The sequence below is a fragment of the Perissodus microlepis genome, chromosome 18 (assembly GCF_051167445.1).
Source record: "Perissodus microlepis isolate ML-2025 ecotype Zambia chromosome 18, ASM5116744v1, whole genome shotgun sequence".
Lineage (NCBI taxonomy): Eukaryota > Metazoa > Chordata > Actinopteri > Cichliformes > Cichlidae > Perissodus > Perissodus microlepis.
Window position 1 is genome coordinate 31,895,157 of NC_140478.1, and position 61,972 is coordinate 31,957,128.

At 38.9% G+C, this 61,972-nt stretch overlaps 3 protein-coding genes and 1 pseudogene across 5 annotated transcripts; 3 read left to right on the forward strand and 1 right to left on the reverse strand.

The window, feature by feature from the left end:
- Nucleotides 1-3,797: 3,797 nt before the first annotated feature.
- On the reverse strand, nt 3,798-57,223 carry LOC146368590 (receptor-type tyrosine-protein phosphatase F-like). 3 transcript variants are annotated; one of them, XM_084912281.1, is made up of 10 exons: nt 57,129-57,223; nt 56,632-56,980; nt 53,400-53,544; nt 50,802-50,947; nt 50,408-50,549; nt 13,092-13,280; nt 10,755-10,865; nt 9,921-10,190; nt 5,915-6,008; nt 3,798-5,667 (listed from the first exon to the last, which is right to left on the reverse strand). In XM_084912281.1, exons 3-9 carry the CDS (start codon nt 53,497-53,499, stop codon nt 5,977-5,979), a joined length of 990 nt encoding a protein of 329 aa, XP_084768407.1. In that variant the 5' UTR covers nt 53,500-53,544; nt 56,632-56,980; nt 57,129-57,223; the 3' UTR covers nt 3,798-5,667; nt 5,915-5,976. The 3 variants fall into 3 exon arrangements, with proteins under 3 accessions (XP_084768407.1, XP_084768405.1, XP_084768406.1); XM_084912279.1 differs by lacking the exon at nt 5,915-6,008 and having other exon boundaries at nt 3,799-5,667; XM_084912280.1 differs by lacking the exons at nt 5,915-6,008; nt 56,632-56,980 and having other exon boundaries at nt 3,799-5,667; nt 57,129-57,197.
- Nucleotides 17,733-24,530, forward strand: LOC146368591 (G2/M phase-specific E3 ubiquitin-protein ligase-like). The gene is made up of 13 exons (XM_084912351.1): nt 17,733-17,937; nt 18,598-18,734; nt 18,998-19,304; nt 19,951-20,033; nt 20,209-20,261; nt 20,484-20,526; nt 21,698-21,768; nt 21,970-22,059; nt 22,178-22,488; nt 22,604-22,782; nt 23,062-23,231; nt 23,774-23,988; nt 24,088-24,530. The coding sequence occupies exons 1-13, from the start codon at nt 17,748-17,750 to the stop codon at nt 24,321-24,323; spliced, it is 2,085 nt and encodes a 694-aa protein (XP_084768477.1). The 5' UTR covers nt 17,733-17,747; the 3' UTR covers nt 24,324-24,530.
- On the forward strand, nt 30,096-31,450 carry LOC146368592 (uncharacterized). The gene has a single exon (XM_084912305.1). It carries the CDS (start codon nt 30,665-30,667, stop codon nt 31,448-31,450), a length of 786 nt encoding a protein of 261 aa, XP_084768431.1. The 5' UTR covers nt 30,096-30,664.
- Nucleotides 44,842-47,420, forward strand: LOC146368593 (uncharacterized; annotated as a pseudogene).
- Nucleotides 57,224-61,972: the final 4,749 nt, after the last annotated feature.

The following is a 61,972-nucleotide window of genomic DNA, read 5'->3' on the forward strand; positions in this document are numbered from 1 at the left end:
AACTTTGGTTGTAAGATTCAGATAATTATTAAAAGAAAGCGAGACATTTTAAATGAGAATAAGAAAGAAAAGTATTTCTTTGTGCCCCCCTCTCCCTGTTAATGCCCTACATGGCCCCCTGGCAAAACTTTGCTAGACCCGCCCCTGCACAGTTACCAGCTGTCAGCTACTTAGAAAAGGATCCTGGTGTTATTTGTCTCTCAGAAACAGTTCATAACCTAACTGCTGTTGTTTAGCTCAACATCCGCTGGTTTCGTCTTTCTGATCAAAGTAGGAGATAAACAAACAAGAGAGAAAAGCTGATCAGCTGATCATTGATCAGTTTCATGATTGAAGTGACAAAAGTAGACAGAGGGGGAGAGAAGGAGAGAAAAAGAGGCCCTGCAGCGTAAAGACCAGAATAACTCCAGCTTTGTGTCTTTTTCCATTCTAGCTGAAGTACGGGACAAACTGTGTTTAATTCATGAAATGTGTAATATTTTCTCTGAATACGAGACGATTCCATTTTTTTACGGGACGGTTGGCAGCTCTACTAACTAACCTTATGAATAAAATAAAGTTCACTATCAGTAACATCACAGCACCCACCCAGCTGTATAGAAACTCCATCATACTAGTTTTCATTGTTTATATCGTTACAAACAAAACAACAACAACAATAAAAACCCATCGGCTCATAAAAACTAAAAATCAGTCCAGCTATGATCGTGCCGGCACGCGTGCCCAGGGTTGCCAACCCCTGATTTAGTGTCTTCATGTGTTCCTTATCGTTGTCACGTTGTCTCTCATTCATGGTTGTGTGTTTAGTTAAATTTTCTCAATCTAGTTTTGTAATCAGCAAATAAAGCTGGGTTTTGAGTTTATATTTTGTTCCTGAAAGTCTGCATTTGGGTCCTTTCCTGCCTGCACACAGCCGCTCCATGACACATAAGACAATAGTTGAACCAGACAAGGTAGTGTGCTGGGGGAAGCAGATGGCTGCTGAATGCCACAGAATTCTTAAGTATAAGAGAAAACTCAGGTCAAATAGTAAAACATGGGACGTGAGCAGGAGGCAGAGGGTTCAATGCCTTTTATCATTATTTCATCATTCTTGAAGCAGAGTTCATGCTCGTAACTGTCGTTGTGTTATTAAAGTGAAAAGCCACAGCTAACGGTGTGGAGGCTGCAGAGCAGAAACCCACACAGCCCGTCTGCTGCAGGAGAGCAAGTTTGGATTGGCTGTCAACATCTTTTTTTCTCTCGTCTAATAACCACTGAGAACAGATTCATATCTGAAGCTGCACACTCATCAACTCGCCTCTCTCTTTGTACTTTAGATTTTCTGTTGTTGTCAGTAAACCTTTTTCCCCACTGAGCCCTCCACCCACACACAGCTGAACTGAGTACAATCACCCACCTGAGTCTAGGTCTTAAAATGACACAGAGGAGTTTCTTTAAAAATCAGGTGTTAGTGTTGTTAATATCTGTCAGGACAGTTAGAGGAGCATCATCATTAAACATGTTGTCACCGTCAACTCAAACTTATTTTGTATCAGTGTAGCAGTCTATTTAGAAAAAACAACGTTTATTGTTGTTTTTCAGAAAGTCAAGAGCACGCGTATACAATATTAACACATGAAGAGAGAAATTTATTTTTAGTCATATTCCTGTTTCCTGTTTCCTGCTCATCACGGCCTGTTGTGAGCGAAAACTTAACATTGTTCTCAGACGCACGAACATCAGAATCGATGTCAAACATTAGAAGCAAAGTCTAAACAGTTCTGGCAAACAATGATCAGCAGAGAGAGTCCACAGCAGTACACCAGACTCTTCACCTGTTGAAGGTCATTTTGTAGCCCTGGTAGTGTTTATTCTCTTCCTCCTGGTGTCAAGGGGCAAATACCAGTCTTGCTGTTGGGTTAAATACATAGAGTAACTGAGATTGTGCTGGGAGACCCTGGAAACCTTCTGGACATTGAACATATTGATGCGCCATCCTGGAGTTGGATTACCTGAGAAGAAATGTTAGAGGACTCCATCTGTTCAACCATTCCTGTTTTGATGGTTCTCTCATTGTTGCTCATTTAGTGCACCTGTGCACCAAAGCAGTTACACCTGATAAACAACCTCCTACTTAACGGACCAGATCAGTACCCGGAGGTTTTAAATAAGTTGATGCTCTACTTTGACTAAAACGTGTTTATTTCCCTGCATCATTTTAAACACATTTCTCCCAAATTCACTCGAACATGTTTGTATCTTTGAAACTTTGTGATCTGCTCTCACATTTTAAATAAAGTTCTGCTTTGAATGATGACTTTGCAAAAACCAAGCCAGCAGAGATTCTGCTGGAAACACAGTCGACTGCAGCTTTTTGTCACTTCCACATGCAGCCTCCTGCTCTCCTCCACTTCCAGGTGAAGTGAAATTCATCTTCAACCAGCTGTCTGGATCTCTTTGGACTTCCTGTGACTCACCACAGGATGGCGCTCCTTCTCCTTGAGTCTTCATTTGAAACTTTATGCTGTGAAGAAAATGCCTTTAGTCAGACGGCAGTCTCATCTGTGGGCTGCAGTGAATAATAGGGGTTCATGGTCTCTCCTTTGATTCCATTAAAGTTCATTTGTCAGCTCTGAGTTGAGGATTTGAGCTGTTTCTCTCACAGGTGAAGAACACAGATCCTTCCTGGAATCATTCTTGAAGCAGAGTTCATGCTTGTAACTGTCATTGTGTTATTAAAGTGAAAAGCCACAGCTAACGGTGTGGAGGCTGCAGAGCAGAAACCCACACAGCCCGTCTGCTGCAGGAGAGCAAGTTTGGATACAGTCAGTTTGTGCTTCACTCACACGGGTTGTTGTTGATCACACAATGAAAGTAGAATCAAACTCTTCATCTTCAAATCTTTATTATTCACACTTACAAACACAACTACACTGTTATTGCTGTTTGTTGGACTTTGAATGCATTTCAATCACGTTTCTGCACAGCTGAATGATTCTGCTGTAAAAACTGAGTCAACATGTTGCCTTTGTGTTACTTTTGTTTCATCTGCACATTTTCAACACTTATTTTCAGATTTCACTTTTTAAAGTGAGACATGTTAAATGTTTAAAATATTTTTGGAACATCCATAAAAAGACAGTAATATTCAGTATTTGTATCAGTGATCATTTACTAACAGAGATTAGAAGACAGAGACCGAATGTTTAATAATCCACATTTAACTCTTTCCTCTCTGGTGCAGTTGAGGATGCTGTTGTTCTTTCTTTGTGAATGTTTATGTTTAAATGTAGTTTTTACTGATTTTTGTGTTGTTGATGATCTGGGAGCAGACACACAGTCACACAAACAGGCTCAGATGAGGATTTGTGGGATGACAGGAGGAGAGAAGTTTCAGTGAGGTGTGTAAGACTGCAGCTCTGCTTCCTGATCTCAGCTCTTTATAGTCACGTTTTGGGGGGTTCACCAAATTTGGACAGTTTTCTAGAAATGAGAGCTGCTCCATCCAAAGTGGGATGGATGTGGTCTCTGCTAACATGAACTGGTTTCTCCCAGAAAGTTTCCCAGTTATCTCTGAAGCCCACATGACTTTTTGGACACTTTGGTTCCTGCTGGTCTGATTGTGGAGGCCCAGAGAAAACTATGAAGTCTGACATTGTTTTGGTAAAGTTACACATGACTAGGAGTAGAATCAAGTAGAATCAAATTCTTCATCTTTAAATCTTTATTATTCACACTTACAAACACAACTACACTGTTTGACATTTAAAAATCAACCAAAAATTAAAAAAAAAAACAAATAAAAGAGAAAAATATACCTGAAGAAAAAGCCAAAATAAGCACAACACATCATAACTAACATTTGTGAACACTGATCAAAGTGATGAATGAGATGAAACGTCGCGAGCATTCGCTGGGCACAGAGTGCGGATCCAGTTTGCTCCGCCTCCATTACGGACAATTATGCGTGGAAGTAGTGACGTTTTCGTTTTGTGAAAAGAATGAAAAGTGAGTGTCGTTACATTATCATTCAGTTTGAGAGTTACAACAGAAAGTTATATATTTATTCTTTTCACGCGGTATCAGACGGGATTATTTTAAAAAATGAAGGGCATTTTGCCTGATAATTATTTTTATATTCCTGTAACTTCATACAACCGTATAAAGACTTCATAAACCTCCAAAGTTTCAGGAGTAGTTGGTCATTATAAGAAGTGTTTGTGAACTAAAAATCAAGAATGTGGGATACTGTTTGTCCGTGACTTGGAGAGGCCACGCAGAGGAAACCAATTCTGTCGGGGACACGTACCCCAGCACGACACATGGCCAAACAGCTCCGTGGTTCAAAACAAAAAACATACTTGTGTTAAGTTTTGTATAGAAATTACACAAAATTCAGTCTCAGGTTAAATGTGATAGAATCAGCTTACACACTGATGGATGTCATGAAGCCGTGTTTGCATTTATTTGCACTGCTTTCCACTCTGGATGTCTATTTATGTTAAGCTTTAAGTATCAAAGGGTCCATTCTACAACATTTGAGCTGCACTTGTGTTTTCAGAACCAAAGAGTTTTTGAAATCTGCACAAAATTGCATTTTAAATAACTTTTTGAATGTTACTTTAAATACTTAGATTTAAAGATCAGCATGGCTGAACTGTGGAATATTTTGGCCGCAGTATGTTTTTTGTATACAAGTATAAAAGAATAGCTTAAGTGTTTTGTCTTTATTTCAGTATGAACTTGAACAAAATGCAGCAAGACATTAAAATCTGTGTTATTGAATATAAAATAGACTGTATCAGATTCACATGGATGCTGGCAGATATCCAAATTTATGGCATCGGTATCGGACATAAAAAAAGTGTTATCACGCCATCTCTAATATGGATATGCTTCACTCCCTGTTTCTTTCAGTTTATACCATTTGGTCTTCAATTAGACTCCATCAGAACGTTTTCACAAGAACTTTCATTCAGCATAATCCCTTTGATTCAGGTTGTATAGAAATACTTTTTCTTTAAAACTCAGTTTCATGGTCACAATATACTCAATACAATTTCTTTTTATTAAATCATATATTTGTAAAGTCAGACATCGTTTGGCTTCTCCACGTCTTTCATTCTCTCCCATCTTTCCACACATGCCAAGCTCAGACTCTCAGCTTCAGGCCTGTTTTTAGAATCATCATTAGAAATTATATTTTCTTCTTATTATTAGTTTTTTAAATATCAGTTAAACTTATACCTGGTTATATTTTTATCAGTATCAAGCAATTAAGCACAATTAACCATCAGTAAAACCACATAAATTGTGATTCTGTGTTTAATCATTAATACACTTGATACCTCTTAGTCAAAAACATGTATAATCATGGGTTGGTGACACATTTCTTATCTTCCACATTCCTGCAGACACAGAACTGCCGAGGTCGAAGCTGGATCATGTGCACACACACATAATATTCAGACATTAGAACAGCCATTTTCACTATTAACATATTAAGCAAAATTATACTTTATCTTTGATCAAGAATTAAGATCCTTTGCCATTAGCAAATGTGGAAAAGCTCTATTTTAACACTCTGATCATTTTCAACACATAATGCTGGATGTTCTGACCGGGGACAGCTGCAGGGACTTCAGCTTATCTCTGCCCCACGTCTCTCGACATGCTTTGGTTGGTCTGAGCAGGAAGAAGGAAATTATTCACTTTGATTATTAGGAATGAACTGTGGCCAATGCTGACCACACATAAAAACTGCAGACAAAAAGTGATTACACTGATTATGTCATGGATATTGGGGAGGACACAGGCGCAGACAGCACAGGTTTTATTTACAATATATATACATGTGGAGGGGAATCCGGGGTTCCACAGGTCCAGGAAAAGTGAAGGTTCTCTCACACTCACACTCCACGATTCTACACACCCAATCATTCATGTCCCAAGCAGCAGGTCGGTCACAGGTCCAGAGAAAAGTGTCTCGCACAATCATCCCGTGATGAGAGGATCTGCGTCCTGGCCTTAAATGGCAAACACAACAGCAGCGTAATGGGAGACAGGTGCGTGAAGCCCACAGTGAGCTCCGCCCAGGCAGAATGACGAGGAAAAGAGAGAGCAAAACAATAAACACATGTGGCCTTGTGGGGCCAGCCAGGCAGACACAGGGACCACGACAGATTACACTGATTACACTACTCTGCTACAGATAGACGATACAGTGCCAACGTCACAAACACAGAGTTGGTTGGAGTCACACTCATACAGACACTTGGACACCAAAAAGAACAACACACAGGAAGAAATACTACAAGCTTTTGTATCAGTCCCTTAAAACATTTTACTAAAAACCAGAACGACTTCAGTATCTGTAACGAATTTGGGCTGTTTCATCAACGACTACCTTTGTAGGCAAATCAACATCCGAATTCACACTTTTGTGAAATCTCAGATCAACAGAACTAGGGCTGGGCGATATGACCCAAAATTCATATCTCGATATTTTTTTAACCCTTAGATCAAAAATGACCCCACGGGTTGTTTTTCTTCAAAATCTTTAAAATGAAAAGTTGTAATATATTCATATTCCAGGTATTCCTCATAAAATATGTTTGTAACATGAGGCCATTTGCATTTTTTTTCATTAATTAAAAAAAAAAAAAATACAGTTTTTGTATCACTACCCCACTCTTCCACAAGTGGGGTCAAAAATGACCCCAAGCAGTTCCTGTGGAATCTTCTATGAAACTTTCATTCTTAGCAACTCTGACTGACCCATTTACACTTCTGATGGATCAGGAATTAATTTTTTACACAGTAACATTTATTATTTATAGTCAGGGCTGCACATAAATGGTCCGCAGGTGTGCATTCGCTGTCAAAATAAAAGTATTCCCGGAAATTCAGAGAATACACGCTTCTTTTGCGGTGGAGGAACACCAAAGTAATTGCTTACAGAGCTTGCTTCTTCGACATCTTTAAGAGCTCTGAAGAAAAGTCTGTCCTCCTCCAGAACATCTAATGTACGCAAACGCGTGTTCCAACTTCTTATCTGGTGCGCGTCTTTTATTTTGACAGCGAATGCGCACCTGTGGACCACTTATGTGCAGCCCTGTTTATAGTTTTCGGTGCATTTCAAACATTGTCCTTTCTGATGTTTTTTTTTAATATCTAAAGTAACATGGCTGCTATGAGGCCAGCTAGGATCCCTGTGGCCCTACAAATGATCCAGGACGGATGGGATGAAGAGCCCATTGGAGGCACTGACTCAGAATCTGACATCTCAGATATAGAGGACGCAGACTATTGTCCCCCCCACTGAACAAGGCCAGTCAGATACAGAGGAGTCCTCTAATGAGTCCTCTGAAGAGGAAATTGATATTGAGTCTAACAGAATGAGCCCCTCTTACTGCTCTAGCCACAATATTCTGAATTAGTCGGCCAGGGCTTGCACCTGGGTTTAGCACTGTCTCCCTAGTAAATGCATGGAAGATGTTCATGTCTGATAATATAATAGAAGAGGTGCTGACATGCACAAACATGGAGGCACGAAGAGTAGCCACAGACAGGGCAAAAGAGTGGAAAAATGTAATCAAACTTAAGCTCCTGGCCTTCATTTGATTGACCTCTCTTGCAGGAAGTGAGAAGAACTGGGATGTACCAGTCAGTGTGTTTTTTGGGAGCCCTTTGCATAACCCATTGTACAAGGCCACTATGGCAATTCAAAGATTTGAAGATATTCGCCGTTTCTTGCACTTTGATGACAAGAGGACCAGAGCCTACCGACTGAAAACAAACCACATGGCAGCTTTCAGCTACATATGGGGCCTGTTCCTGGTCAACTGCAGGCAGAAATTCATCCTCAGTGATTGTGTTACAGTGGATGAACAACTTGTGCCTTTCAGAGGGAAGACCCAGCTTCTGCAGTATATGCAGAGCAAGCTTACAAAAGTGATACAAGATACAAAAACTGCAATTTCTTAAAATTAATGAAAAAATAAATAAAAATGCAAAGGGCCTCATGTCACAAAAATGTTTTATGAGGAATACCTCAAATATGAAAATATAACAACCCTTCGTTTTAAATATGTCTGTGAAGGTTCTCAGTCATCCAGGTCATCGTAGTCTAAGGAGCTTGGAAAGAAAAGCGTCTGGACTTCTTTAAGTTGCTTGAAGACGTTTCACCTCAAACCGTCCTAGCACCTCTTGTGGGGAACACCCCACATCACATCAAGAACTCCACCGACTTCACCGACAAGGTCCAGAAACTTACCCTGGACCCAGATGAAACTATGGTGTCCTTTGATGTCTCCCTCTTCACTTGCATACCCACCACGGAGGCCGTGGAGACTGTCAGAAAACGACTACAAGAAGACAGCTCCTTGGAAGACAGGACCAAATTCGCACCCGATCAGATCTGCACACTGTTAGACCTCTGCCTCACCACAACATACTTCAAATACAACGAAGGTTTCTACAGACAAAAACATGCCTGTGCCATGGGCTCCCCTGTGTCACCTATTGTAGCCAACCTTTACATGGAGGAAGTGGAAAGGAAGGCTCTTGGCTCTTTCAAAGGAAGAGTACCCAGCCACTGGTACAGATATGTAGACGACACCTGGGTCAAAATCAACACACAAGAAGTGGAATCCTTCACTGCGCACATTAACACCGTGGATAAAAACATCAAGTTCACCAGGGAACACACAAAGGATAACTGTTTGCCTTTCCTGGACTGCGCTGTGCACATTGAGGAGAATGGCAACCTCAACATTGAAGTTTACCGGAAGCCCACACACACGGACCAGTACCTCCTCTTTGACTCCCATCACCCTCTGGAACACAAACTTGGAGTAATTAGGACCCTACACCACCGGGCAGAACATGTTCCCTCTAAGCCTGAAGGGAAAAAGAAGGAACACACACATGTAAAGGAAGCACTTAAAACATGCGGTTATCCTAATTGGGAGTTCATAAAATCAGCAAAGAGGCACAGAAAAGAAGATCAGACACCAGCGAGGGAGGATAAGAAGGACAGACGCAACAACATTGTCATCCCCTATGTAGTCGGTGTATCAGAGAAACTCAGGAGAGTTTTCTCCAAGCATGACATCCCGGTGCATTTCAGACCCAGCAACACGCTCAGACAGAAACTGTTCATCCCAAAGACAAAACTCCAAAACACAGACTTAACAATGTGGTGTATGCTGTACAGTGCAGCGAGGAATGCCCAGACCTCTACATCGGAGAGACCAAACAGCCACTTCACAAGCGCATGGCACAACATCGAAGAGCCACCTCCACAGGACAAGACTCAGCAGTCCATCTGCATCTAAAGGTCAAAGGTCACTCTTTCGAGGATGCCAATGTTCACATTTTGGACAGAGAGGACAGATGGTTTGAAAGAGGAGTGAAAGAAGCCATTTACGTCCACTGTGAGCGACCATCTTTGAACAGAGGTGGTGGTTTACGACACCAACTGTCTGCCATCTATAATCCAGTTTTGAGTTTCCTTCCCAGACGCCTTAACGCCCACTCACATCCTGGGCCATCTGACCTCAGGAAATCACATGATAGGGTGGGGCCAGGTTTCACAATGAGCTCACCCGAAACCCTGGCTGATTGGGACCCACACCCGCTTTCACACCTTGGCTCATGTGATTGGGTAGAGGATCATCAGGGGGTCCTTTGTCCCTCTTTGGGGGGAAACTCCCACTAGGTTTAAATCTGGGACTCCCCACTATTTGACCTTAGAACTGAAGAAGCTTCTTGGATGAGAGTTGAAACGTCTTCAAGCAACTTAAAGAAGTCCAGACGCTTTTCTTTCCAAGCTCCTTAGTCTTTGTTTTAAAGCTTTTGAAAAATAACAACCGAGTTTATAGCAAAATGCATTGATTTTATTTGGGGTCATTTTTGGGGTCATTTTCAGTTCTCACCTTTCACAGTAACCTGAACAGTAGCTTCAATCACGCCCAGACTAGACATGGCCACACATGTGTAGTTAGCTGATTCTTGAATGTTGGTGAGCCCCAGCACACTGCGCCCTATTGGCATCTCGTCTTCTTTGGACAGGTCCACCGGGCCTTTGGTCCACTTGATAAATGGCATTGGTGAGCCCACTGCTACACATGTTAGACTGACACTGTCGCCTGCCATCACTTCCTGGTTGGAGGGTAAAACGGAGAATCTGGGTGGGATATTTCGTACTAATGAAATAAAAAGAAAAAGGAATATGTGAGGTCATTATAATGCTTTTTTGTGACGTTATGAATAGTTACGCCCATACAGCATCTTGAGGGTAAAGACTGACTCAGAACAGCTGACAGAATGCAGGGCTGATCGCTTCTGTCCAGATGTGCAGAAGAGAATAATGGAATAACATAACAAGCACATTTAAAGCAGGTCTCACAGCAGAGTGTGTTATTGGTGGGTGTGAGAACAGCGTTTGATCACTCATCCATAAAACTGCCTCTATGATACACGACTGTATGCTTTTAACGAAATCATGAAATGTTAGCCGAGCCCATCTCTTTCTTACCAAAACACTAATAAGCATTTTATAATCAATAATGAGGAGTGATTTGTCTCCCTGTGTCAGGGGCAGCTAAAGTTATACGAGAAGATGCCGTTAAAACACTGTCTGCACATTCCCACAGTAGGGCTTAAATCAAACCATGAGGGGCGAGGGTTTAAAGAGTTATGTGATTTCATGAGATATCACAATGACCTTATTGATTAACTCCACAAATGAGAGAAACATTAGACTTTACCTCGTACGTAGAGATTGGTGGGACCAGAGTAACGCACACCAAGGCTGTTTGTGGCGACACATTCATATTTCCCCTGATCCGACTCCTCAATGTTCTCAATTTGCAGCGATCCTGTGTAGAGAATTAATGAATTCAGCTGTTTGATAGTGACTTGCTAGAGAGTCAGTAGCTAACTGTAACCCAGTATAACCCAGTTCATGCTCAGACAGGATTACAGGTTTGCCAATAAAATACTTAAAGCAATACAAACATCCAGCAGATCAGGAAAGTTATAGAACATATCTTCTTTACCTTTCTTTGTTAAGAGATGGTTCATTGCAATGAAGCTGCATTTAAAAAAGAAAAAAAAACCTTTCCTGTGCTCTCATTTTCCCCAACATGAATTTCTGAAAGCCAGTGATTGTTTTGGAAGCGCTGCAAGATGTTTTAATTTCCATTAAACATTAATGTATGTAGTGTTTCTGTAATGTTTGAATCCAGTTTGTGCACCCTCCCAGTCCAGCAAGAAGAGAGGATGTGTGCTTCTGAAATATCTTTGGCTGCAGACACTCGTGCTGAGGAAACAGACTGTATGCAGATCCATCTATTTCAGTTTACAGTGAGTCTGCTCACACCTACAGACTAACCTCATACTGCATAGCGTGAACTTTTCCATTAATGTGACAACGTGAACATGGAGGCTTCATGACTGAAAGAGCCTCTGGGCAGTTTTCTCTTCTAACTCAGCACCAATCTGAACTTGTCACGGTCCTGGGTCGATGACACAGTGGTTTGGATTTGTTTCATTATTTTTATTAATCTGTGACTTCATGCTTTTTCATTACTAGTGTTTTGGTTTCTGTTTTAGTGCTCCAGTCCTTCTTTGATCTGTTAAGTCTAGTTCTTAGGTTTCATTCTGGCGCCTCCATGTTTAGTGTGGGTTTAGTTCTGTCCTCACCTTTGTTCTTGTTCCCCAGTCAGTCGTCTCTCATGTTGCTGCTGTCCCTGTACTCAGTCTTCCCTCTGTGCGGTGTCTAGTGTGGGCCTCTGTGTCTGTCGTGTACTTCCTGTTTTATTTTGACAGTCCTGCTTTATGTTCGGCCTCTGTTCCCCATCTCGTCTGTGTAATTAGTCCCAGCTGTGTTTCCCCTCTCCTTTTCAGACACACGCTTTAGTAACAGTGTGTGTGTGTGTGTGTGTGTTAGAGAGTCAACAAAGCAACAAGTCTTTTATACATGTGGAAAATGTTGTGTGCAGTGACTCAGAGTTGGCAAAAATACAGACATTCTGTACTTAAGTAGAAGTACAAATACTACTGTTAAAAACTACTCCAGTAAAGTACTGGTTCAACTTCTTTACTCTAGTAAAGGTGCAGGTTCTGAGATGTACTCAAAGTAATAAAGTAAAAACTATCTCTTTGAATCAGAATCAGAATGTTTTTATCGTCATTGTTGCAGGAACAATGAAATTAAAAGTGGTCACCAATCAGTGCATAATCCATAGAAATACAAAAATATAAATAAAAACAATAAAACTGATTAAAAATCAATAAATAAATCCCCAATAAGAATAGTATGAGCAAACATTCACATACATCTCCACACACACATGCCTCAGTCAGTGCATAGATCATTTCCAGAATGGCGTGATGGACATTTTTTAGTAGCAGCATTCAGACGTGTTATTGTGGTTGGAAAAAGCTGTGTTTGAGTCTATTTGTCCTTGCACTGATTGCTCTGTCCCGTTTCCATGAGGGCAAAGTAGGGTGTGAGGTATCTATTATATTGATCTGAGCTTTATCAAGACAGCGGGTGTTGTGTAGATCTTCCAGCGTGGGGAGAGGGCAGCCAGTTTGGGCGCTGTTAATGATCCCTTGGACTGCTTTCCTCTGATCCACTGTGCAGCTAGTGTACCAGATGCATATGCAATAGGTTATAGGTAACAGCAACAGCAACATCTTTGCATTACTCAACAGAACTCTTGCTGAGCTGCCTCTCTGTGACCAGCTGCAGCTCTTACAGAAAACTGAGGATTATTTATTATGGTGAAAATGTCTTTATCTGTATATCTGTAAGGTTACAGGCGCAGTCATCGCTGTCAAAGACTGCAGGAAACGTTATTCCAACATCCGCGTTACTTTTAAAGTGGCAGCTGTCCTGATTTGACCAATAAAATTCACAAGAAGAATTCATCCAAATAATCAAAGTGAAGTTGAATAAAACATTCATGCCTTTAATGGTGAAAGTGAATAAAAGAAATGGTCGGGAACAAAGATCTGAAAGCTGCTTTGCAACATTCTCAGTATGTCACGCAAATTCAAACCTTAGAGATATTAAATCAGATCATTTTAAAGTCTACCTGAGCGAAGCTGTTTGATGCGCCCGTCGCTGCTGCTGATATTCACAGGAAGCATGTCCTTGAACCACGAGATCTCTGGGTCTGGGTATCCACTGGCAGAGCACAGCATTGTGGCAGTTCTGTTTTTTTCAACAACTTTAAAGTGGGGGCCCAAATCAATGGAGGGAAAGCCATGGGGGATGTTTTCCTCTGAAAAATGCAAAAGGCAGGTTTAGTACAACCACAGACCCTGAGAGCACCACAGACAGACTGATGATCACAAGTCGATAAACTGTTGTGAGAGGAGCTGACTGCAGCAAATATGTTGAGCTGCACTGTTAGCCTTTGCAGTAATTTCCATAGCTTAGTACTGCAAAATCAACAGTAAAAAACTCTAAAGGATGTTAGCACACTGTAAAAAAAATATTGTAGAATTTAAGGTGAATTACTGGCAGCTGTGGTTGCCAGAATTTCACCATGAAAAATAAATTGTAAATGTAGAACACAAAACGGTATCCTATTTTGGTAACCTTAAATTTCACAGTACATAATAATTTTTTTTTTTTACCGTAAATGACTGAATTTAAACATAAATTCATGTGAAAACAACAGATATTCCGTTAACCTGATTACAGTCTTACTTTGTTAAATATAGTGAAACTGTATAAAATAATACGGTATCATACCTAAAAAGTTGAATATTACAGTAAATTACTGGCAGCTGTGGTTGCCAGAATTTCACCGTGGAAAATATAGTGATAATGCAGAATACATAACGGTATATTTGTTGATAAATGTAAAATTCACAATAAAGAATCATAAACCTGTTCATGGTAACTCATGTAAAAGCAACAAACACTCCATTAACCTGATTACAGTTTTGTATTGTAAAATACAGCCAAACTGTATAAAATAAATATTAATAAGTTGAATATTACGGTAAAATGCTGGCAGCTTTGGTTGCCAGAATTTCACCGTGGAAAATATAGTGATAATGCAGAATACATAACGGTATATTTGTTGATAAATGTAAAATTCACAGTGAACTTTGGTTTTTGTACAATTATTACATTGAAATAAAAAACTAATATTAAACCAGTTAAAATACATTTTAATAAGCTTGTTTAACGTCTCCTATTGACAAAGCACAGAAGAGCTGTATAATAGAAAACATGCCTTTTTATTCAAAAGTTCATATTTACACAAAAGTATTGGCAGCTGTTGCAGACAGAATGTCGTCTAAAAAAATTAAGGTCCAACAAATGAGGTAATAAACATAATAGGGCTAACTGGCATAAAACGTACATTCTTTGACTTTTTGTCATAATTTTCTTGAAACATTAATAAAAACCAGTAGAGACAATGATTAAATTAAACAGTTAACATGCATCCATCCATTCACTTCCACTTATCCTTTTTCAGGGTCGCGGTGCTGGAGCCTATCCCAGCTTTCATAGGGCGAGAGGCAGGGTACACCCTGGACAAGTCGCCAGTCTGTTACAGGGCCAACACACAGGGACAGACAACCATTTGCACTCACATTTACACCTATGCAATTTGGATTAATCAATTAACCTATCCCCACAAACTGCATGTCTTTGGACGGTGGGAGGAAGCCGGAGAACCCACACAAACACGGAGAGAACATGCAAACTCCACACAGAAAGACCCCGGCCTGATGGTGGAATTGAACTCAGGACTTTCTTGCTGTGCAGCAACAGTACTAACCACCGTGCTGCCCTAAACAGTTAATATTTAATAATCAAATGAATGACTAAAAAGGCACTGATCTAATTAATATCAAACCCAATACAACCAAAAACAAATAAGTAATTAATAAACAGCCAAACAAAATTGAAAACACTTGATACTTGCAGTGGTTGGCAAAGTTTCTTTTTATCCAGATTGATAGTAGAGGGCTTTCAAAACAGTCTCTGATGGTGTCTGAGGAACTGGAACAGGTTTTGGATTCAATGTGCTGGAGGACTTGCATGTTGTTCTTCAGATGCTCGGTGTAGATTAGCGTTCTTTCCTTGCAGTCTGAAAGCAAATACAAAGCACAATAAAGCAAACTGCCCATTTCAAAAGCAAATATACAATCTTACATCTAATAGAGCTGACACAATTAATCATATAATGATTTACAATTGTGATGCATTGCAATGCGGACATAAAGCATTCTTAATCCATTCAGAAGAAACTAATCCATTATTAAATACAGTCCCAATCAAAAGTTTAAGACCACTTGAAAAATGGCAAAAAAATCATCTTTTGCATGGTTGGATCTTAACAAGGTTCCAACAACATGCAACAAGCAGAAATGGGAGTGAGACAAAACATTTAACTTACATTTCACAAACTTAAACTGGGACAGGCTGTTTTACAGCTGATTGAATGTTTAGGACCACATGCCTTTAAAAGGCCAAATCTGTGCAAAACTGTGGATTCATTGTCATTTTCTATCAGGTAGTCAGACTGTCAGGATGTTCTGATGGCAAAAGCAAAAAAAATTTCCTTTTTGAACATGGTTGGCTTGTTGAACTGCATAAGCAGGTTCGCTCACAGCGGCCATCGCTGCGGAGGTGGGATGCAGTTAAGATGGTCATTTCTTAAATAATCCTGGGGGTTATGGAACAAAAACGTGAAGTGGAAGACCTAAAAAATCCTCAACCCAAATTAAGGCTATTAGTGGTGAAGAGCTTCAAAAAAAATTATCTGATGAGAAAAAATATTCTCCTGTAAAAAAATGCAACCTTGATGGTCTTGATGGCTTCCAACCTTACTGGCATCACAAGCAGGTCCCACCTGAGATGTTTTCTACACCCTACAGACGAGGGGGTGCCACAATGGTTGGGGAGATGCTTTTTTTCTTCAGTGGAAAAATGAAGCTTCAGGAGGGGCAGGGGTGTCAAAAGGCTGCTGGCTATGTCTAGATGTTGCAGAGAGCATCCCTCATGACTGAGGGCCCTCATCTGTGTGGTAATGACTGGGTTTTTCAACAGGACAACGCTACAGTACCCAATGCCCACAGGACAAAGGACTTCTTCCAGGAGAATAACATCACTCTTTTGGACCATACTGCGTCTTTCCCTGATCTAAATCCAACTGAGAATGGACAACAGTTCCAGACAGTAGACACCCTTCATGTAGGGCTGCCACGATTAGTCGACTAGTCACGATTACGTCGACTATCAAAATTGTCGACGACTGATTTAATAGTCGACGTGTCGTTTGAAGCTTTGTAAGATCACAAAAGACGTAGGAATAAGTAGTAGGATTTAAGAGTGTAATAACGGACTGAAACAGAAGATGGCAGCACTGCATGTACAAGGATGCCAGCTGCCGTTAAACCCCGAAGAAGAAGTAGTAGCTCTGTCCCAGAATTCATAGCGCGGCCCAGCTCAGTTTCCAACAATGGCGGCAGCTAGTTAGTTTTAATATTACTCTTATTATTCTTTCTGGGTCACAAAATAAACATTTAACATATTTTCAGGCGAGAATGTAGCTGTGTAAACTTCAAATATCTGCTCAGTTTATCAAGACACCACATATTTTCAAAAGCGCTCCGACGTTTTCGGACACGTCTGTTACCCACTAGCTCGATAGCTAGCCGGGGGCAAAGCTCACTAGAGCCCGTGAGAACACCGGACTCCCGGCAAATCTTTTTCAAACCCACCGCCGTCTTTCGCTACTCAGGTTATACATATATAAGTCACTTAGATAACTTAAAAATGTTATTGTTTGGCTTTTTTTTTGTATTTTATTTGTTCCTGAGTAAATCGGTTTGGCTGAGATTAAAGTTATAGTTTTTACACAGCTGAATAAATGACAGCTGATTATCAGAAGTGTGAGATGCTCGAGAATTTACTCCGGTGTCCTGTTATATTTTAGATAGCAAGGAGTTTATTAAACTTCACCGAAACAATCTGCAAATGTCATTAACATTTAATAAACTATCATCTTGTCTTTATTTTTAGTTAGCACATGCCTTAAACACTTAAAGCTTTAAGCTAATGATAGTTATATAAGAGCAGATGCTGCTGGTGCAATAAGCTGTACGTCCAATGGATGATGATCTGATTAGTCGACTAATCGCAAAAATAATCGGTGACTAGTCGACTATCAAAATAATCGTTTGTGGCAGCCCTACCTTCATGTGCCCGTCTTCACCACTTGGAGAAATGTTCCCACTCGCCTCATGGAAACGCTTGCATGAAGTGATCAACAAGAACAGCGGACCAATTAATCACTGAGTTCAAGTTTGGAACTTTCTGTTTTGGGGGTTTACCCATGTTTTTTGGAGGTCCTAAACTTTTGATCAGCTGTAAAACAGCCTGTTTCAGTTTAAGCGTTGTATTTAATAAATTGCATGCTCAACAAATGTTTTGCCTTATTCCTATTTCTTCTTGTTGCATGTTGAAGCTACGGTGGCCCTGAAGTGCAAATCACACCAACAAATTGCTAAACACAACAACAAAATTGAGAAACACAAAAACAAAATTGAGAAGCACAAAAACAAAACTGAGAATCACAAAATCAAATTAAGAAGCACAAAAACAAAATTGAGAAGCACAAAAACAAAACTGAGAATCACAAAAACAAATTGAGAAGCACAATTACATTAAGAAAACCAGAAAGGGTAGGTACCAGTCGGCAACAGGAGACATCACTGATTGGATGTCCGCGCTGTTCGTCTTTGGAACCGGAAGTTACTCTGCCTGTAGCGCATTTCGTTTGAAGAAGAACGGCGGAATGTTTTGTCCTAGCTGTGGGAAAAAGCTGGTTGAGGAGTCACCGAACTTTTGCAGCGGCTGTGGCGAGAGGCTTTATCACGCATCTTGCATCGGAGACACTTCACTCCCATTGAGTAAGTTAATAAGCATAATAAAATGTTTGTTATTTATTGATTTATTAGCCTAGCGTTAGCTGTTTCCAGACCATAGCAGACCAGAGGGCTGTTCCACTAAGCGAGCTCAGAAAATCGAGGCTCATTTGAAAATGCACGCAGCTGTCAAAATGACTGCTCAAGACCTTTCTAGTAGTGAAGGTTTGAGGGCAGTTCTAGTGTTAACAAACCTCACAGCTAGGGTGCCACGGACCAGACTTGTCCACAAGCATATTGCATAATGAATGAGCAGAAAGACTGCAGGTTAGCCTCGTTCCTGGAACCGAATTTGGGGCAATCGAGCCTGGATTTTCAGAGTGAGCCTGGCTTTTGGGATTAGCTTGCTTTGTGGAACAGTCCTCTGAGCATTTCCACAACTGAAACGATAATAAATTAGTTCATTTATTATGTTTGGTTAACTTTAGGAACTAACACTATTATGTGTCTATACATTAAAACTTACTGGTGTAGAATTGTATTGGTCAATAGTATCAGTTGCATTGTCATTCCTTGGTAGAAATTTTCTAGTGAGATTATTCAGTGTTGTCCTTATTTGCGTGTTGTGTGGACAATGGAATGTCACATGAATGATTGTCTTTAATGTGTGACATTGTAGTACATTTGTCCTTTGTTTCCCTTTAGCATCACAGACTACCTCAAACTGCCCGACTCCAACCTTCAGCACCTTCATAGAATACAGAAAAAAGAAAAATGAAGAGAGGCAAAAGTTTTCTGAAGGGAGGAAGGGCTTAAAGAAAAAGAAAAAAAGAAAGGTTCAGGTAGTTTGGCTAGCTCAGTCTGAAAACAAGTTGAGGTTAATTTTCTAATGACATTCTTTTGTTATTCCTTAGGGGAGTTGTGTAAAAAATGTTCAGTGTAGTAAAGCTATCCAGAATAAGAACAGTTATTTACGAGTAATTGTACATTTAGGTTGTCAGGAAGATCCCTCTTTTGCAGTTAATAAATATTCAAGTTTGAATAGATCTGCTTAGAGTCATATTAGTATCTACTTGGCCCATTGTTCATGTCTTTTTCCTTACAGATAAATGTTGGCTTGATGACCATTAAAAAGGGTGGTTTGAAGCCATACCGTGGAAAAACTATTTTCCTAACAACAGACCCTGACGCTACTGCCACAAGTCTGCTCAATCAAGCTGTTAAAAAAATGAAGGACTTTAACAAAGATCTAAAAGATGGACCTTTCCTTCTTCTGTATCCGGATGGCACTGAGGTCATTAATGTCCCTGGAACACAAAGACCATTTACACTTGAGGCTTATAAGGCTGAAGTTGGCAAGCCTTATCAAAGAATCACTGTTTTCATCTGCTTGAAGAGTGACTTTGAAGATGGTAAGCTGCTAATGTTTGTTTGGATTTTGACACACATTCCCTTAGTTTCAACAACTGCTAATTTTGAAATTGTGAAATGATAACATTACGCATAAAGCACCCAAGTCAATAGCATACCTACATTAAAATGGTGAATGGCCTGTATTTGATATAGCACCTTCTAGGGTTCTACAACCCCCCCAAGACACTTCACAACAAAACCAGTCATTCACCCACACACATTCACACACTGCTGGTGATTAGCTACAATGTGGACACAACTGTCCTGGGACTCACTGACTGAAGCAAGGCTGCTGTACACAGATGCCACCTATCCCTCCCACTACCACCACCTGGCATGGAGGGTGAAGTGTCTTGCCCAAGGACACAACGACTGCGACAGACTGAGCAGGGCTCAAACCTTCAACCTTTTGATTACAGGGCGGGCTTTTAACTCCTCTGCCACCATTGCTCCCTAAATTAGCTTGTATATGTTATGTTTCTTCCTGGAAACATGAAATTCAGCCATTTTTGGATCTACTGAGTCATGAGTTATCAATGCTAACTTTATGCCTTTCGTATTAATCTATTATTGATGATCAAATAAAGTTTCATACATTAGTATGAATTTAGTTAGCTTAGCTTGATTTGTTTTCATGTTTTGTAGTTGGAGAAAACTCAGACTTGTCTGACTCTGACCCAGAGATTGTTATTAAAAGGCCCTCTGAGTTTGATCTTGCTGATACACTGGTAAGTACAATTTAAATTTTTTTATAGAGTTTTCTTGTTGTTTAGCCACCACCATTTGCCTCAGTTCAGTAAAACAGTTAATAGTTATATGTGAAATACATTTTGTGTGTGTGTGTGTGTGTGTGTGAGTGCTCGTGTTTGTTTGTTTGTTTGTTTGTTTGTTTGTTTGTTTCAGCCATGGGAACTTCAACATGAAAGCAGTCCTTTACAGAAAGCAGCAGAATATGAGTAAGTGATATTTTAAGAACATGTAATCTTTTACTGTTTTTTGCCTACACTTTGTATTAATGAGATATACACTTTTGTCATTCATTCTGTATATGGTTTTTGGAACATGGACTACATAATACTTGTATTGCTTGTTTGTTAATCAAGATGCTTAAATATTTTCAAAGTGTCAATTAATATTTTCACAGTACACAACAATAATGCTTTTCTTTGTTCTCTAAGGAAGGGTGCTGGGGATCTTGTGCTTGCTAATGAAGTACAACAGGTAAAAAACTATTTTATTAGTAAAACAGTGCAGCAGACAATCTCCACCGCCTTTACTTTGCAATTAGATAACGATTCACTGTTTGCTTATTACATTCATTGTTATTATACAATGCATTTCACATCCTCAATTTTCATACTATCAATAGATTATAACATCCACCCCTTAAAGGTACAATAAGTCATACCGGTACATGAAATAATCACAAAGCAGTCTAATGTCTCAATCATGTTGGAAGGAAGGTTACATTGAAACTAACTGTGTATGACTCGTCTTTGTCATCTAGAATCTTCTGGCGCTGATCCGTAGCCATGAAACTCATGGAACGGGAGGAGGGAGAGTCACTCGTTTGTTTATAAAGATAGACTGCAGTACACAAATTTGACCACAGGATGTTCTTCTTATTTCATTCTTACTTATTGTACCTTTAGATAATCTATTGGGATAGGGAACCTAAGGTACATCCATCTACTTCCGGACCATGGGTCCCCTACTGCTAAAAAAATAGGAGTCTATGAGCCAATAAAAATTATTTTCTGATCCCGTTTGATGTGTGCCATGGATTTAAAATATGATGTCCGTGAAGTATATAAACACATTTTGATGCCAAAAAGTGCTTAAGCGACAGGTGGCAAAGGTTATTTTAGGTTTTGTTTGAAAAGACGTGGCGAAATGTAAATGTTCGTCTCACAAAATTGACATCATTGAACCAGACACAGAGAAGAGGAAAAGCTTAGTTTTGTTTAGCGAGCTTCGAATCCTTCTTCCAGGATGATGTGGAGAAAACCACTATAAATCTGGCCATGTGATAATTAGCAGCTACGCTGGGGGAGAAAAGCTTCTGAGGCGACGTCATATTTGCGACATCTGACTTGTAGTCATTTTAATGACGAATTTTTACAAGCTAACAAATCTCAAATTACATTACAGACATAGTTGAAACACAATTATTTATTATTTAAATTGAAGTACAACATATGTGTGATTCAGAGAGTAAGGCAAAGCAGACCAGAAAATAACTTTTATAGCTCCATTCACTTCCATTCATTTTTCTTTTGTTCAGGGACCAATGAGCAGACCAGAAGGGGAGGAGACTTAGGCTCCCTATATTAAAATAATTATCAATTGGTCAAATATGAATTTTCATTCATCCTCATTTCTGTATTTCCAGGTCATAGATTTGGAAGAAGAAAACGATACAGGCACTACTGAATGCCTCACTGTCGAGAGCTCCTGTTACAGGTGCGTTGTATCTTGAGTAATTATTCCAGAGGGTTGCACAAAATATATACACACAATTATTAGAAATGTATGTAGTTTGACTCTTTTACATTAGATTCTTCAGAAAAAAAAATAGTAGAATCGTTCTATAAAACTGGAACTGCATGTTTATGCATTTGTCTTTTTGCATCTACACTTTGTGTACATGTTTTCACTCTGCAGAAACTACACACAGCTGTTTGAACCGATTGTGATTGATGATGAAGATCCTACTCCTAACGAAGCCAAAGCTGAGCCCCCAGAAGAACCTGTGTTAGTAATTTAAACATTTGAATCCAATTAACCGCCATCTTGTTCTGTACAAGACATCATGCAATCATGAGAGAAGTATATACACCTTTAAAAAATAAGTTTCCCTTTTTTTTTTTAGAGACACCAATTTGCAGGCACATGAAATTATTGCAAATTTGGCACTGGAACTTGACCACAAGAAGGTCAGCAGGTTCAATATATCAAGGTCAGCTGTATGGGATGGAGCTGTTAGAGGATTTCGACGCAGCACATACTCTGACAACTACGACATGTTCATCAAGTTTAATGATGATGCTGGCAGCTTTGAAGAAGGTTTGGATACAGGTGGCCCGAGGCGTGAATTCCTCACACTTCTTATGGGCAGTCTGAGAAATCGCCCCATCTTTGATGGACCTCCAGAGAGCCGTTATCTTGTATATAATTCAAGAGGTGGATGTTTTCTCCGTAATTATTACAATGGAAATTTTAATAAAAATTGGCTTATTTTTTTCATTAGCATATTTAATAGCAATTAACCATGATAATTATGTGCCCTGTATAACAGCTGCCAGGCAAGATGAGTACTTTTTAGCAGGAAAGATGATCGCTGTATCCATTGTGCATGGGGGACCAGCACCACATTTCCTCTGCAAGAACCTGGTCAACCACATCACAGGGAATCAGAGTTTCAGCGCCACTGTAGAAGATGTGCAAGATGAGGAGATCACAAAAGTTCTACATCAGGTAGAAAATTACCTAGGCTCAGGGAATGGGTTTACTTAGAAGACACTTGGGGCCAGTTTAAAAGATTTAATCAGGATAAAAGTTATCCGGGTTGGATCATATCTTGAAAGTAGGTTCAAGGTAGATTCTGTAATCTGAAAGGACAGATTTCCACCTCCCAACAACACAAGTGAAATAACAAATTGATTATTTTTTTAATCCAATGTTTGAATGAATCGTAAAAGTAGTGAAAATTATATTTTTGTTTTTCTTACAGTAAACCTTTTTTTTTTTTTATAGGTCCTGAAAGCTGAATCAGAGGAGTCTTTGCATAATCTTATTTTGCAAAACAGCACAATCTTCCAAACTGCTGGATGCCTCAGAAACGTCAAGCTTTGTGAGAAACAAGCATTTGTGGAGGAGTACCTCAGATGGTACATCCTTGAAAGAAACCAAAGTGTCATTCAACGGTAAACTCCTTACTCCTTTTAAATTCAGGATGGCCAGTTGCTCATCACAGCAGCCACTGACATTTTCAGACCTTCAGATGTATATGAAAAAACTGATTCAGTAGCATCCGTGTGATCTGATGAACAACAAGTTAATTCCTGAGCCACTGTCGCACGCTATTAACCTTTTGACACTAGAACTCTAATTTAGTATACATTTATTGTTCACAATGATCCATAATAATCATAGTCATGCAACATGATTAATTTTTCAGTTATTTATAAAAAGAGGTGATCCCTTGTTTGACACACTTGTTTATTCCAGTGTGAAAGCACTATTTTTTTTTAAATGCTGAAATCCCAATGAGCTCTTCTTTTTTTGCTGTCACAGTTAATTTCTGAGCACTATGAATTGTTTTTGTGTATGAGTGATTCTATGCATTTGAAATCTGTCCAAATTTATAATGAAAGATCTAGTAGGTAAAGACATTTAAACACAATTTAGAAGACTGCAATAGTTATAGCTATAAACCAATTATTAGTTATTTGTCTATCCTTTGCAGATTTAAAGATGGACTGGAAAGTCTGAATTTTTTAAGTGCACTGCAACAACATTCCAGTGTGCTGGCCCCACTCCTATGCTTCTCTGCCAAGGCCCTGACTGCTTCAGAACTGGAGAGCATGTTCAGACCACATCTCAGCCCAGCAGGAAGCAACAAGCGGCATAAGGAGGTCCTAACACTTGGCTTTTGGGCAGATTATCTCCTTGATTGTGAAGGTTTGAATGGCCGTTTTTATTTGTTTATAGTTTTATGAAAGGAGAGGTAAGGAAATTAATTTTCTGTAATGTACTACAGTGTTTACTTTCTTCTTTCAGAGAAGGCAACAGCAGTGTGTCTGGAAGATTTGATGATGTTTGCCACAGGGCTGACGGCAGTTCCACCGGCAGGAATGACACCACCACCATGCATCCAGTTTTTAAGTGATTCGCCTTTTCCAGTTGCAAACACCTGTGCAAATACTCTGAAGCTACCCATCTGTGACTCATACAGCATCTTTAAGGCCAACATGGACTTTGGAATTCAAAATGCTCCAGGATTTGGATGTTCTTAAATCAGCAAGGTCATCAAGTTACAGTTACTGAGTTACCCTGTTAGGTTCAGCTGCCGTTGGCACACTACTTAACACATTCATGTGACAAGCAACTTCCATATTGTTAAACATTTAGTTGTTTTTTCTGAATATTGTGTATGTTGGAAAAGTGACAGAAATGCTGGACACTATTTGTAAATGGTTTTATTAAAGAAAATTTTAAATGTTTCCTTGTGGTTAAATGTTAATATTTAAATTCATGCCAGTTGCTGTATATTATGAACAATATTATATTCAATTTAGCAAGAGGGAAAGGAAACACTACTAACATTAAAAAATGAAGGAAAAACAGAAGGGCTGGAGCACTCAAGTAAGTCCAAAGGTTTTATTAGGTGCAAAAAAAGGAAAGAAACTAACGTTTCGACACCGTGTGTGTCTTCGTCAGAGTAACTCTGACAAATGTCATTACAAACTGAAGTTCAGTTGGTATCTAAAACCCAGCTATGTCCTTCAGGGCCAAATACAGTTCTGTGGCCGATTCCCAGTCTTGTGGCTGCTGCAGTGTGTTTTGTTGTACAGCCTGTTGTAAATATTCCTCAATGTTTGGATCACCACACAATCCAACCGGTAGCCCCTCCTCGGGAAACACATCCAGTTCCCTCTCCTCAACAGCAAATCCACAGTCTCTTGAACCATATCTGCAAAATGAAAATAGAACAGTGAAGGATTTTTTGCTGACAATATGGAACTATATAAATCAACGCATGCAGTGACATGTTATAAACTGCTCTATCATACTCATGTGTAAAATTATGAATATATATTAACCAACTTAAGCAATAACAACACCTTGCATTTAGTTTGATGCAAAAGGTTAATTCATTTTGTTAAGAACTCAAATACCTGTGAGGCAAGAGATAGAGTTCGTTTGGAATCCCCCCTGGACACGATGCAAGTCAGTAGTAATATACCTATACTTTTTTTTTTTTGCTTTAATGCAACTAGTCTTATAATTATCTACTAGTCTGCAACAGTTAGACTCGATGATTACACATAGATGATTTAACTACTTTAGGGGCATTTCACTTTTCTAAAAGTTTCACATGCCAATAGTTTTAAATAGAGCACCACAAACAACATGTATTCTTTTAGAAATAAACTGTGATACTTCTAAAAAACACATATTCACACATAGTCACACTCTGTAACAGTTAGACAGAGGGGGTGCAGTTAGGCTCCCAACAGTCTGTAAAAAAGGTATGACCCAACAAAGAAGCTCCCTTATCAAGAGTATCCCATCCCAAAGGTGTTTCTTCACAAACAGTTAATTCCCAACACTCCGTAACAGTTAGCCAGAGGTGGTTTACGCGCCCAACAGTCTGCAAAAGAAGTCATGAAGCAAACAAAAGAGGCACCCTTATCAAGAGTATCCCAGCACCCATCCCAACTGTAGTTCCATACATTCCACATTTTTAATTACAAACAGTTAATTACATTATCTTATCTTATCATGTCCGAGGCCAACAGAAACCATGTCCAACAGAGTCTCCAAAGGCTTTCCACCTTTCTTCCTTACATCGTGCTCTTTTATCTCTACATCTCAGAGGTCAACTGAAAGTAGCCCCACCTATATAAAAACACCCCATCAGACACACAGTATTTTCCTCAGCACTTCACAACTGCCGCAAGGTATGTCGTTTTAACTTTTTATTTTTTCACCTGAATGTGCGTTGGAGCCGACTTTGCTACCCGCACAGAGCGTTTCTGACAGTCGGGCGCTGCTTATACAATACAGAAAAGCAACAATACAGAGTGTTTCTCTGCTCCAAGAAATCCGAGGGCCTTTCACAAGGTAAGCATGTCTGTTATACCCAGGGCATAAATGTCTGTATGTTGGTGCTGATTATTCAAACCCTGTTTAAAATGTGACACATATGTTGTCCGAAAACAATTCCTCTAAATTTGCAAAGTTACTGATTTAAAAAATATATATTTTCGAATTTTTAGTTGCATGTCAAACATATGATAGACTCTTGAGCATATTTATATAGCTAAATTCACAATGGTATAACCGTGCTAAATAAAAGAGGCCCAAGCACCAAAGCCCTCTAATGCAAGCCTCTAAACCGTATGTTGACAAGTACATGAAGTGTACCTCTACCTCTACAGCTGAAAATAGTTTGTATCAGCACTCTGAGGGTCTGCTGAATTGTTTTTAATACGGCACTTTTTGACGAACAGCAGATGATGAAATCCTCTTTATTGTAGAAACTGTCCCTAAGCTATTGTTGCTCATACTTACTGAGGTCCCTAGCTACTTCCTTACTATGTCAGTAAACTTTTTGAAAAGGAAGCTGTTGTAGATTTAAAGAAACATCTTAATTGAAGCAAAGGCAAAAAAAAAACTGGAATGAATTTTATGTGGCCGTTCATATTAAAGCCAACAACAAGTGAAAATCCAAAAACGGCTCCAATCCTTTGTATTAATGATCTCCCCCCTCTCTCTCTCTCTCTCACTGTGTGTGAGTGTGTGTGTGTATGTGTGTGTGTGTGAGTGTGTGTGCCCTCACAGAAGGAAGGTCACAGCAGGAGCTTTTCTCAAACGCATTACCAATCAGTTTTTTACAAGAAGTGTAGCTCATACAATGGTATAAATGTATTCTTTGCGATACTTTATAAATATGAAACTAAAGATTTTGAGTTCGTGCACATTGTGAAGCAAGAATCTAAATATTTGTGTCACAATGATTTCTATAAAAGCATGTTGTTTATGGGGATAATGCAACAAATCTTTTGTGCGTCCTATTAATGATCAATGATAATTGAAGAGGAACCCTGGCTCAGGACATTTTCATGACAAGTGACAGCGCAGACAACTACTAATGAGTGAACATGTTTTATCATCATAAACACGGTGATATGAAGCATCGTTAAAGTGTCACTTCAGTAATGTTGACTCATGTTTTTAATAATGACTTTAAAACACTAAACTCTAATTTCTGTGGTTTATTTTAAGTTTACAGAATATAACATGTGGTAAGACGACGAGTTTTACTTCTCACTGTCCGTGTTATGTGTATCTATTTATCATGTATGCTACTTTGCTCTGTGGACTGTAAAATGTTTCATTGTGTTCATGAAATAAACCAGACTTCCACTGTGTGCATCTTTTACTGTTTTTCTGCTTTTGTTCACTCCAAGTTTGACAAAACCTACAGATATCCAGAGTTAACTCACTAACAATGTGGAGCAGTCACAGTGTATTTAGCTGCTTTTTCCCTGAACACAACCAACTGAGAGAAACGCCTGTAGTCCTCACTTTGGTCATTTGAACGCTGAAGGAGATTTGTTCCATAGACACCTTATACTAGTGTTTCCTGCACTACTATGTTCTATTTAAATCCAGATTCCTTTTATAGTTTGCAGTGAAATTTGTTAAACCATTGCTTAATGGGACAGAAGTACAAGTCACTCTTTACTAACACATTTGTAGATGAGTTTATTGCTGAACAACACAGCTAGCAGTCTCACACACTCTTTAGGTTTTTCAAGTTATGTGTGTAAGGGTTTAGTCTATCAAACCTTACCCTTTTCTCCCCAGTATCACAACAGTATGACTCCCAAAGTACGGCTCAGTAAACAACCAATGATTCTAAAGCCAGAACAGAAAGATACAGTTGGAAGATGAATGATTGCGTTTTTATGATACGTAGTAAAACGACCCCCTCTTCTTCTTCTCTGTGTTGTTGTTGTTGTTGTTCGTGTGTGTGTGTGTGTGTGTGTGTGTGTGTGTGTGCCTTAGAAGTCAAATAATACATTAGCCATACTTAAAAAAAACATCTGAATTTCATTTAGAACTGAGATTCTAAGTTGTAAGCAGAAATCTTATGCACAGCCAGAAACATGTTTCCCCACTTTCACAATGCTGAGGTGTCAAATCCACAACACCCCAACAAATGGTTTGTTACACGCGGGTGTGAAGGGCAAGCTTTACTTACACAGCCTCACACACAGTAGATTTTTAAGGTTTTTGGGTACAGGGGTTTAGCCACAGATGCAACATCCACTATTGATAAAGATCACTCCACCTGTTTATTTCTTAAGAAATTAAGCATCTTTATTAAGCTCTTATTTATAAATGTCTACACAATAATAGACACCGTGTGCTCTGTGACATTATAGTCTTCTACTTCTGCTTCCATTGGTTTGCATTTTAAACTCCCAGCCTTTCAGTTTGTTATGAACGACTTATATTTCTAACATTTTGTGATATAAAAGTGAACCATGCGACTTTTTTTATTTTCTGTTTGATGGAATGACTTAAGACACGAGTTATTTAAACAATTCTAAATGACAGTGTGATGGCCATAGTACTTTATGTGGGCCAAATGTGTTAAGGATAATGTTTATCAATGTAAAATTGCAAAGAACTTGTGGATAGAATATAACATTTTGTAAACAGTTACCTCAGAAACTGTACTGGCAGATCTATGTATGTAAGGTAATACTTTCCAAAGCACTTCCACTTAAGTAACTAAACACATAAAGTCACCCTTACCAATAATCCACTGCTCCTTGAAAAAGTAGCACAAACAGACAACTGACTGAGCAATGATAAGTAGAGCTACCCGAGGCCGATACTCAAGCAGAAGAAAATTAAAAGTTGTTGTTTTTGTGGCTCGAAAAATTAATTGCTTTGTCTGTAACGACAGTATCAAACTACAGAGCATTGTTTTTACTAAAATTCAACATTTTCAGATGAAAATTTGGCTGTTTTTTGTTTTTTTCACTGTAACACCCACCTCAATGCCATTTTTAGGATATTCTTGGTGATCCCACCTTTTTCATATTTATGCTTTTGGCACTGAGGGTATCTAATACGCATGTTGTCACTGTGTTTTTGTACTACCAGCTGTGAGCACTGCTTTTGCTTTGAGTAGTCTGTTTTTATTTTGTCTCGTGAGTGTGTGTTTTTTTTCAAACGAGATCCTCGTCAGTTTGATTTTGTTACCACAAACTTTGTGTGAAGTTCACAACAGAGGTAAAGAGATTTAAACACCCAGTTTAAGGAGGCAGGCAGGGGTTGGACCACCTGCACAGGACAGGTGAAGCAGAGAGTGTCAGGGGAGATGTGCAACAGAAGCAGAGGGAACCTTTTACAAGATGATAAATGGCAGATTTAGGTGATTAAGGATTTGTTGACAAGATTAAAAGACACGTCCGTCAGAGTTCAACAACATTACAGTTTGATTAAATAAAAAGTTTTTAAACTACACAAGGTTCATTTTCTCCTCTGATAGTAATCATATTAAACATGTCAAGAAAGAAAGAGTATAAAGAAAAATAGTAAATGTGTGTCTAATTAAACTCTACCTGTGAACCTTATATCATCCTTTAATATGTTTGGTGTTACAAACTTGAAGAAGCACAGAAAAGATCATCAGACATTAATCTAATCAGTTTTCAGCCTTCATTCATATTGAAAAGTTGAAATCTTCCCTGCTAGACCCAAGTGCAGTGTTTAACACCGTTGGCCATAACATTTTATTACAGCTATTATTAAATGGAGAGTCCTCTTCACACACTGAGGTTAATTATGAAGCTCCACAGGCTTCTGTGCAAAGACCAGTTTTGTTTACATTATACGTGCTTTAGAAGGCATAGCATAGCATACATTTTCACTGCTATGCATATGATACCCACCTTTATTGGTTAAACTGCCAGGATGTCTTAGACACATAATGAGCTTTAATTTTCTGCTTCTAAGTTCAGATAGAACTGAGGTTATTGTAACGGGGCGTAAAAATCTTAGAAACACTGTGGCTAACAAGATCCTTACTCTGGATGGCATCGTCTTGAGCCGCCTGTTGTAGTGATTTGGTACATTATAAGTAAAATTGAAACATACAATCCCATAGCACAACATCAACATTTATTTATATACAAAAATAAAAATGCTTTTTCAGAAAAGAATTGTAACTTCACAATTCATCACCGATTACGTGGGTACATAGGGTAAGTCCTCATCATTATCCCATAGCGGTTCCGGTAATCTCTCAGGGTCTTGGAAGGGTGGCGATGCCCTGTCTACCTCATCAATGTCGGGAGAGTCGCCGAAATACAAAAAATCTTCCTCGTTGTCAGTGTCCATAGTCCACAGTTGTGGTGGTGAGGGGGGTGTGCTCCACTCTGACACTGGTGAATACGGTGCGTCTTCACTCCAATCTTCAAATGTAGGGTTCGTGGCTGGATCTTCGGAGACTAAAGATTGCTCAGTATCCCTGGTACCAAGTACCAAATATGTACCAAGTTCTGTCACTCTGATGGTTGATTGAGCAGAAGGGCTGGAAGATGCCATTTTCATGGAGAATTTCAAGCCCAACAGATGGGAATTACCGTTCTTTTCCAAAGTTGCAGCTGCTAGAGACACAGTGGCCAACTCTACGGTTTTTGAAAATTGCTGCCACTCCTACCCGCACCCTTTAAGATCAACCCACTTCCAGATCACGCCCCCTTCTGTTATTTTAAAAAGAAGACCGCCGTCTCATTCCTTCAAACCTTTTTTTTTTTTTAGCTCAAAAACAGAGAGAAGTATGGCCTCTACAGCCCTGCGCCACCCTGCGGAGGAGGAGGAAAGTTCTGCGGACGAGGGCACAATATTACCTGACACGCCCGGTTACTATCGCCCCTTGGAAAAGCAGCAGCAAGCGGACGAGCTTGACGGTTGGGTATCTTCTTTGTTCATCGATACCGTGAAAACCGCGGTGTATCATCTTGTCAACCTAGTAATCAACAAGTACCTCACTGACAAATGCAACGGTTGTATGTCCGATCAACCCCGCCAGAAACAGTACGAGTGTGTGCGAGTGTTGGAGGATGACTTTTACGCTGAAAATTATTACGGCATCAGAAAAAGACTCCTCACCCCTCGTTTCATTCCATCCATTCAACGGCTGCTGATTGCTCGCCACATCAAAATGGACGACATCAAAGTCTGCATGGTGGCGGAAACTCTCTTGCACGAACTGAAATCGGAAAGGAAAGTCTTTGACGCCATCGCCGAGGCATACACCAAACTGGTAGGGTTGGACATGGTGAAAATCAGACAGCTACGGTTGGTCGCAGAGTGTTACAAAGGTGGCTGCTAATTCTTTCTCTGAAAGACTGATTTTTTTCATTCTTAGAACGTGTAACCAGCATTTTACCAAACAATGTATTCTACATTTAGTGCATTTAAAAAAAAAATGTACCCACGTAATCGGTGATGAATTGTGAAGTTACAATTCTTTTCTGAAAAAGCATTTTTATTTTTGTATATAAATAAATGTTGATGTTGTGCTATGGGATTGTATGTTTCAATTTTACTTATAATGTACCAAATCACTACAACAGGCGGCTCAAGACGATGCCATCCAGAGTAAGGATCTTGTTAGCCACAGTGTTTCTAAGATTTTTACGCCCCGTTACAATAACCTCAGTTCTATCTGAACTTAGAAGCAGAAAATTAAAGCTCATTATGTGTCTAAGACATCCCGGCAGTTTAACCAATAAAGGTGGGTATCATATGCATAGCAGTGAAAATGTATGCTATGCTATGCCTTCTAAAGCACGTATAATGTAAACAAAACTGGTCTTTGCACAGAAGCCTGTGGAGCTTCATAATTAACCTCAGTGTGTGAAGAGGACTCTCCATTTAATAATAGCTGTAATAAAATGTTATGGCCAACGGTGTTAAACACTGCACTTGGGTCTAGCAGGGAAGATTTCAACTTTTCAATATGAATGAAGGCTGAAAACTGATTAGATTAATGTCTGATGATCTTTTCTGTGCTTCTTCAAGTTTGTAACACCAAACATATTAAAGGATGATATAAGGTTCACAGGTAGAGTTTAATTAGACACACATTTACTATTTTTCTTTATACTCTTTCTTTCTTGACATGTTTAATATGATTACTATCAGAGGAGAAAATGAACCTTGTGTAGTTTAAAAACTTTTTATTTAATCAAACTGTAATGTTGTTGAACTCTGACGGACGTGTCTTTTAATCTTGTCAACAAATCCTTAATCACCTAAATCTGCCATTTATCATCTTGTAAAATGTTCCCTCTGCTTCTGTTGCACATCTCCCCTGACACTCTCTGCTTCACCTGTCCTGTGCAGGTGGTCCAACCCCTGCCTGCCTCCTTAAACTGGGTGTTTAAATCTCTTTACCTCTGTTGTGAACTTCACACAAAGTTTGTGGTAACAAAATCAAACTGACGAGGATCTCGTTTGAAAAAAAACACACACTCACGAGACAAAATAAAAACAGACTGCTCAAAGCAAAAGCAGAGCCCTCACAGCTGGTAGTACAAAAACACAGTGACAACATGCGTATTAGATACCCTCAGTGCCAAAAGCATAAATATGAAAAAGGTGGGATCACCAAGAATATCCTAAAAATGGCATTGAGGTGGGTGTTACAGTGAAAAAAACAAAAAACAGCCAAATTTTCATCTGAAAATGTTGAATTTTAGTAAAAACAATGCTCTGTAGTTTGATACTGTCGTTACAGACAAAGCAATTAATTTTTCGAGCCACAAAAACAACAACTTTTAATTTTCTTCTGCTTGAGTATCGGCCTCGGGTAGCTCTACTTATCATTGCTCAGTCAGTTGTCTGTTTGTGCTACTTTTTCAAGGAGCAGTGGATTATTGGTAAGGGTGACTTTATGTGTTTAGTTACTTAAGTGGAAGTGCTTTGGAAAGTATTACCTTACATACATAGATCTGCCAGTACAGTTTCTGAGGTAACTGTTTACAAAATGTTATATTCTATCCACAAGTTCTTTGCAATTTTACATTGATAAACATTATCCTTAACACATTTGGCCCACATAAAGTACTATGGCCATCACACTGTCATTTAGAATTGTTTAAATAACTCGTGTCTTAAGTCATTCCATCAAACAGAAAATAAAAAAAGTCGCATGGTTCACTTTTATATCACAAAATGTTAGAAATATAAGTCGTTCATAACAAACTGAAAGGCTGGGAGTTTAAAATGCAAACCAATGGAAGCAGAAGTAGAAGACTATAATGTCACAGAGCACACGGTGTCTATTATTGTGTAGACATTTATAAATAAGAGCTTAATAAAGATGCTTAATTTCTTAAGAAATAAACAGGTGGAGTGATCTTTATCAATAGTGGATGTTGCATCTGTGGCTAAACCCCTGTACCCAAAAACCTTAAAAATCTACTGTGTGTGAGGCTGTGTAAGTAAAGCTTGCCCTTCACACCCGCGTGTAACAAACCATTTGTTGGGGTGTTGTGGATTTGACACCTCAGCATTGTGAAAGTGGGGAAACATGTTTCTGGCTGTGCATAAGATTTCTGCTTACAACTTAGAATCTCAGTTCTAAATGAAATTCAGATGTTTTTTTTAAGTATGGCTAATGTATTATTTGACTTCTAAGGCACACACACACACACACACACACACACACGAACAACAACAACAACAACACAGAGAAGAAGAAGAGGGGGTCGTTTTACTACGTATCATAAAAACGCAATCATTCATCTTCCAACTGTATCTTTCTGTTCTGGCTTTAGAATCATTGGTTGTTTACTGAGCCGTACTTTGGGAGTCATACTGTTGTGATACTGGGGAGAAAAGGGTAAGGTTTGATAGACTAAACCCTTACACACATAACTTGAAAAACCTAAAGAGTGTGTGAGACTGCTAGCTGTGTTGTTCAGCAATAAACTCATCTACAAATGTGTTAGTAAAGAGTGACTTGTACTTCTGTCCCATTAAGCAATGGTTTAACAAATTTCACTGCAAACTATAAAAGGAATCTGGATTTAAATAGAACATAGTAGTGCAGGAAACACTAGTATAAGGTGTCTATGGAACAAATCTCCTTCAGCGTTCAAATGACCAAAGTGAGGACTACAGGCGTTTCTCTCAGTTGGTTGTGTTCAGGGAAAAAGCAGCTAAATACACTGTGACTGCTCCACATTGTTAGTGAGTTAACTCTGGATATCTGTAGGTTTTGTCAAACTTGGAGTGAACAAAAGCAGAAAAACAGTAAAAGATGCACACAGTGAAAGTCTGGTTTATTTCATGAACACAATGAAACATTTTACAGTCCACAGAGCAAAGTAGCATACATGATAAATAGATACACATAACACGGACAGTGAGAAGTAAAACTCGTCGTCTTACCACATGTTATATTCTGTAAACTTAAAATAAACCACAGAAATTAGAGTTTAGTGTTTTAAAGTCATTATTAAAAACATGAGTCAACATTACTGAAGTGACACTTTAACGATGCTTCATATCACCGTGTTTATGATGATAAAACATGTTCACTCATTAGTAGTTGTCTGCGCTGTCACTTGTCATGAAAATGTCCTGAGCCAGGGTCCCTCTTCAATTATCATTGATCATTAATAGGACGCACAAAAGATTTGTTGCATTATCCCCATAAACAACATGCTTTTATAGAAATCATTGTGACACAAATATTTAGATTCTTGCTTCACAATGTGCACGAACTCAAAATCTTTAGTTTCATATTTATAAAGTATCGCAAAGAATACATTTATACCATTGTATGAGCTACACTTCTTGTAAAAAACTGATTGGTAATGCGTTTGAGAAAAGCTCCTGCTGTGACCTTCCTTCTGTGAGGGCACACACACTCACACACACACACATACACACACACACTCACACACAGTGAGAGAGAGAGAGAGAGGGGGGAGATCATTAATACAAAGGATTGGAGCCGTTTTTGGATTTTCACTTGTTGTTGGCTTTAATATGAACGGCCACATAAAATTCATTCCAGTTTTTTTTTGCCTTTGCTTCAATTAAGATGTTTCTTTAAATCTACAACAGCTTCCTTTTCAAAAAGTTTACTGACATAGTAAGGAAGTAGCTAGGGACCTCAGTAAGTATGAGCAACAATAGCTTAGGGACAGTTTCTACAATAAAGAGGATTTCATCATCTGCTGTTCGTCAAAAAGTGCCGTATTAAAAACAATTCAGCAGACCCTCAGAGTGCTGATACAAACTATTTTCAGCTGTAGAGGTAGAGGTACACTTCATGTACTTGTCAACATACGGTTTAGAGGCTTGCATTAGAGGGCTTTGGTGCTTGGGCCTCTTTTATTTAGCACGGTTATACCATTGTGAATTTAGCTATATAAATATGCTCAAGAGTCTATCATATGTTTGACATGCAACTAAAAATTCGAAAATATATATTTTTTAAATCAGTAACTTTGCAAATTTAGAGGAATTGTTTTCGGACAACATATGTGTCACATTTTAAACAGGGTTTGAATAATCAGCACCAACATACAGACATTTATGCCCTGGGTATAACAGACATGCTTACCTTGTGAAAGGCCCTCGGATTTCTTGGAGCAGAGAAACACTCTGTATTGTTGCTTTTCTGTATTGTATAAGCAGCGCCCGACTGTCAGAAACGCTCTGTGCGGGTAGCAAAGTCGGCTCCAACGCACATTCAGGTGAAAAAATAAAAAGTTAAAACGACATACCTTGCGGCAGTTGTGAAGTGCTGAGGAAAATACTGTGTGTCTGATGGGGTGTTTTTATATAGGTGGGGCTACTTTCAGTTGACCTCTGAGATGTAGAGATAAAAGAGCACGATGTAAGGAAGAAAGGTGGAAAGCCTTTGGAGACTCTGTTGGACATGGTTTCTGTTGGCCTCGGACATGATAAGATAAGATAATGTAATTAACTGTTTGTAATTAAAAATGTGGAATGTATGGAACTACAGTTGGGATGGGTGCTGGGATACTCTTGATAAGGGTGCCTCTTTTGTTTGCTTCATGACTTCTTTTGCAGACTGTTGGGCGCGTAAACCACCTCTGGCTAACTGTTACGGAGTGTTGGGAATTAACTGTTTGTGAAGAAACACCTTTGGGATGGGATACTCTTGATAAGGGAGCTTCTTTGTTGGGTCATACCTTTTTTACAGACTGTTGGGAGCCTAACTGCACCCCCTCTGTCTAACTGTTACAGAGTGTGACTATGTGTGAATATGTGTTTTTTAGAAGTATCACAGTTTATTTCTAAAAGAATACATGTTGTTTGTGGTGCTCTATTTAAAACTATTGGCATGTGAAACTTTTAGAAAAGTGAAATGCCCCTAAAGTAGTTAAATCATCTATGTGTAATCATCGAGTCTAACTGTTGCAGACTAGTAGATAATTATAAGACTAGTTGCATTAAAGCCGCATTGGGGTTGATACAGCGCTAGTGTGAGTATGTACTTTTAGAAGTATCACAGTTTATTTCTAAAGGGATACATGTTGTTTGCGGTGGTCTATTTAAAAACTATTAGCCTGTGAAACTTTTAGAAAAGTGAAATCTTCCTAAACTAGCTAAATTAAATGCTGTGTGGGAATACACTGCTTTTAGAAGTATCACTGTTTATTTCTAAAGGGATACCTGTTATTTGCGGCCCTCTGTTTGCTCCTAAATAGCACTGAAGAAAATGCAAAAGGCTCCTAACTAGTTAAAATACTCCTAAAGTAGTTAAATTAAATCATCTATGTCTAAATAACAGAACTCACTGACTGATGGGGGCTAACTGCAACCCCCTCTGTCTAACTGTTACAGAGTGTGGGAATTAACTGTTTGTGAAGAAACACCTTTGGGCTGGGATGCTCTTGATAAGGGAGCTTCTTTGTTGGGTCATACCTTTTTTACAGACTGTTGGGAGCCTAACTGCACCCCCTCTGTCTAACTGTTACAGAGTGTGACTATGTGTGAATATGTGTTTTTTAGAAGTATCACAGTTTATTTCTAAAAGAATACATGTTGTTTGTGGTGCTCTATTTAAAACTATTGGCCTGTGAAACTATTAGAAAAGTGAAATCTTCCTAAACTATCTAAATTAAATGCTGTGTGGGAATACACGGTTTTTAGAAGTATCACTGTTTATTTCTAAAGGGATACCTGTTATTTGCGGCCCTCTGTTTGCTCCTAAATAGCACTGAAGAAAATGCAAATGGCTCCTAACTAGTTAAAATACCCCTAAAGTAGTTAAATTAAATCATCTATGTCTAAATTTATTTGAAGAGTTTCAGTCAGGTTTCAGAGCTCATCACAGCACAGAAACAGCTTTAGTGAAGGTTACAAATGATCTTCTTATGGCCTCTGACAGTGGACTCATCTCTGTGCTTGTCCTGCTAGACCTCAATGCAGCGTTTGATACTGTTGACCATAATATCCTATTAGAGCGATTAGAACATGCTGTAGGTATTACAGGTACTGCACTGCAGTGGTTTGTATCATATCTATCTAATAGACTCCAGTTTGTGCATGTAAATGGAGAGTCCTCTTCACACACTGAGGTTAATTATGGAGTTCCACAGGGTTCAGTGCTAGGACCAATTCTGTTTACATTATACATGCTTCCCTTAGGCAGCATCATTAGAAGACATAGCATACATTTTCACTGCTATGCAGATGACACCCAGCTCTATCTGTCCATGAAGCCAGATAACACACACCAATTAGTTAAACTGCAGGAATGTCTTAAAGACATAAAGACCTGGATGGCCGCTAACTTTCTGCTTCTTAATTCAGATAAAACTGAGGTTATTGTACTCGGCCCTGAAAATCTTAGAAATATGGTATCTAACCAGATTCATACTCTGGATGGCATTACCTTGGCCTCCAGTAACGCTGTGAGGAACCTTGGAGTCATTTTTGACCAGGACATGTCCTTCAACGCACATATTAAACAAATATGTAAGACTGCTTTCTTCCATTTGCGCAACATCTCTAAAATTAGAAATATCCTGTCTCAGAGTGACGCTGAAAAACTAGTTCATGCATTTATTACTTCCAGGCTGGACTACTGTAATTCATTATTATCAGGATGTCCAAAAAACTCACTGAAAAGCCTTCAGCTAATCCAAAATGCTGCAGCAAGAGTCCTGACAGGGACTAGAAAGAGAGAGCATATTTCTCCTGTTTTGGCTTCCCTTCATTGGCTTCCTGTTAAGTCCAGAATTGAATTCAAAATCCTGCTCCTCACATACAAGGTCTTAAATAATCAGGCCCCATCTTGTCTTAATGACCTTGTAGTACCATATCACCCTATTAGAGCACTTCGCTCTCGCTCTGCAGGCCTACTTGTTGTTCCTAGAGTATTTAAAAGTAGAATGGGAGGCAGAGCCTTCAGTTTTCAGGCCCCTCTTCTGTGGAACCAGCTTCCAGTTTGGATTCGGGAGACAGACACTATCTCTACTTTTAAGATTAGGCTTAAAACTTTCCTTTTTGCTAAAGCATATAGTTAGGGCTGGACCAGGTGACCCTGAATCCTCCCTTAGTTATGCTGCAATAGACGTAGGCTGCCGGGGGATTCCCATGATGCATTGAGTTTTTCCTTTCCAGTCACCTTTCTCACTCACTATGTATTAATAGACCTCTCTGCATTGAATCATATCTGTTATTAACCTCTGTCTCTCTTCCACAGCATGTCTTTTATCCTGTCTTCCTTCTCTCACCCCAACCGGTCGCAGCAGATGGCCGCCCCTCCCTGAGCCTGGTTCTGCCGGAGGTTTCTTCCTGTTAAAAGGGAGTTTTTCCTTCCCACTGTCGCCAAAGTGCTTGCTCATAGGGGGTCATATGATTGTTGGGTTTTTCTCTGTATCTATGAAGCGCCTTGAGGCGACTTTTGTTGTGATTTGGCGCTATATAAATAAAATTGAATTGAATTGAATTGAATTAAATAACAGAATTCTGAGACCTATACAATCCTTTAAAAAGAGTTTAATTAAAACACATAATGGTTTCATTAAATAACACGCTATTATGCTATTACATGTAAGTAAACTCATATGACCTCAATTTAGCTTTGTTCTTGGTCATTTTATAGGGTTTGTTACATTTTGGTCTCATTTAAAACATGCCACAAATGGATGTCAAACAAAGTAATGCATATTAGTTTTCCATAAATATTGTAGCGACCCTGCAGTAATGTTCTTGTTAAAAATGCTGTATTCTTTTCACTCTGTTCTGTGTGTTGATTGTGAGGAGTGGAGGGTTTGGTCTGAGTTTTTCATTTTGTATTGGCGTCGTTAAATCTAGGCAAGCATGCTCATTTCGGCACAACAGCTGACAGTGACCATTTTGAGTTCCTGCAATAAAGTGACGGCTGTTAACGTCTATCTCATCCAACTTTTCAACACGTCCAGCAGGACGCTACTCTATTTTCTTAAATGCATGTAAAAAAAAAAAAAAAAAACGATCTGATCAGCTTTCACTGTAGCTTACACCTACCAGACACAAATGTACCCACCTTCCTCTTCTGAAATAAGACCACCATGACTCGATGCGCTGATTCCCAGTAGATGATCCGTAACTGTGGCTTGACGATCCAGCATAATAGTCCGTGTGCGCGTGACGGAGGGTACACTGTATTGCTGCCATAGTCCCATTCTCAGTCCCGAAGTCTGTTCGTAATCTCATTGGTATCACACCAAGACTCTTTACACAGTTTATATAATTGTGAGCTATAACAGCCGGGTTGTTGTTTGTTGCTCCACACACAAGCCATATCAGTCTTCTTGAAAAGCCATCTATACATCCTGACAGGGCCAAGCCAAAGGGTTTCAGTTTATCATAGCCATCTACATGCCATATGTAATTGGGCCCCATGGAGTGATACGTGCGTCTTGTGAACCTCCTTCGAGTTCTCAAAGCGATTCCTTGAGGATTTAGTTGTCTCAACAGCCTCATAACTACATCACGCTTGACACGCAGCTTGTGTTTTTGTTTGAGAACTTGCCACATGGTCCGATATCCAAACAATTGTCCTGGTCCTCGAAGCTCGGACAAAATGGCACGCCTCACCTCAGGAAGTGGAGAATAGTTGCCTCGTCTGTACAGTCCAGATTCTTTTAAATGCGTTTTCAGTGTACGCATACTAATTGAAATGTCACGATTACACTTGAGCATATCCAGTATCACCTCGTATGCATGTCCTGAATCAAAATATTCTCGAATAGCGACAGCTATGTTTGGGTCACCGCTAATGTTCATGTTTGAAAAAAAAATGCGCTACAGGCAGAGTAACTTCCGATTCCAAAGATGAACAGCGCGGACGTCCAATCAGTGATGTCTCCTGTTGCCGACTGGTACCTACCCTTTCCGGTTTTCTTAATGTAATTGTGCTTCTCAATTTGTTTTTGTGATTCTTCTTTTGTTTTTGTGCTTCTTAATTTGATTTTGTGATTCTCAATTTTGTTTTTGTGCTTCTTAATTTGATTTTGTGATTCTCAGTTTTGTTTTTGTGCTTCTTAATTTGATTTTGTGATTCTCAGTATTGTTTTTGTGCTTCTCAATTTTGTTTTGTGATTCTCCATTTGTTTTTGTGCTTCTCAATTTTGTTTTTGTGCTTCTCAGTTTTGTTTTTGTGCTTCTCAATTTTGTTTTTGTGATTCTCCATTTTGTTTTGTGATTCTCCATTTGTTTTTGTGATTCTCCATTTGTTTTTGTGTTTCTCAATTTTGTTTTTGTGATTCTCAGTATTGTTTTTGTGCTTCTCAATTTTGTTTTTGTGTTTCTCAATTTTGTTGTTGTGTTTAGCAATTTGTTGGTGTGATTTGCACTTCAGGGCCACCGTATGAAGCTCTACTTGGAACCTTGTTAAGATCCAACCATGCGAAATATGATTTTTTTGCCATATTTCAAATGGCCTAAAACTTTTGATCAGGACTGTACAACCTAAAAATAACAGCAATTTGTTTTCGTCAGCCACATACATCACAGTGGAACAAGTGGCTTCGCACATGCGCGATTCATTTGCAGTCTGGATGCAGTGGGGTAAAAATCATCTGTTCCATTATCCACTCTGTCACCAATTATGAGAGGCAACAGCCTTAAAAAGTTCCAGTTTTGTTCGTGCTGAGAATTTGTTGAGGACTGACCTCACACAGCTTTGAAGAGGTGTCAGAGTCAGAGTATTTAAACTGTTTAATGCTCCGATTCAGAATAGAGTGGGTGAACCATTCTTTTTTTTTTTTTTTTTTCACAAAAAAATTTAAGAAACAGCACAACATCATATGACAAAATACCATAAAAATCTTGTGTCCTAATCAAAATGGCAAACCTGGCTGACAGATGTGAAAATATTTTAAACAGTTGAAAACTGACTCAAACTTTACTCCTTCTATATCTGGTGTACCTTCAGTCTTGAGGTGTTGAACAGGAGAGTTGTACATCTCTATGGTGTATTCTACTCCACACTGATTTGGATAACCACCCTGAAAAACAGATTGCGTCATTAAACAGTATCTACAGAAATGTTGTGTACGACTAAAGCAGAAGCCACCAGTGCAATGTGAGCCCAAATTATCTACAGCATGCAAAACATGGTTCCTTTAACTACAGTTTTATCTATTTATTTCCATAACCTAAAGGATTAACAACTTCAAAGGCATCGTGGTATAGCAGTAGTTTGAAACATAATGGATTTTGGTTAAAAAAATACTACTTTTGAATGTCTTACCATCACTAATGTCACACAGTACATCTGATGAAGACTCAGCTAATTGCTCACCTGTTACACATATCTGGATCCCTTGACCGCCTCACAAAGCTTGGAAATACCCTCATCAGATAATGTTGTGAGGTTTAGTGAGCTTATTCAGAGTATATGACTGACCCAACTCATATATTTTTTTTAAATTTCCTCTACAATGGTCAGGATGGCAGAAGCAGGTTGCAATGAAATACATAACCCCTCAGTGACTTCACTGACTTGGCACAGAAATCAAAAAGAAACATTGTCTTTAGCTGCTCCTGGTAAATTAAACTGGCTTTTGTTTCACAGTAAAGCTAGCTAAAATCTTCAACCTGCTGCATTAGCATGAACTTTCCAGAAAACTAAACAGGACTGAAAGCGAAGCCTGTGACAGAGGAACGCTTTCAATGCTACAAGAAAACTGACCAAGCGAACTATGGTTACAGCTGATATACATTTCAAGTCTAATGACATACTTACATTGAAAGAGAAGGTTGTTGGTTCGGGGCAGGGTGCTGGGGGCACTCCTTTGCTGAGCAGAGTCAGTCTGGACCGTTAGAAGTGGCGCTATCTTCTTCTTCGTTGGTTTGGCGAAATACATGCTTCCAAGGAGTATTAGTGCCCTCTGCTGTTGCAGTACCTCACAGTCAGACAGCTATTTCTGACAACATAGTACCCTCCTCGTCTAAGTTATATATATATATATATATATATATATATATATATATGTGTGTGTGTGTGCGTATGTATGTGTGTGACGGTTTAGACACGTGATGCATTGTCTCCCAAACGCGCATGGACTTTAAGGAAACTGATTGTTACAGCTTTTATAATACATTCGTTGACTGCTCTTGACCTTGCAAACTACACCAATTTATTAACATTTCATTATTTTTTTTGTATTTCATTTTGATCAATTAATTTTAATTTCAGCAGGTGGTATCACACTCAAACAGATTGAACACGGACCGAGCAGTGGTAAATCCATGATTTAAACCTCCATATGCCCCAAAATATTTTTTTTCATTGTAAAAAGCTGTGTTATACTTGGTGAGACTCTAGAACTTAAAGAAATACACATATTTTTTTATTATTAGTAATTGTTTGTATGTACTGTTAACATATACTGTTTTATCAAACAGCCTGAGGTTGTTAATATTAAAAAAAAAATCACCGTAATTTTCACAATAATTCTAACAATGTTTTTACATTTTGTTAAAATTAAAAGTACGGTATGTTTTAGGTAATTAATATACAGTTGTAAATCGTAAATTCAAATGAAAAAAGCAGGAAAGATTGTTATTCATACAGAGTTATTATGTAAATTGTAAGGTGGTTAATTGTAAAAAATGTTACAGATTTTTCCTGTTGTTTTCAAAGACAATGTGCCATATTACAGTACATTAATATATTTTCAACATATTAGCAGTGTAAAAGTAAAAGCAAATCACCGTTTTTCAATTTACAGAAATCTAATGTACATATTACAATCAATTACTCTTTTTGATTTAATGGTAATTTACCGTTGCCATTTTACAGTTATTAACTGTAATTTTTATGTACATTTCTTACAGTGCAGTTTAGTACTGTAATTTGCATGTAATTGTGGGAAAATTCCATGAGATTACATTATTTTTACGGTAACTCACCGTACTCATGGAAACAGCTGTAAAATACAGCAAATGTAACAATTGGTGATGTTACTGAGATTATACTATTACACCATCCGGATTTCTGTTGTTTTCTACTGTAGATCTAAGAGTAATTACTTAAATCCTCATTCAGAGTGTATTACTATAAAATGCGATTCACTGTGAAAGTAGTACAATATACAGCATAATTTTTAACTTAAGGAGTAAGTTGCAGCCACACTAAAATTTAATTCCTTGAACTGAATGGAACCTCATATATTAATAAATGTATTTGTTTTTTCAAACAACGTGAAACATTATTAGTACTATTAATTAATAGTATACTTGTAAGGTTAGTATTTTGATAGAGTCAAGTATATTTTAATTATACTCTTGTAGACATTATGACATTATGCTAGTACAATTATGGTGAACAAAAAGTACATCTAAAAGTTAATTTCAAGAATACTGTTGTGCACTAAAACGGGGGCCAATATAGTCCCAAGAAGCATTATTAGTACACGTACTAGGTAAGGTTGGGAAATATAATTGAAGTATGCTTATTTTTTGTATGGCCAGCAACAAAAACTAATGGCTACATTTAGAGTAATGTTTAAAAATGACTTCATTTAGCAGGATGTTCCTTTTTTCTCTCTTCTTATTCTTTCTTATACTGGACCTTCATTTGGTTTGTATAAGGTGGTACTTTTTAAGACACCTCTGCCTAACTACAGTGAACTAACCTAATAATATGCTCTGGTCATCATTTTACACAAGTTAAGGTGTCACATCCATGAAACCTACACCACTAACGAGCATCAGTCCTACAACTTCACTCTCAAAATTAATAAATTCTGGGACAAGCAGAAACTGTATTTTTAGCGGTGCATTTTGTTGCAGGCCAGACTGCTATTAAATGCACTCTCCTGAAGAAATAATTCCTTTGTAGCACCACTTCGTCTTGGTTCAGAAGAGATGTCCTGGATATACGTGATAATGTAACACGGGTGTTTATGTTTGTTCATGTTTAGCGCGTTGGGTTGTTTTTTTAAAGCGATTGTTATGTTTTTAAAGCTTTGTAATGCAACAGGTGCGATAGCCGACACCACACCTTCACCTGACGTACAACGTGACGTATGACGTACACGTCGGGTATTCACTTTCAAAACAACAATGGGGATAGAAAATAGAAAATATTGCTCGAGGTGGTTAATGCTCCTTTCGCTGGTTGCCAACCACCATTAAATAACAACAAGAAGAAAATATTGATCTGCTTCTCTTAGTTTTGCACGTTTAAGCCGCAATTCAGACTCAAACAAAGCTGCAAAGCAGGAGAACAACATGGCCATCAACTATTCTGTGCCACAGATCCAGTTCGCTGCAGCACAGAGTGATGATGAGACCATTAACATGTGCAACTTAGAAGTAGTCAGAGGTAACTGGATGTTCAATCGGGTTAAATGCAAGGTTGATCGGATTATAGCTGAAGATCATATGCTATTCGTGATAACTCTGCTAGACTCCAAATTGCTCGTCCATGCAGGAGTATCTCAAAATTAAATGAAACCACTTAACACTTTTTCCCTAAAACGGACTGATATGGGACACATTAAAGTTGGATTGACACCAGATAATCAGTCTGAAGGTAAGTGTTTTTTTCACTTATTTGAAAGAAGTCCGAAATGTGTTCTTATTACTGTTTGTTTTGACTTTTAAGCTACCCTACCAGGATATTTTCATTCAAATGCTAAGACAAAATGTCAATATCTATGAATGTGGAGACTCAAAAGACTAGTTAGGTAATAGTTGCCGATGGATTTATGAGACTTGATAGAAACTTGGACGTTTGCAACAGGTGAATCGGTGAACTACCGAGGTTGCGCCCAAATGCTTAAAGCTGTTAGCTGGTCAGTGTTTTCAGGTGTGCTTGTACTACCTGTACGGTACGGAGTGCTGACTAAGTCATGTTAAACCCCTTAAAGCGGCGAGCTCAAATATCTTTTCATTTTTGTGCACTGCTCTCTTGTCGGCACACATTTTCTGTTTATTGAAGCCTTTTGTGAATAATTTTGATCATGTAAAAACTGGGAATTGTTCCCTATTGACAATACTCTTATTTTTTGCATTGCATATGTCATTTAGGAAAGGTAATTGGTCACTGAACTTTTTGCAACTATGTGTATTTCTAAATTTTGTGGCTTCAGTGCACGCAAATATATATTGTTCAGTTTGCATGTTAAAAGCCACAAACATGTAGCTAACTATAGGCTTTCCTGTGGAACTGAGAACTGTCCTGCCACGTTCAGAACATTTTCTGCCTTCATTCACATATGCCTAGGAATCACAGAACAAGAAGGGAGACCACCGAGGAGGAGTTTTATAAGTTCACTGGTGACCTCGGCTGTCAAGTTCCTGGATGTGGGCATGCTGCACAAAACTTCACAGCTCTTTGTGCCCCTATCAGATTTCATATCAAAGATGGGGGGGGAAAGTATTATGTCCATCTGAAGGTTGCTCTAAATACTTCAGTGTCCGAACATCATTTTCCAGCCATATTTCTCGAAAACATAAGTAGACAGTTCAGCAGTCAAGGCAACAAGAAATTGGGGGATTTGCCATAATACAAGGACAGGACACAGTTAATCTATTAGAAGACAGTCGACTTTGTGTCATTTAAAAATGCAGGCTAAAATGCTCTTGCCAACCAGCACTATACAGAGCATCATAGAGGAATTTCAGGATCTTTGCAGCTGTGCAATGCACGAAACAAAAGTAGACACTGAATCTAACACCATCTCTCTTTTTTCCAGATGGCAGACCAAATAATTTGAATGACACCATTACTCTGGAGCTTGTGAAAGATTTCCACTCCAACTGTCGCATGCAATCACAAGAGGAGACAGAGGTCATCCAGAGGACAGGAGAAGTATGGTTAGAATTGTTGTGGAGGCCATGCAAGTTAACTAAACGTGCATCTTATGAAGAGGTTGCTAAGATCATTGTAAACAGATACCCTCAAACATTTGCAGATTTTACTGAAAAGGGAGAAAGACTGGGCTGTGGACATTATTCACTACTAAGAAGCATCAAATCTAGAGTTGAACATGTTAATCGAGATAATACAACACATAGACTTCGTCAAACAAAGAGAACCAGGAATGAGGAAGACTGTAGTCCCAACAGTAATGCAACCTCACATAAAAAAGTTAGATGTCTTGTTGATAGCTATGGTTGTATAAATTGGCAGCCAGTTGAACTTCCTGAGGGGGAAACGCCAGCTTCTTTAGAGGAAAAGAAACACATCTTGTTAACAATTTTTAATTCAGAAGGACCTGGAGCTGTGGAGAGACCTGATGTGGATGACTTCATGTGCCTCACATATATTTCTCAGCGGCAGCTTATCAACAGTTGTCCCTCACTTTCAGTAGCTGAAATTCAGGAGCAGTGGCCATTCTTGTTTACTCGGAAAGGTCTTTTGAACCACTTTTACAAACTCACAGGCATCGATATCAGTGAGCGCTTAGGTCAGGCCCTCATAACCAAAGGTGGAAGGATTATTAACTATTTCTCCACCCAGAAGCTCAAATGGAACCTTGGTATAAGGACACTCATCCAGCAGATAGAAAGTGAGGGAGTTTTGACCAACAACAAGGTTGGCACAGCAGCCATACTTCTCATGATGAAGTATTACAAGGAAGATGAAGACTCCCTCTTTGTCTTAGCAGATGTGAGCTTCTTTCATACAGCTCTATGTTTAATGCTGTTGCTTGCTGTCCTGTTATATTTTTTATTTGTTACATAAAATGTCTTGGTCCTCTTTCTGGCAGGAAACATCTACCAGGATGTCCCTTGAAGCAGAGAGCAACCTGCCCATCACCCCAAGGCTGATTATGCTTGGTAAGAAGTCATTTATGAAATAGAGCTGATTAGACCACATTATAATTTCTGTTTGGCACAGGAGCTTTTCGGGGACACAGGTATCCAGTCTCTGTTTTGTTAGCTCAAATTTCTGTAATTTCCTTTATAAACCAAGGTTGTTGGACATGTGTCTCAGTGAATCCAGCAAAGTAACAATATCAAATTTCACATTACATATTACTGATCAACATACTAGTCTAGCTACACCAACAGTAGAAATACTGAAGTCAATACTGTAAAGTTTAACAGCAGCACAAACTATAAACTCCAAAATAACCATACAGTTGATTCATCTCCGGTAATTTGATTGGGCTGACTCTTTGTTAGGTGTGTTTAATGTGCAGAATAATTCCCAATTATGTACAATTATAATATGTTAAAACGGACTTATGTACATAAGGCCATTAATAATTAACTGTACATAGCTATTTGCTTTATGACTATCTAGACAGTGTGAAGAAGTGAAGTATTGAAATTATTTTATGTTGCATAATGACAACATGTTGCCCCTATACATTTAAGGACAAAGTTCAATGACCGCTACCTGCTGGATGGTGAGTGCAGAGGGGCGTGTAATTGTTGAGCTGGACAGAGAGAACATCTTTGCTGATGCAATGTCAGTCTTCTTTGGTTCATTCTATGTATTGAACCTGGAATACCAGGAGTCAGCGTGTGCAACATTGGAACTAATTCAGAGGTATGTTTGAACAGTTAGCTAATAGTGATAGATGATGAATAAATTATCCCTAAGTAACTCATTATTTCAAATCACAACTCAATGTTACTGTATGTTACTATTTATTATGGCATGTTTTAAGGTTTTTTGTAAGGATAAACCCCGAAGAGGGAACAAAATGTACCTCCAAGGTTGGGACAAGCAGAAGGACGGGGACCACTGTGAAGCGAAAGGTTGTTCACATTAACCCTCATGTCACAACTTTCCTCCAGCAGCTTACTGAATTTGAGTGGAGAACTTCAAATTAGGTAACTGTTTTTGCCATTTTTAGTGAATTTCTTGTATAATTTAAGTGACCAATGTGCTGTTACCCATGTCTCCACAGATGATCCATGGCTCATGCTTTCTGGACATTTACACAAGACGAACAACAATGAAGACAAGCGCTCTCGCCATCTTGCAAGACGCTGTCTCTGTCCAATAGGTTTTTTGAGTGCAACAGTTTTGATTTTTTTTCCTTCTTTTACCCGTTTGTTAAAAATTTTTCAGCTACTTACACTTTAATTGTCACATGTATTGGCTCACCCTACAAATCAATGAACTCAGTCCACAAAGCAAGATCAGGGTTCAGTGCAGGTCAGTCAGGTTCCTTCACACCACACACGCTCATCCATGTCCTTGTGGACCCTGCTTTGTGCATTGATTTGGTGGTGTGAGCCAGTATTTTGGACAAAGTGTATATAAAGGCAGACGTGTGGGGCTTGATATTATATTCATTACAATTCAGTTTATTTGTATGGTGCCAGCAAAATGAATGCCAAGGAACTTCACATTGTAGGTTTAAGACCCTACAAAATATAACTAAGAAAACCCTCCAGTCTCTTACAGTATGTTACTGTTAACTGAAATTACGGTAAATTACGACCTGTTAAACAGTAAATGACCGCCTGTTGGGACACGGTGTCCTCTAGCAGAGATTAATATTTTTGGTACTGATGATGTGTGATAATGGTAAGTTACTGGTTAATATATTGCAGTTTATTACCTTGCAGCGGGCTTACAGTGACATACTGTGAATAAACGGTAGTATACCAATTTCTTAATCACAGTATGATGTTACTTTGTTGACGTAATTTACGACATAACGACATAACGGTATCTCACTGGCGTCACTGTCGCCAGTGAGATACCGTAAAAAAGGCTACGGTGCGTTACCATAATTTGTCCAAGAGTATTATACCACACCAGCAAAAAACGGTATCATCCTGCAGAACGGTAAGCTACCGTAACACGGCGTCACGGTATGACGCTGGCAACAGTGACGCCAGTATGTTACCGTAAAGTGGCGATGAAAAGTCTAACAGTGTGGTAAAGACAAAGGCAGCAAATATATTTCAGATGCTACAAAATTAGTGCAAGAGCAGAAGATACCAAAGAGTGATACTTTAGATCTGCTGCTCTTTGTGATGAGGTTGGAAAGTAGAATTGTGTTTGTAACTGATGATAATGGTGAGTTATTAACAACACAAGGAGTCTGAAGTTTAGACAGAAGAAGGATCATTTCAGTCTGCCTCTGATGCGTACAAAGCTGCCTTAGGCTTACAGTACAGTAACTAACCAATAAGCCATCTTATGATAACCAACGTAACAGAACAACAGAATACAGAACTTAAACTAAAATTTATGATTCACGTTTTCTTTCCCTAAAACACTGACCCTAAACTGATATCCTACTCTTTTAGTCCCTCTTTAAACTCTGGCACTCGCCTGGTTTTTTTTCTGGTGTTTGTTTGTTTGTTGGGGAGTCGCAGTATTTCTTATATTTTGATCATTTAAATCATGTGATTCTTTTAGAAGACATTTTTAAAAATGTCTTCTAAAAGAAATTCTCCTGCTATTCTCCTTATTAAATGTGAGAAAACCACCATGGAAATCTGCATCTGTAAATCTGTAATTGTAATATCTTTGTCTGACATGGGTCTCTCTTGTAAATGATGCATTGAGTCTCAATGTGACCTGTATACATAAATGTAAATAAATAAAATAAAACAAAACATTTGGTCTTCATTGAAACTGACATACACGGTGTATTTCATTGAGGTCAGTGGAAACCATAATCATTACGTTAATTATTATTAATTAATGACACTGCTAGTACCAGGTGTCCACAGATTTTGGAGCTCTGTTGCATGAATGAATATTTGCTTTTGGGGGCGGGGGAGTATAAAATCTTAAAAAATCCACAGTAGAAGAAAAAAAAGTTTTAAAACAGGACCACAGTGAAAGTTTAAAAATAACAGGATCCATTTTTACCTTCCAGCACTTCAAGTCTGGCACTGACGCTGACCTCGCCTGCACTATTACTGGCACTGCAATTGTAAATGGCTGCATCTCTGTATACGCGCAGCGGCTGGATCCGCAGCACCGACCCCAAACCTCCATCAAATTCAATCACCTAGAAGAGCCACAATAAACGGGAGGAGAGTTATTTTTCAAGGCTTCTTTTTCTTTTCAAAAACGTTCGCTTCATTACAAGATTTCAATAAAATCCAGTCGTCCTTGCAGACTACACAGAGCTTTGTCTTTCTTATGTCAAAGTAATTAAATAAATGTTTATAATAAATAAATAAACAGCGTGATTCACTGTGGGGGCTCTGTGAATTCGTTTTTATGCTTAGCAATGTTAGAGTCATGCATCAGCACCCACCTCAAAGCGCTGGCTGCTGATCTTCTTGCCTATCTTGAACCAGGTGATTGTGGGTTTTGGCTCTCCTCTGGCCTGGCACACAAATGAAGCAACTCCACCCGAGATGCCCGTCTGATTCACAGGAAATGTGATGAAACTTGGAGGGCCTGATGAAGATGACGTGACAGGACAAATAAGTTACTGACATGGAGGTTCAGACTGATGGGAGACCTTATCTGTGGGTGTCACTATTCTCCACACACAGGACACCTGAGAAAACCCAGAGAAGCGCTGCTGCTTCACCTGCAGCTCAGTCATGAGACACACGTCCGGTCTGTGTGTTAGTGTCACATTCTTGTCTTTGTTTTGACACAGTGTTTAAACCAAAACAAAGTTTAACATTAAACTTTTTAACATTAAAAATGTTTTGTATAACGATGAAACACAATTTTGTGTGATCAGGTAACTGACTGAGCATCTCCCAAATTTAGGAAAAGGCCACTACTATGTTATAATGCTGCACTATCTCAGAGACACCTCCAGCTCTTTAGAGTGTTACAGGACATCATGACTGTGCACATGACAACACAGTCTGTGATTCATTGTCTGTGATGCTCCTGTTGTCCTGCAGCAATGCTGAAACCAGGACAGTGTAGAAGGTTTGAGTGAGTGCTCTGCTGCAGAGCTCTCTAACTAAGTTCATTTTGAAGGCTTTTACCTTAAATGCTTACACTGAGCTTCAGCCAGAGGCTTACCTCGGCTTTTCTGCAAGTTAAAAGCCAGACTGAAAAAGAAAACAAAACAGAAATAGAAAAAAACACAACGAAAAGGAACACAAACTGAAGTGTTTCTGGGGACACAATAACCTGACGGACCAGACCTGGATATGACAAACTAACAGTAACCGGCTAACAGCAAGCATGCATATGTGCATTATATGAATCTTTTCTCCTCATAACACTAATGAACCGTCTTCTTCTCCTGAACGAGTCTCAGTGCGGTCCTTTGTATGTTTTGGTGCCAGTTCAGGGTCTGCCGGTGTGTAGACCGGGTCCTTGGAAGACCACGAAGGCCAGAAGTGAGAGGCTGTGAAATCGGACAATCTAGCCCATAATGCGCTGCCCAGTGTGCCTAGCAACACATCATCCACTAGAAACATTTAAAACTGCATTGTTTGATAGAAATGAAGGAGAAAATCTTAATTTGATCTTATTTTTCATTTGCTTTGATTTCGCACTGGTATTTGATGTATCTGAGGCACACAGACAGTCATTTTAAGATTAGCTAGTAAACAGTGCGCTAATATACTTCATGAGACCAACGACCAACAAATTCGGTATTATAATGTGAATGTTTGTCCAAAATGTCATTTATTGTATTATTAAATTAAATTAATTTAATTTAAAAAACTACAGCAGTTAAATTTAACAGGAAACAATCAAGGTGAAATTATTTCTATTTCATATCAATTTAAGTTTTGATCTCAAAGACAAATATTTCTACATCACTACATTTGTCTGAGAGCTGACTTATAGGAGCACAAAGAAAACTCGTGTATGCACATACATCCATTATGTTTCTTTATTAAATAAAATGCTGAGCTGTTTGATTTTATCCATAAATTAAATGATTATTGAAAAAACAATGAATGAATGTTGATATTTTAAAACTTGAAGCACCATCCAAATGCAGGTCACACAGGTCACTCTGACACACACAGAGCACATGTGACATGTGACCGTAGAAGAGCAGAATGACACAGCGTGAGGTCAAAGGTCGCAGTGAGTTTGTCTCCGAACAAACAACATCCTGTATACAGACACATTGATCAAAGAAAGTATGGAAACAAAATATAAGCACATCTAAATATGGAACTGTTTGTCAAACATGATTTGGACACAAATTGGGAAATAATTGGCGTTTCAAATTTACATTATGAACGAACGAGCTTCAGGTGAACTGCCTGTTTTTGTTGAACTTGTACATTCAATAGAACAGCTGGTATCAGACTCTTCTGCACTCTATGTTTTTGCCCAGTGTTTGGGTTCTAAGTACATTTTAAAAAACCTAAATCAACATCTTTTTAGTCTAAAGAAGTTTAGGAAATCCTTTTAAATGTATGACCTGACACCTTAGACACCACAAAAGACAACACAATACATGCTTGGAGCAGTTTCCATAGTCAGGTGGGAAACAGGAGGGGTTGGGCTCTTAATTATATTACAGTGACCCTATGACATCACTATAGGTGAGGTCCCCAACCCCGTCCCCACAGGGCGGTGCTGCCTGGCTGTTTCTGACACCCAGAGGTACCACAAAAGTAAAAGTCTAATGGAGCGCTTTCTGCTGTGCAGTGTGAGTCTGTTCTACACACTCCATGGCATGAAGGTTTGTTCTCTTCATGTAATCAGTCAAAGTGCAACAAATTAGTGCAATAAGTTGAACATTAAATATCTATATCATTCCTTTAAATGAACAGAGCTCCTTGAAATCTGCTGCAGGTGAGCCACTGATCACTGCACTAATTACAGCATAAAATGCACTTTGTGTCAAAATACTCATGAAGCATAATGTTTTATTGGATGATGATAAAGCTAAGGTGTAAATGAGGACACTTACTCTCTGCCAGAGACGAGAACAGCATGCAGCTGAGTGAAAACAGGACCAGAAGCCCACCTCGGGGCAGATGGGACCCTGCCAGGTGAATATTACACACCATGTTCCGCTGGACACGTCCCACTTTGTCAAGGTCAAAGACAAACACCTGAGACAGCAAACACATGCAGAAGAGAGGTACAGAGACATCAGCAATCAAACTTACCACATCTCTGCACACAGGCTGCTCAAAACATTAAGGGAGGAGCCAGAGAGTTGATTCTGTTCTAACTTCTATTCTGTATGTTGTGTTTTCAGTGGGAGAAACATTTAACTCACCTATGTGACTTCTTCAGCTTGAGACACTGAAAACGCAACATCAACGTGCAAAGAATCATCTTTCTCTGCTTTCCTTCCCTCTGTGACTGAGCATGTGTCAGGACACTGAGGCAAGCATCAGTTCAGAGACATAAACCACTATGAATCCGTTTCAGCTGCATTGGTGCAAATTAGGGCAACAACATGTATACTGAGAAGACAAGAGCAAGGCAAAGCCCCATAATGGTAACGCTCTACTCTTATCCCTCCTGCTGACTTTTCTCTGGTTTACTTTTTGTTATTGTCCTCCTCTCTGCTGATGGCATGAGACAGTATCTGCAGCAGATTCAAGCTCCACAGGTTTTCTGCAGGGAGGAAGAGGAGGAGCGTTGCCAGAGCCCTACAAAGTGACCTCCACCTACAGAAGCTACTGAGGCATGTTTCTGAGGGTACTCAGGTCTATACTCAGCACATGTGACAGACATGAAGGAGTCTGGAGGCACAAACATGACCAGTTTGGTGATGGTCAGTGATGGCCTGGGGAAAGGAATGGTTGTGGTTGTGTGGAAGAAGATCTCAGAGCATCTTTGTGACCTCAAAGAGTGAAATGGAAATCAGTGATATTGATTCTGACTATATATTTCTTCCATTTGTGTAAATTTTGGACTCTGTTCTCTCATTGATCACACTCAGCATACCATCAGGTGTCTCACTCTCTGTGCAGGTGGAGAGAGCAGAGCTGTCACGATGCCAGAAATGTGGTAATCACAGAATTACACAATACACCAAACCTGACTTTCACATGATGATCACAGGTACATAAGCATCAGGTTATTTAAGTCTTTTTAAATCACTGCTGCATTTATTTCAATATTTTCTCTATCAATAATTTTGTGGCAGAAACATTTTTGTCACGTGGTTAAAAAATTGTTTAACACAAAAAGAGAAGTTTTACATTTTCTGATTATAATTTGGGACACAGATGTTGAAATAATGCGGATACTGGTCAAAGCAGCTGTTTCTTTCTGTAAAACCAAACACACAGAAACTATCATATAACACTGTCAGCTGTGATTATGCTAGAAACTGCCAACACGTGTTCATCCACACTGTGATTGTTCGGTTATTAAAATGTTAAAGTTAACATTTTCCTGTTAGTAAAAGTTCTGGTTATAAACGCGTCATGTGTTTGATCCAAGGGCGTAGATTTGGTTTTGGCATTGGTGGGGACGGATGAGTCAACCACCGAACCCTGACCCCTTTCTTTTTTTTTTTTTGACTTTGCTTCTTGATAAAAAAAAGGAGAAATATACTTGCCTACATATGCTATTCTACATGCTTTTAAACCATTTAAAATTACAATTCATAGTTTTATATGTCAATTATATAATGTTAAATTACTATTAAACAAATGACTGACTAAGTATTTTAGGCTTTAGTTTACTTCAGCCATATTCCATTTAAATCAGGTATCATACAAAAATAAAAACAGCTTCAAATACAGTCATGACAATAAAAGAATATGACTTTAAGGACTTAACAACATTACTTCAGTTATAGTACACCAACATCTCTGATACATTAGCACTAAGGAAACACTGAATGATCTGGTGGTTTATGTCCATCTAAGATGACCACAAAGTAAAAGATCTCTCAGCAAAATTATGCAACATTTTAGGCACTGTTGCCCCGATCAGATCAGTGAGCTTTTTATTCTAAACATGAACTACTGGTGTCCCACACAACAACTCAATGTCCACTATGTGAAGGAGCCACACACAGGCCTGCTCCTCTCACTAACTGAGATAAACTGCTGGCATATTGGTTTTACATCTATACTGTCCAGTCTCTGCTGGTGGACATACAGCAGCATTGTTTAATCTCATTTGACTCATTGTTGACCTTAGCCATGTTTTTAGTCTTCTGAGAGCACTGAAGCTTCTTTCAGCCTCAGTACCTGCGTTTTATCCTCAGATTAAAATTATTATTCTGTGCTTGCTTTGCCTCACCTTTGGCCCTGGCTCCTCCCCTCTGACTGCACTAGGACATATTGCCACCTGATAAAATAACACATGGATTCATGCCATATAAAAAGTGAGACATGCCAATTCAGATTCTTTGTCAAATATACACTAATGAATCAATTTACATCAGCAGCCTAACAACTGTCATGATAATAAATACTAGTTAATCTATAGCAGCAAATCATCAGTCCTGTGACCTCGCCTCTTCACCTCTGAGCTACAACATGGCAGAGCTGCCTCTGTCACCTGATGAATAACGGTGAGACATTCCACATACATGCAGTCACACATGTGCTTCAAATACAGTCATGAACAACCAGCTCATCATCCAATTCCACCTGTGATCTTGTGTCACCATTACTCTCTGAGCTTTGTGTTGGTTCTTCTGTCACCTGACAAACAGGACATACATGACAATAAGAATAAAATGTGGAGCTGCTTCAGTGTTTCTGTCACTTTGTGCAGATCTTGACTCATCAGTAATGTTTGTAGGCTGAGTGCATTTTTAAAACAATTTGTGCAAACTGCACTACAAGGTGGGATATTTGCAAAATCAAGATTACCTCATGATATTTTGTCTCAAAAATGAACCCTATGAATATGTCAGTACCATTAGGATGAAATTATTGTGTCACCAACATTTTAACGTTAGACATATAATTCTAACAGCCTCTGTAAACTAATATCCTGGCTGCTCGAGGCTGCCGTTTTCTCTGACAGTTTCAATCAAAATTAGAAATGCTGCTCTGAGACTGAGAGAACTAATAGTGCTGCCTGTTGTGCAGTTAGTTTCCAAAACACGTTATTAATGGGTACATACAATTTTAGACTGATGTGGGCCAAAGCCTAGAATAGCCTGTAACGTTATTAAGACGGACACATTTTATGAGTTAACTTGACTTTAAGTAACTTACAGGTTTCTTTGAAAAACACTTTCTTATATCCAGGTTCTTCCTCTTTGCTGCCGTCCTCCTCTCCTCCTCGCAGCGCAGGTTTGCCGCTGCTAAAACTAAACAGAGCTCCCTGAAAGGCACAGCCAATCACATTGGCCATATTTGTCACATGACGTAGGACTCCAGTAGAGAACGTGATTTAACTCTGTCTGCACCGCTGGGTGAATGAGACGCTGACAGATTTGTTTTTCTTTATTCGAAGAGATCAAATTATTGGTGGGGACAATTCAATAATCGCCGGATATTGGTGGGGACATGTCCCTTCCGTCCATGCCAAATCTACGCCCTTGGTTTGATCCCAGATGAGAAGCTGTATATGTTTAGAAAAGCATAAAGCATGTTAACAGTTTAAATCATTTTATAAATATTTGCATGTAAAACAAACAAATGTCAACATTGTATATAAATACAAAACTAAACTCGATGAGAACATTCAGGAACGATAACGGTGAACTTACTGAATCTCCTTTTTGTCTCCTTCTCTCAAAGTGTTTCGTTCTTTATTTATTTTTCAAGCAGTCCAACAACCTACTTTATGTAGTTAACAGCAAACAGGAGTCAGGTGACCTGGTAAGGGGGGGATGTGGGCGTGGCGAATTGTCCCAGTGTAACAGCTGATATTTGCTTTCATAGTCCTGGCTGTGATCCTGTGTTGCAGATTTCATCATTTTCAGCAGCACAGAGCTGCCAGCATGTTTAATGATTGACAAGATTAAAGACAAAACGTTGCTGTGATCAGTTCACGATAAATCTGATAAATAACTGCTTTAATATAAGTTTGGTCAAGTTGTTCTGGTGTGTATAACTGTGCTCCTCTTATAGAGAACAAGTGTGAGATGTTGATTCCTGCCAGCAGAAACCAGCACAGGCTGCTTCATGTGGACTGGAACTAATAACTGCTTTGATATTAGTTTGGGGGAGTTGTTCACAGTCTAAAGAGGCTTAGTAAATATCACTATGAATATAAGTTAGATGAGCCTGATCTATGAATATATTCATAGATTTTATTTAATTTACTCAAATAATTACTAAAAGGATATATCCTTTTAGTAATTATTTGAGTTTGATAAATTGAAATTAATGTCTAAAATTTTAACTTCTGTGTTTGTGTTAAATTAAGGTATTTATTTACATTTATTTCAGACAAAAAAATCAGTATTTGGTTCACAGAATACCTTTTTTGCATGTACTTAATATTTTTGTTTGAAATTGAATCTAAATATTTGAGAAATAGGTATCTATACTTATCAGTATCTTGTACAAAAATCATTAATTATTCAAATCAATATTTTTTATTGTCAGCAACTACAACTTAAAAGTGTAAGTAAAACACGATAACATAGAGTAATTGATTATTAGTGCGCGGCACACAAAACCTCAGAGGAAATTTTTCATTTCATCACAACAGCGGTGAACAGACACAAACTCACGGGGGAACCACCTGGAAAAGTTGCCAGTAAGTGGCCTGAGCGCAAACTGTTAATGTAACGTTAAGGCTGTTTTACTGAAACCTTCTCAAGAACTGACGTTAGTAGTTCTTAAGCCGTCTTCCCGTTGTCAGTATCTCTCAGATTGCCTTTTTTCTGTTGTTGTTGAGACTATTAAAAGAAATATAACTCTCGGTTAATACTTTGTCGTATTTGATTTGCAATGAGTATATTTTCCCTCAGTAATGCGCATGTTGGAGAATGTCTGTATATGTTGAGCCTTTTTTTCTGTTTATATCTTTTGTCATCACGGAACAACCAGTTCGGTGGAGACAACGGTGCTTTTACCTATCAGTACAAATAATAAAAAGGTTGTTCCATGTTATTTTGGATGAGCGAAATCAGATAGATAGATAGATAGATAGATAAGATAGATAAGATAGATAGATAGATATAGAGTATGTATATATCTATATGTATATATGTATGTATATTATTAAGTATATAATAATCCAAAGATCAGTCGGTCTGACACATTGAATAATGGACAAAAAGACAGTGTTATTGCACTGCCAATCTCCATGTTGCTTTAGACTTGCCCATCAATGTTGTGGATATATTTAGAAACATGACAGACATGAAAATGTCATCACTTCAGCATTACCATTCTGTAGTAGGTTTGACTGAAGGAAACTGAACTCAATTCAGGATTGACAAAGCTCCTCAGATGAGAAGCGAAACATCTTCTAGGAACTAAAGAAGTCTAGTTTCCTTCACTCAAACTACTAGGATTACCATGAACTGGATGAATGAAACCCTTCACCAGCTATTAAGGAAACATTAAGTAACTTTTTGTATCATGTTGTTTATCACTGCTGGACGGACGTCAGCTCGTTTAGCTCTTGAATGCTTTCAGTTTCTGAACAGTTGTTTGTCCACTGAAACGCTTACGTTCCAGTACTGCGCACGCGTGAAACGTAACACGATTCCACCTGCGTTATTTCTGTCTGCCGTTTACTTAATTTCCGGCTCTTAAACCGTCCCGGCAAAATGTTGAGGAAAAGCACCGAGTTTTTGAAATGGACCAACAATGAGGTGGAGTTGTTGCTGTGAGTAACACAAAAGTACAAAGTTGCAAAAGCGAGCGAGTACAAACTGATATTAATCTTTAATAGGGCCGTCAAAACTGAGAGCAAACAAAACAACTGCTGTGTAATGCCCTCCGCTATCTTAGTGTAATTGGTCACATGACTGCATCACATGACTAAAATGCGTCATTGTTTCCGAAAGCCCGTGGTTACACTGTCCACACTGCGACACAAAAACTGCATTTTCAAATATGTCCACTTTGGAGAACATTTTCAAAACGCTGCGTTTTCCTTGACCAAAAACGCCAAAATGGAGAGAAAAAAATGCGTTTTCAAACAAAAACGTTTTAGTGTGGACGTGGCCTGAGTGACAGGATGTGCAGTGCTTCCCAGCACTTCTTCCTTACTGTGATATACTATTGCACACCTAAGGAGCTTGGAAAGAAAAGCGTCTGGACTTCTTTAAGTTGCTTGAAGATGTTTCACCTTCATCCGAGAAGCTTCTTCAGTTCTAGGGTCAAATGGTGGCGAGTCCCAGATTTAAGCCCTGTGGGAGTGTCCCACCAAGAGGGTCCTGGACCCTCTTTTGATCCTCTACCTTATCACATGAGTCAAGGTGTGAAAACAGGTGTGGATCACAATAACAGGTTTCAGGTGAGCTCATTGTGAAACCTGGCCCCATCCTATCATGTGATATCCTGAGGTCAACAGGCCCAGGATGTGAGTGGGCGTTAAGTCTGGGAAGAGATCTTCCCATGAAGGTTAAAATAACAAAACAGACAAAGACTCAAACCTAAAGGGACCTTGATGATAAGATAGACTAGACTAAATCGCAAATATTACCAAAGAAATAAAAAATACAAAATAAACTCAAAATGCCGCATCACAGACCCAGCACCCTGACAACTATAATAGTTTGTATTTGGTAACAATTCTTTAAGATATGAATCTGCCTCTGCATCAGTAATCAATTGTACTCTAGTAGAAAAAAAGGAAGTGACTGTCAAACTATTGGACGGGTTGTTATTTAGACTGGTTCAGGCGTCCATGGTCTCCTCAGGATGAACTAAAATAACTTTGTTTTCCAGTTCTCTTGCAATGATCAGGTCAATAGTTTTATTTGCTCAGTTCTCTGGTTTATCACCAAATACCTGGAATAAAAGGAAACAAATTGATTTTCTGTTTAATGTTTGGAAGAAACTCAGAATTTACCAGAATTCAATGTGCATACAAACATCTGTTTGTTCAGTTTAGTTTTGTTGAGTTCAAGAACTTTTACTTGTTCTCCCGGAGAAGATGTTCTGTCTTCTGTTGCTCTTCTTAAAGTTTCTTCCTCATGTTCTTTTTGTTGCTGCATAATTCAGCTTTAACTCCACTCAAAGTCATTTTTCCAATATTATGAAGCTGATTCCGATGAACTTTATCAGTTCCTCACTTTCATGCCACTTCACATCTGTTTCATCTCTAATACCACATGCTATGACCATCTATAATACAACATGTCTGAAAGAAAGTCATCTGCAAGATATACTGTTATTTATTATAGCTGTATATATTTCTCCTGTATTGGCTTCCCTTCATTGGCTTCCTGTTAAATCCAGAATTCAAAATCCTGCCCCTCACATACAAGGTCTTAAATAATCAGGCCCCATCTTATCTTAATGACCTTGTAGTACCATATCACCCTATTAGAGCACTTCGTTCTCGCACTGCAGGCCTACTTGTTGTTCCTAGAGTATTTAAAAGTAGAATGGGAGGCAGAGCCTTCAGTTTTCAGGCCCCTCTTCTGTGGAACCAGCTTCCAGTTTGGATTCAGGAGACAGACACTATCTCTACTTTCAAGATTAGGCTTCAAACTTTCCTCTTTGCTAAAGCATATAGTTAGGGCTGGACCAGGTGACCCTGAATCCTCCCTTAGTTATGCTGCAATAGACGTAGGCTGCCGGGGGATTCCCATGATGCATTGAGTTTTTCCTTTCCAGTCACCTTTCTCACTCACTATGTGTTAACAGACCTCTCTGCATTGAATCATATCTGTTATTAACCTCTGTCTCTCTTCCACAGCATGTCTTTATCCTGTCTTCCTTCTCTCACCCCAACCAATCACAGCAGATGGCCCCGCCCCTCCCTGAGCCTGGTTCTGCTGGAGGTTTCTTCCTGTTAAAAGGGAGTTTTTCCTTCCCACTGTCACCAAAGTGCTGCTCATAGGGGGTCATATGATTGTTGGGTTTTTCTCTGTATCTATTATTGTGCGATCTACTGTACAATATGAAGCGCCTTGAGGCGACTGTTGTTGTGATTTGGCGCTATATAAATAAAATTGAATTGACTTGAAACTGTCAAGAGAGGATAAAGTAAAGTTCCACACAGGTTGCTGTACGTTTGTTAATGATTAAAAATGTGTCACGTGTTAATGTTCTATTCTCATACTTCAAAATAGTAATATGTATTATTTAAAAATATAATTCAGAGTGCTGACTAACAATTTACAGACATTTATAAACAGCTGCAAATCAATTAATGTGGCCCCCCTTCCCTGGTGAGGAAAGCTGGTCTGTAATTGGAGCCAGACTGGACACACTGGGGGAGGTGGTGGAAACATGCACACAAAAGACATTAAAAGCCACCATGAACAACTCTGAACATCCACTTTATAACATCTTTATGGAACAAAGAAAAAAACTAAGAGATACAGAAAATCATTTGCACCCACAGCCAGCAGGCTTTTCAGTTCTCATACAAATAGTAGACGAGCTTCACGTATGAATTTCCATCTGGGATCAATAA

What these genes read in the sequence shown, in the direction of transcription:
- LOC146368591 (XM_084912351.1), top strand. Translation starts at nt 17,748, where the DNA reads ATGTCCGCGCTGTTCGTCTTTGGAACCGGAAGTTACTCTGCCTGTAGC. An exon ending in AGAAAAAAAGAAAGGTTCAG is followed by an intron (nt 18,735 to 18,997) that starts GTAGTTTGGCTA and finishes TTTTCCTTACAG; the next exon opens with ATAAATGTTGGCTTGATGAC. An exon ending in TCTTGTATATAATTCAAGAG is followed by an intron (nt 22,489 to 22,603) that starts GTGGATGTTTTC and finishes CCTGTATAACAG; the next exon opens with CTGCCAGGCAAGATGAGTAC.
- LOC146368592 (XM_084912305.1), top strand. Translation starts at nt 30,665, where the DNA reads ATGGAGAATTTCAAGCCCAACAGATGGGAATTACCGTTCTTTTCCAAA.
- LOC146368590 (XM_084912279.1), bottom strand. Translation starts at nt 53,499, where the DNA reads ATGGTGTGTAATATTCACCTGGCAGGGTCCCATCTGCCCCGAGGTGGG. An exon ending in CAGACTTGAAGTGCTGGAAG is followed by an intron (nt 13,281 to 50,407) that starts GTAAAAATGGAT and finishes TGCATTTTTCAG; the next exon opens with AGGAAAACATCCCCCATGGC. An exon ending in TGTTCAGGTTACTGTGAAAG is followed by an intron (nt 5,668 to 9,920) that starts GTGAGAACTGAA and finishes CTTCCTGCTCAG; the next exon opens with ACCAACCAAAGCATGTCGAG.